General features: G+C 46.3%; 2 protein-coding genes and 2 long non-coding RNA genes across 7 annotated transcripts; 2 read left to right on the top strand and 2 right to left on the bottom strand.

Annotated features, from left to right (window-relative positions):
• Positions 1-1,181: 1,181 nt before the first annotated feature.
• On the top strand, positions 1,182-11,526 carry BPIFA3 (BPI fold containing family A member 3). Of its 2 annotated transcripts, XM_032142539.3 has the most exons (7): positions 1,182-1,482; positions 7,587-7,737; positions 8,131-8,238; positions 8,875-9,024; positions 10,182-10,266; positions 10,703-10,766; positions 11,311-11,526. In XM_032142539.3, the coding sequence occupies exons 1-7, from the start codon at positions 1,359-1,361 to the stop codon at positions 11,388-11,390; spliced, it is 762 nt and encodes a 253-aa protein (XP_031998430.1). In that variant the 5' UTR covers positions 1,182-1,358; the 3' UTR covers positions 11,391-11,526. The 2 variants fall into 2 exon arrangements, with proteins under 2 accessions (XP_031998430.1, XP_031998431.1); XM_032142540.2 differs by lacking the exon at positions 8,131-8,238 and having other exon boundaries at positions 1,220-1,482.
• An 8,125-nt stretch (positions 11,527-19,651) lies between these two features.
• On the top strand, positions 19,652-26,995 carry BPIFA1 (BPI fold containing family A member 1). Of its 3 annotated transcripts, none has more exons than XM_032142535.3 (9): positions 19,652-19,706; positions 21,332-21,530; positions 21,701-21,860; positions 23,431-23,538; positions 23,861-24,013; positions 25,135-25,219; positions 25,806-25,869; positions 26,237-26,312; positions 26,851-26,995. In XM_032142535.3, exons 2-8 carry the CDS (start codon positions 21,347-21,349, stop codon positions 26,275-26,277), a joined length of 795 nt encoding a protein of 264 aa, XP_031998426.1. In that variant the 5' UTR covers positions 19,652-19,706; positions 21,332-21,346; the 3' UTR covers positions 26,278-26,312; positions 26,851-26,995. The 3 variants fall into 3 exon arrangements, with proteins under 3 accessions (XP_031998426.1, XP_031998429.1, XP_058289106.1); XM_032142538.3 differs by having other exon boundaries at positions 26,812-26,995; XM_058433123.1 differs by having other exon boundaries at positions 26,796-26,995.
• Positions 21,048-27,151, bottom strand: LOC131382230 (uncharacterized). Its single transcript, XR_009211519.1, has 3 exons — positions 26,971-27,151; positions 23,838-24,037; positions 21,048-21,174 (listed from the first exon to the last, which is right to left on the bottom strand). It is a non-coding gene; the product is annotated as an uncharacterized LOC131382230 (long non-coding RNA).
• Positions 27,146-41,005, bottom strand: LOC131382229 (uncharacterized). Its single transcript, XR_009211518.1, has 3 exons — positions 40,883-41,005; positions 38,675-38,763; positions 27,146-27,174 (listed from the first exon to the last, which is right to left on the bottom strand). It is a non-coding gene; the product is annotated as an uncharacterized LOC131382229 (long non-coding RNA).
• Between the last annotated feature and the right edge of the window lie 19,943 nt (positions 41,006-60,948).

The raw sequence follows: 60,948 nt of genomic DNA, 5'->3' as shown, positions 1-60,948 counted from the left end.
CTGGAGGGTTTTGAGCAGAGGAGTGGCATGGTCTACCTTACATCTTTTTTGTTTTTTTTTTTTGAGTTGGAGTCTTGCTCTGTTGCCAGGCTAGAGTGCAGTGTAGTGTGATCTCAGCTGACTGCAACCTCCGCCTCCCGGGTTCAAGCAATTCTCCTGCCTCAGCCTCCCGAATAGCTGGGACTACAGGCATATACCACCACGACCAGCTAATTTTTGAATTTTTAGTAGAGATGGAGTTTCACCATGTTGGCCAGGCTGGTCTTGAACTCCTGACCTCATGATATGCCCGCTTTGGCCTCCCAAAGTGCTGGGATTACAGGCATGAGCCACCATGCCCAGCCTACCTTACATCTTAAAATGACTGTTCAGTCTGCTGTGTGGAAGCGATTGTAGGTGGGCACAGTTAAAAGCTGGGAAACCAGCCGGGACCCACTGGCAATAATTCAGACCAAGTTGATGGTGGCTGAGGAGTAGTTGTTAGATGTGGTCATGTTCTGGAAGTGTCAGCAGGATCTCCTCACAGATAGGTTGTGGGAGATGGGAAAAGGGGAGGAAAGGGCAGCTCCACGGGCTGGGACTGGAACAACAAGGTGGACTTGGCACCATTTCCTGAGAGTGAGGACAGGGGACTTGAACTGAATTCTCTCTGAATCCCAACCCCAGGGCTCCAAGGTCAACCGATGCTTTGGCTTCAAGACTCTGTAAATCTTATCCAGAAAGGTAAGATCCATCCATCCAGTTATTCATTCATTTGTAGCATTAACAAACATTCACCAGTACTTACCATGTGGCAAACATGGGAGGCACTGTAGACATGAGGATTAATTAGACTCGTACCTTGCCCTCAAGAAACTCATAATTCAGAGGAGATTCCAGGATCAACCATCTCCACTCATCAATTCAGTCGTTTGGTCACTCAACAAACATTCATTAGCACTCAATTTCTGACAAGCAAGTATCGTGGTAGGGATTGAGGTGGTTGGTCTTGCCCTTAAGAAAGTCCTAGCCCAATTGGAGAGCCTGGGATTAGCCGTCCTCATTCAAATGTATTCATTCATTGGTTCACTAAAGAGTCACCAACATCCAGCCTGTGCCAGGGTCTGGGAGAGGACTCCTGTTGGATGACCCAACAATAGACTCTGGTGAGTGTCTCCAAGCAACAAGGCCTCCCTCTGGAGCCCTGGCCTCCCCCCCAGGGTTCCACCTATTGCTCTCCCCACAGCATGCTGGGGGCTAATTCTGATGTCATCTTTCTGCAGAAAACCACTAGCCCATCCCTCCAGACTGCCACCCTCAAAGCCATCTGCCCAGGCTCCATCTGACACTCTTGACATCTGCAGTTCCCAGAGCCTACGATGTGTCCACTCTGGAGGCTCCTCATCCTCTTCGGGTTGCTGGCCTTGCCCTTGGCACCATACAAGCAGCCTTGGCCTGGCCTGGCCCAAGCCCACAGAGACAACAAATCCACCCTGGCAAGAAGTAAGCTAAGCCCCGGGCTCTGCCTGCTGCCCACAGGGTTGGGGAGGTGGGAAGGTGCCATCTGGGCTCCACCGCTAACCTGCTGGGTGACTTCAGGTTAGTCACTTACCCTCTTCTCTTTTTCTTAGACCTCAAGTACAGAAAATTGAGGTTGTGTTTATCATATGCCAATTTCTAGCACATCCTCATTGGCACAAATCACTGCAAGGTCCCCCTTTTGTTTTATTTTCTTATTTTCCCCCTTTATGCCTTATTCTCACCCCATATCCCTACTGCCTTGGCAGGCATTGCAGTGTGTTTAATGGATGTATTTAAATATGCCTGTGTCCTTGTATGTACAGTACTTTAATTTACATAAATTGTATTGTACTTTAATTTACATAAATTGTATAGTGTTGGGTTTCACTCAATACTATGCTGTTGACATCTATGTTGCTTCAGCTGGTGCAGAAAGAGCCATAAGAGTCATCCACCTCAGTTTATTTGGCTGTTCCCCTCTGGATGGACATGCAGGTTGTCTCTAACTCTCTACGATTATAAACTACACTGAGATGAACCTCCTTGCAAGTGTCCCTGTTACAGCCTGTGGGAGAATTTCTCTGGGTTATGCCCAGAAGGAGAGTGGCTGGGTCCTGAGGTAGAGGTAAACTCAATTTAATCAAAACTGCCAGAATCGTCTCTAGAATGGCTGTGTGGTCTACACGTGCTCCAGTAAGAAATGAGCATACCCGTCTCCCCATGTTCCCCAGCACTGCCGAGTACTGAGCTGTATCGGTCAGCTAGCGCTGTCCTCACAAGATACCACAGACTGGGAATTAAACAACACACATTCATTTTCTCACAGTTCTGGAGGCTGGAAGTCCAAGATCAAGATGCAAATAGGGTTGGTTTCTGGTGAGGCCTGTCTTGCTGGCTTGCAGATGGACACCTTCTCGATGTCTCCATATAGCCTTTTCTCTGTGCATGCAGAGAAAGAGATCTCTTCTGTTTCTTCTTATAAGGACACCAATCCCATCAGTTTAGGGCCACACCCTAATGACCTCATTTAACCTTAATTAGCTCTTTAAAGGCCCTATCTCCAAAGACAGTCTCACTGGGGGAGGACAGGACACAATTTGATCTACGACACTATTTTTCTACTTTTTTTTTTTTTTTTTTTTTTTGCCAGTTCGATGTGTAGTTGAGTGATAACTACTTGTTTTAGCTTGACTTTATCTGGTGAGTGGGAAGTTTGAGCATCTTATACTTTTGTTAACCATTTTGACTTTTTTTCTTGGAGACAGAGTCTCACTCTGTCACCCAGGCTGCAGTGCAGTGGCATGATCTTGGCTCACTGCCACGTCCACCTCCCAGGTTCAAGCGATTCTCCTGCCTCAGCCTCCTGAGTAGCTGAGATTACAGGTGCATGCCACCATCCACCATGCCCGGCTAATTTTTGTATATTTAGTGGCAATGGGGTTTCATCATGTTGGGCAGGTGGTCTCAAACCCCTGACCTCAAGTGATCTTCCCACCTTGGCCTCCCAAAGTGCTGGCATTACAGGTATAAGCCACTGTGGCCGGCCCGATTTTGACTTCTTTGAATTCCCTGTTCTTACCTTTTATCCATTTTTAAATTTGCTTTTCTAGGTTTTTTTAATACTCTTTGATTTGAAGAGACATTACTTAAATTCTTGACATTAGCCCTTTGTCAGATTTATGCATTGTGAATATTTCTCCCAAACTGTCATCTGTTAACTTTGTAGGTCCTTCACTGAACAGGAATATTTTCAAATTCATCAATATTTTGTTTCATAGTTTGTGTTTGGAGAGTCTTAAGACCTTGCTCCTACCTCAGATGTATTCTACTTTGTTTTTTTCTAATAGATTTAAAGTTTTACCTTTCACATTTAAGATTTTAACCCATCTCTGGAGGCTATGTTTATGTATGCCTGTGTATGTAAGGCAGAGATTCAGCTTTGCTTCTCTCTGTATGACTCAGTTTCCCCAACTCATCTACTAAATGATCAAATTCCCAAAAATGAGGATTCACTGCTGAACTCCCTATGCTGTATCTGTACATCTGTTTTACACCAATAACATAATATTGTAAATACAACATTTTTGTAAAATGCTGTTTTATCTGACAGACCTATATTCTTCCAAATGAATTTTAGAGTGTGTTGAATTCCTTTAAAAAATTCATCTGGCCGAGCTTGGTGGCTCCCTAGCACTTTATGAGGCTAAGGTGGGAGATTGCTTGAGCCTAGGAATTCAAGACCAGCCTGGGCAACATATCAAGATCCTGTCTCTACAAAAATAAAATTAGAAAATTAGCCAGGCATGGTGGCACACGCCTGTAGTCCCAGCTACTTGGGAGGCTGAGGTGGGAGGATCACTTGTGCCCAGGAGTTTGAGACTGTAATGAGTTATAATTGAGCCACTGCACTCCAGCCTGGGCAACAAAGACCCTGACTCTTTAAAAAAAAAAAAAAATCGGGCCAGGCGCACTGGCTCACGCCTGTAATCCCAGCACCTTCGGAGGCCGAGGCAGGCAAATCACGAGGTCAGGAGATCGAGACCATCCTGGCTAACACGGTGAAATCCCGTCTCTACTAAAAATACAAAAAATTAGCCGGGCATGGTGGTGAAGGCCTGTAGTCCCAGGTGCTCGGAGAGGCTGAGGCAAGAGAATGGCGTGAATCCGGGAGGCGGAGCTTGCAGTGAGTGGAGATCATGCCAACGCACTCCAGCCTGGGCGACAGAGTGAGACTCCGTTTAAAAAAAAAAAAAATCTGGAAATTTGATTGGAGTTAAAATGAATACGTTAATTTGAAGAGAGTTGAGATTTTAGACTTCCCAATCATAAACTTAGTGTATGTTTCCATTTATTCAGATTTTACTATATATCCCATAATATAATTTTAAAGTCCTATCAATGTATTGAGCATGATTTATTAATGTGATTCCTAGAGAATTTATAGTTTTCATTGCCATAGTAAATGCTACCTAATCTTCTATTATATTTTCTAGTTGGAATTGCAGGTATAGATGGAAGGAAAGCTGTTGACTTCTTCTGATGTTCAAAAGCCTTGCTGACCTCTTATAGTTTTATTGTTTTATTTATTCTTGGGTTTTTCTATCTAGAGGATTATATTGTCTGTAAGTAGTAATAGCTTTATCTTTTCTCTTCTAAGCCTTACACTTCCTGTGCCTTTTTCTTATCTTGCATTGTAGCCAGAGCCTTCTACAGGAATGGAAATGAATCCAGAATTCCCCTCCAAGTATATTTTCTGTAGGTTTTTGGAATATAGTGTTTATCACATTAAGCTTGTTCCTTATGCCCCTAGCTTTATGAATTTTTCTTACTCATAAGTCAGTATTGACCTTTAACAAATGTTTCTCTGCATCTAAAAGTTAATCACTTTTTTCCTCCAACCTACTAAATGATAAATTGTATTAATAGATTTTTCTGCTATTGAACCTTCCTAACACTTCTAAAATGAACGTTTCTATGATGTACTATTAGATTTTTTTTTTTTTTTCGATGGAGTCTTGCTCTGTCACCCAGGCTGGAGTACAGTGGCAGGATCTCAGCTCACTGAAACCTCCACCTCCCAGCCTGGGTTCAAATGATTCTCCTGCCTCAGCCTCCCAAGTAGCTGGGATTACAGATGCCCCACTACCATGCCCTACTGATTCATGTATTTTTAGTAGAGACAGGGTTTCACCATGTTGGCCAGGCTGGTCTCAAACTCCGGACCTCAGGTGATCCGCCCGCCTTGGCCTCCCAAAATGTTGGGATTACAAGCATGAGCCACTGTGCCTGGCCAAGATTTAATTAGCTAATAGTTTGTTTAGGATCTTAGCAAACTTTTCGTACATAAAACTAATATGTAACTTTCTCTTCTTGGTACTGTCCTTGAGGCTAGGAAGGTTATACTAACCCCAGAGAATGAATTTAACATCTTTCTGTTTTTCTGTTTTCTTTCACAGTTATCTCTTTATAAAGTTTGATAAAACTGCGTAAAATCTAGGTCAGAAGCTCTTGGAGAACGAGCTCTTCAATCACCATTTTTATTTGTTAAGAAATTCTTAATTTCTTTGGTTATGGATGTTTTCTACTTTTCCTCATCAAAACTTGGCATTTTGTGGTTTGTCATTAATGGATCCTTTTCATTTAGGTTATTGAATATATTGGTGTATAATTCTGAACCCAGGTAACCTCATTTATACAATAAATGCGGTTAGAATGTTAGTTCATGAAACTGCTTTTCAAACTTAAATGCTGGAAAGTATGTGAAAAGTGCTTTGACTGTGCATATGTTTATTGCTATGACCAGTAGCAGCTTCTCTGCAGTAACACAGAGTTCTCAGCGTAGGGCCTGATCTCAGGTAGGGTCAAGGCAGTGAAATTATATTATCAGTTAGAGTACTTAGCTGCAGGCAACAGAAAACCCAACTCAACCTGGCTTACACAACAAAAAATGTTGTCATTTTACATAACTGAAAGTCAGAGGTAGGACAAGCTCCAGGTTTGGTTCAGTCATGAGTTCAAAGCTTACCTCCAGACTAGATTTTGTCTATTTCTCAGCTCTGCTATCATCTTGGTTTTATCCTCATGCTGGTTCCCAGTGTGGTAGGAAAATGGTGACCCATGGCCATTGGCGCTGTAGGCTGTCTTGCTTCTTTCAGATAGGAGAAAGAGAAACGAATTTTCCCCTCAAACACGAAACATGAGCTCTCTTGTTTGGTCTGATAGAGCCAACCAGGTCATGTGCCAACTTTGAACCCAAAAGAGTCAGTGAGGGTGAGGCACACCTGATGGTTCAGATAATCAACAGCCTCATCTAGACCAGGAATTTAAGGGAGTACTTGAATCAAATCAGGGTTCAGATGAGGAGGATAGAATGAATAAATGGATAAATGGATGGATAGATGGATGGATGGATGGATGGATGGTTGGTTGGATGGATGAATGGATGGATGAGTGGATGGATGGATGAGTGGATGGATGGATGGGTAGATGAATATTAGACTGGCAGCCACTGGTGTCTGCTACTCACAAATTCCCAAGCACCACTATACTATAATCATGAACCAAGAACTACTAAGAGTTCTGGGCATACCTATAGGTTCACTCTATCCTTGAAACTATTTGTTTAACATATATCTCTCCTAGTAGACATAAAGCGGGTTTGTACCCTCAGTGCCCAGCTTGGGGCCTGACACCCAGTAGATGCTCATTAAATATTTGTTGGATGAATGAATGAATGGTCTTAATATTCCTCACAAGAACCCTGTGAGGTACTGCCCCTGTTATATAGATGAAGAAGCCAAGACCCAGGGAGATGATAGAGCCAGGATTTGAATCAAGATCTGCTACTCCAGACACATTCTTGTTTGTAAGTGACAGAAACAAACACTGCTGAAACAAACAACTCCAAGGTGCTGTCTTGGAGGAGGGGGATGGGGTATGACAAAGGTTTCTGCTGCTCTGCAGTAACTCAGAGTTCTCAGTGTGGAACCTGATCTCAGGACAGGTCAAACCAGTGAAATAATGTGCCCTGAGGTACACTCTGAGGTTCATCAGATCTGGGTCCTCATTCCAGGCAGAAGGATCTAGAGACAAAATAGGCAGGACTGAAGCATCTCCATAGCTTTAAAAATTCCTTCCTTTGGGAGATTTATTCTTTTCTGGTGGAAGCTCCACTGGGTCCTGCAATTTATTCTAGACATGGTGTGGAGCAATTTACATCTATTCTCTCCACGCTTACCCATCTAATTTTCTCTTCAACCAACATTGACTCTGATCTACATCCCATATGTTAGCTCCGTGCTCCAGACTGAAATACAGTGTTGGGTGAACTTTCAACCAGAATACCCCCCTTTGAGCAGCTGTTGCCTGCCAGACCCTCTGCAAGTGTTTTTCTTTATTTCTCACATCAATCTTGCAAAGCATAATTTCATAGATGAAGAAGGTAGATCTCCATGGGGAGGTGGTGACATGCACCACTCACTAAGCAATCAGAGCTTGCACCAGCCTGCAACCCAGGTCTCCGAATCCCAAGCCCCCCACCTTTTCCATGATACTGTGCAAAGTCAGTGGTCCTTGTGCATTTCCAGTTATTGCTCAGGGCCTCATAAAGCACAATGCAGAAAGCCGAATCCAGAACATCCACTTTGGGGACAGACTGAATGCCTCAGCACAAGTGGCCCCAGGGATGGTGGACTGGCTAATCAGCGGCAGGAAACACCAGCAGCGGCAAGAGAGCAGGTGAGACCCTGAGTTCCATCCGTGGCCCTGGAACTCTTTATAGAGCTCTAGATCAAAGGGTAGAGCTAGATGGCGGGCTGGGGAGGTGCAAGGCCTGTGAAGAGGGAAGGTAGGAAGATTGAAAGAAGAGAAGGTGGAAGGCCCACACAAGGAAGAGTGGGGGCCCAGCTGCACAAATCAAAACTGTGTGGCACTGTTAGGGCCACTCTGGGGCAGCTTGCAGTCCAGGGCTCCCTCACCTGACTCTTGCCCTCAGAGCATCTGTAAAAGAATCACACTCCAAATCCCATTGCCAGGCCCTTTTTGTAGTCGGACGGCCTTGTTTCTCAGCAGGAAGCTTTACCTGATCTAAGGTCCCTCACCCTTGTGGGCCTCTGCTCTTTCCTTGTGCAGCATCAACATCACCAACATTCAGCTGGACTATGGTGGGATCCAGATGTCATTCCATAAGGAGTGGTTCTCGGCAAACATCTCACTTGAATTTGACCTTGAATTGAGACAGTGAGTCGTACAGAAGCAGCATCTGAGAGTTGCTGGCCCTCCTCGCAGGGAACCTGGGAAATTCAGATCTTTCTGATCCCAACCTAAATTCAAATCCTGGCTTCCAAAGCCACTTGCTGTGTGACCTTGGGCAAGTCACCTCACCTCTCTGAGCCTTGGTTTCTTCACCTGAAATATGGATGACAATCATTAGTCCGTGGAAGGAAGTCATTTGCTCATTCAAACCTATGAGAGTTCACAACAACTGGGCTTGATTAAAGAGAGAAAGGGAGAACTGCTGTAATCATCTCATCGCCCCTGCTCACCATTCTCCTGTTCAAACTATCCTTTGACATCCACTGCCCCCAAGAAAGGGAGGATGCAGCTAAATGGGAAAGATTTTTGAAACAGGGATTAACTCTCAACGTTTGAATTACCAAAGGCTTATTTAAGGGGTTTTCAAAGTCACTCTGGCTACAGCTGTTTTCTGTTTAATCACTGACTTCAGGATTTAACTGGGCCTAGTTTGTTGAAAGGACTCAGAGTGCCAGGGGAAGCCCTGACGGTGGATAGTGCCCGTCTTTGCCAATACGGAGATTTCTACTCTTTCTCTGCCTCCTCCCCTTGCCCTTCCTCCTCTTCCTCTCTCGTCTGCAGGTCCTTCGATAACAACAACATAAAGATGTGTGCACACATGAGCATCGTTGTGGAGTTCTGGCTGGAGAAAGACGAGTTTGGCCAGAGGGATCTGGTGATAGGCAAATGCGATGCAGAGCCCAGCAGTGTCCATGTGGCCGTCCTCACCAAGTAAGACCCCAGCTGCCCCTCCCCAGAGCTGGGCCTCCTTCCTGATGAGCCCCAGCTGCAGCATCACTTCCTGACCATCTCCTAAATTAGTCCAAAGCAGATCTCATCCTTCCCCCAGGATCTGCTCCTCCTCCCATGTTCCCATCCATGATGACCCTACCACCCTCCCAGAAGCCAGACTCTTCTCCTTCCTCACTCCTCAGGCCCATCATCACCAGTTCCCATCAATGACTTGCTAGTAGCCCTCAGCTTCTCTCTTTTATCTCCATCTCCTACTCCACTACCTGGAGCGCTACAGGAACCTCGCCTGGCTTTCCCTGGCCCGGATCTCCCCTCCTACACTCCATTCCCCATCCTGCAGCAGAAATAACTTTCTAACACAGAAATCTGGCCATGCCCAAGCCCCTGCTCCAAAGCCTCCAGTGGTTCCCAGTGCCCTCTGGATAAAGAGCAACTCCCAAATTTCACTCAAGGTCCTGCTTGTCCTCTCCCTTGCCAACTTTTCAGTCCTTTGTCCTCCACCACACACCGTACATTTTCACACCACTGTGCCTTTGCACATGCTGATCTTCTTGCCTGGAATGCCCTTCCCATCTTCTCTGAAGCTCCTCCTTATCCCTCATTCATTCATGTATTTCCCAAAAACCTACTGTATGCCAGCACCACACCTGATGCTAGGGATACAGTGGTGAACAAGACACAAAATACGGCTTTAATAAAGCTCCATAGACTGGCAGACCAAGTCTTTCAATTTCAACTGACTGTAAGTCCCTTGAAGGCAAGACTTGTGCCTGATTTATCTCTGTAATTCCGGAATGCTGAAAGCAATGAAGACCTCAGTGGATGTCTGTTCATTTATTCATCAGATATTCATTGAGTACCTAGATTGTACCAGACATTCATGGGAGGACAGTGTAAGGGAAAGACTCTGGAATCTGGGCTCTATTGCCATGTTTCTAATATAACCAGCCCTTATTAGCTGTGTGACCTTGGGCAAGGTCTGAGCTACCCCTTTGATGATCGCTGGCAATGATACTTCTGGCATGGGGCTGAGTGAGGATTAAAAGACTGTGGAAGGTATACTCAACACAAACCTCCTGGCTTTAATATTGCCTGGATTGCTCTATTCTGTTCTGTAACTCTACCTTTCTTTCTAGGGCTATCCCACCAAAGATGAATCAGTTTCTCTACAACCTCAAAGAGAACCTGCAAAAAGTTCTCCCACACCTGGTAGAAAGTCAGGTAAGTTTAGAAAAAACTTTGCATCTTGAGCATCCTTGAGTCCGAGGGTTAAGGCATATCCACTGGCAATTTAGCAAAGGATTTCAAACATTGGGTTTCAGAGCTTGAAAAATCTCAATTTAAAATTTCAGTTTGGCCATGAGTTTTGCCACCCTATCCTTGAGCAAGAGACTTTGCCTCCCTGAGCCTCAGTGTTCCCACCTGTAGCATGGGAACCACCATAGTCCCTATCTTATATGATGAGGATTTGTGGAGACAAAGCGTGGAAGTGTTGTGCGTGACACTGAGCAGGTAGTTGGTGCCCACTACAAGGGAGCTGCTCTGGCCACGATTCCTACTGGAAAAATCCCATGGAGTTGAATTTTCCTGCCACAGGCATTTCAGTTTTCCTTTTCCAGCCCCTGGCCTGATCCTTCTCTCTGTGCTGATGGTCCAGGTATGTCCTCTGATTGGTGAAATCCTCGGGCAGCTGGATGTGAAACTGTTGAAAAGCCTCATAGGTGAGTGTCTGGTCCATCCAGTGAGGACTCCTTAGGACTGGCAAGTGGCTGAAAGAGGTACCCCCAGCCCTGGAGCCCCCAGGGAGGCCTGCTAAGGGGCATCTGCATGTGCTGTGAGAACACTTTAGAGGTGACCATATTATGATGACCACACTGTCCCCCAAGAGAGCTGAGACAGCAGAACGTGCCCCTACCAATCAGGCTGTGCCCTGCCAAGTCACTGAAGTCATCAGGTTACCAGAGATTCTAGCTTCTTCCAAGATCTCCACCCAATCCAGTAGGGAGCACTGGCCCCACCAAAAACCTGAGACCATCTCTACTCCAGTTAGAGATAAACAGTTACAGTCCCTGCCCATATAGAGCTCATAGACTAGTGAAGTGAAGACACAAAGAAGCAAATAATTCAGCATCATTTGGGGAGGGTTTTCACATAAACGCTCCCGGCACCTGCCTTTGGTCACCATGGATGGATGAGGGTTTCCCTTCAGTGTGGGAGTTGGGAGGTGGGCATGCTGGTGACAGACACTACCTCTTCTCCTTACAGAACAGGAAGCTGCTCATGAATCAACCCACCATGAATCCAGCCAACCCTCTGCATGCCAGGCTGGAGAGTCCCCCAGCTGATTACTGCTGATCAGAAGGAAAGTCCACATCTTGGGACCTTAAGTCTCTCTTAGAGTGGGGCTTCTGCTACCCTAAAAACTTTACCCCAGGCCCTGTGGACATCCCATCCTCTCCCACAATAAACTCTAGCTCTGAAGGGTGCACAGGTCCCTCCCGCCTGGGCCCTGGGGTTTAGGTCTAGAAGTCAGACCTGATGTGTCAGTATCCTCCTGAGAACCAATATACCTATGGTTGCTTATCAGCCCAGAAATACCCCAGGACAAAAAAAAAAAAAATGCAAGGAGGGGCCTGTTGAGATTTCTCATTCTCTCATTCTTTCATTCCATATTTACTGGGCACCAAATATGTGTCAAGAATACTGCTGGGCTCCAAGAGGGTGTAGAGAAAGGGTGAGAGAGTGGAAAAGTGAAACCATGGGCACAAACACATCTGAACTCACCTTCGATTCAGCCCAACTGGCAGTTCCATGAAGGCGTAGGTGCCATGCAGCATGGTGACCCACGAATCCCAGCCCCAGCATACAGCTGGCACAGAGTGTGTGCTCAGTAAATATTTGTGGCTCAATGAGTGGATGGATTCTAGTCTTAGGATCCACTAGCTGCATTTGGGACAAAACTTGTTACCTTTCGGTCTTCATCATTTGCGAAATGGAATAGAAATCTTGCAAGATGTGGAGCAACAGAAGCCATCCCATGCTGCTGGTGGGAGATAAATTCTACCACCCCTTTATAAAGCATCTCCTAAAGTTAAACATAGGCTTGCTTTACAACTCAGCAATTCCACTACCTAGTGTATTCTCCACAAAAATACATGCACGTGTGGAGCGAAAGGCAAGGAAGCTCATAGCAGCAATGTTCGTCATAACCCCAAACTCAACATCCTCCCATGCCCATCAAAAGAATGAATAAATAGAATGGGCAGATATCTTGTGGGATGGACACCTGGAATCTCTATAGTGATGGAAATGACCTACAACTGAACACAGCACGTGGATGAATCTCATAAACAGAATGTTACATGAAAGACGCCATATGCAAAAGGGCACATGTTGCATCTCCCATTTATGTGAGTCCAAAAACAGCAAAATGAATCCGTGCCACCAGAGATAAGATAGTGGTTACCTTGGGGCCAGGGTTAGATGCTAGGAGGGCATTGAAGGGGGCTTCTGGAGAGCTCACAGCATTCTGTTTCCTGATCTAGGTGCTGGGTATGGGAAGGGACATTTGGTTTCTGAAAACTCATTGAGCTATTTACATATACGCATTTTTCTTATGTGTAATGTACTTTAACAATTTTGACAACAAAAATATTGGCCGGTTGTGATGGCTCACACCTGTAATCCCAACACTTTGGGAAGCTGAGGCTGGAGGATTGCTTGAGGCCAGGAGTTCAAGACCAGCCTAGGAAACACAGCAAGACCCTATGTCTACAAAAAGCTTGAAAAATTAGCTGGAGGTAGTGGCACACACCTGTAGTCCCAGCTACTTGGGAGGCTGAGGCAAGAGGATTGCTTGAGCCTAGGAGTTCAAGGTTACAGTGAGCTATGATTGCAACACTGCACTCCAGCCTGGGTGATAGAGCAAGACCTTGTCTCTCTAAAAAGTCCATATATGTATTTATAATGCAGGACGCTTGTAAGGAGTAAAGCCATGAAAAACCATTTGCAGTATATTTCACATGTGATGGGTTCGTGGGAAATGCTTATTAAATGTCACTTAATCCAGCCAGGCACAGTGGCTCATACCTGTAATCCCAGCACTTTGGGAGGCCAAGGTGGGTGGATCATTTGAGCTCAGGAGTTTGAGACCAGCCTGGCCAACATGGTGAAACCCCATCTCTACTAAACATACAAAAATTAGCCAACCATGGTGGCAGGTGCCTGTAATTCCAGCTACTCGGGAAGCTGAGGCAGGAGAATTGCTTGAATCCAGAAGGCAGAGGTTCAGTGAGCCAAGTTCTTTCCACTGCACTCCAGTCTGGGCAACAGAGTGAGACTCCGTCTCAAAAAAAGAAAAAATGTCAATTAATCCATTGTTAATGATTTGACTGTTGACTATTCAATTATTAAATATGGATTGCCACTCTCTTCCAACCAAGAATTGAAAAAGCAACCTGAGAAATCAAGGGAAAATAACACACACATATTAATCACAGTAGCGCACGCATTAAGCACTTGTTATATACAGAGCTTCTTGGTGCTCAGAGCTTACATCCAGCATCTTATCAATGCCTCCCAGCAACCTCACCAGATACAAAATTTCAGCTCACTTTATACATGAGAAGCTTGAGGCTCAGAGAAATAAAGTCACTTGTCTAAGGTCACACAGTAAGGAAATGGCCACATTGACTGCACTCAGACAGCCAGCTCTAGAGCCCACAGTCTAAACCACTGTGAATCCTCCCTCCTGGTCGTCCTTCCTTCCAACACCCCTCACCCCACCACACACACACACATGCACACATACAAGGGGGGGGCTGATGAAATATGTGTTCAGTGGGACTGACAAGCTCAAATAAGGAAATGTCAACAGCTCAGAGATGAGAATAGGGCAGGAGAATCTCGCGTTTCTGTCTTTCAATTCAAGCTCCCTAATCCGAAATGCTTCATCAGGGATTTGCAACCCTAAACGCTAGTGTTCTCCTTGCCAGCTGTGAGCTTGTGGGATTCTTCCTGCTCATGATTCAAAGAGCAAACACAGGAGGGCCAGGCCTGGTCCCTAACAAGGCTGCCTGGTTCACTGGTGAAGGCAGCTTTTGTCTGCCTTCCTCCTGACCCTTCCTGGGCTGGCGCAGGTCTTCCTGTAGGGACCTCCTTGGGTTTCTGACATTCTATTTTCATTTTAAGGTTCATGGAGCATGGACTCATTACATTTCCTCCCAGAAGGGCTTGTTGGACAATGGACCTCTATTAGGATACTGGGGTTCACACTGAGGGATGGTTTAAGGCTCAAATGCAGCCCCAAATGTTCAGAACCTCAGTCCTGGCTCTGCCCCTCTGAGCTTTATAACTTCCATGCCCTCCCACTACTGGGCACTGACTCTGTGCCAGATATTGGGCTGGGAGCTACATGTGTTTCCCCAAATTGTAGCCCTCCTGCAGCCCTAGGAGGTGGATGTCATTAGCTCCATGACATAAGCAAGGACATTGAGGCTCAAAGAGGGGGTGCAACAAAGCAATTCTGGAGATCTGTCATACAACACCGTGCCTACAGTTAACAATGCTGTATTATACACTTAAAACTTTGTTAAGGCCAGGCGCGGTGACTCACGCCTGTAATCCCAACACTTTGGGAGGCTGAGGTGGGCAGATCACCTGAAGTCAGGAGTTTGAGACCAGTCTGATCAACCTGGTGAAACCTCATCGCTACCAAAAACATTAATACAAAAATTAGCTGGGTGTGATGGCACACACCTATAATCCCAGCTACTTTGGAGGCTGAGGCACGAGGAATCACTTGAGACTGAGAGGCAGAAGTTACAGTGAGCCAAGATCATGCCACTGCACTCCCGCTTGGGAGACAGAACAAGACTAGGAAGGAAGGAAGGAAGGAAGGAAGGAAAGAAAGAAACTGTTAAAAAAAAACAACTCTGTGGATCTCATGTTAAGTGTTCTTACTACAATAAAAATTTTTTAAGGACGTGCACAGTGGCTTACACCTGTAATCCCAGCACTTTGGCAGCCAAGACAGGTAGCCCACTTGAGCCCAGGAGTTCGGGCCAGCCTATGCAACATGGCAAAACCCTGTCTCTACAAAAAACTTGAAAATTAGCCAGGTGTAGTGGTGCACACCTGTAGTCCCAGTTACCCAGAAGGCTGAAACAAGAGGATCACCTGAGCTCAGGAGGTCGAGGCTGCACTGAACTGTGATGGCGCCACTATGGTTCAGCCTAGGTGACAGAGTGAAACTGTCTCAAAAGAAAAAAACAAGGACCTTGGCAGGGGAAGCGCTCCACCAACGGGAGGGCTCCAGGGAAGATGAGCAGGTGCTTTCTGAACTGAAAACTGTGATGCAAACTTGCACTTGAAGTAAGAGCACTGAAGCCCCAGATAACAGTCTGACTTCGCCTCTTCCCAGCTGAGATGACCCTGGGCAGGTCACAGCCATCCTTGAGCCTCAGTTTCCCCACAGGCTTGTTACAGATGGCATAAAGCTCTAGTGTCTCACAAAAGGTTGTTTATCATTAGTAGTATTTTTTTTTTTGCACTTTAAAAGCAAGTGCAAAGATTAATCTCAAAAGCAAAGGGAGCTTGCCTGAAGCAAACCCTACTTGAGAATATATATTTTTTCATCTAAGTTGGGGTTCCTGGCTCTCTGGGAATGCTCTGGAGCTTCCAAGGCCATCTGAAGACCCTCTCTAACTCAGTCCCCACCCTGACCTTTCTCCTGGGGGGCAGATCCCACATCCCATTCTCACATTCTGGAGAACAGACCTTGCATAGGTAGGAGCCCTTTGAAAAATCAAACCAATTCTGCCCTTTAGAAATGGATCTTTTTTTTTTTTTTGAGACAGCGTCTCACTCTGTCACCCAGACTGGAGTGCAGTGGCACATTCTTGGCTCACTGCAACCTCCGCCTCCCAGGCTCAAGCAGTTCTCCTGCCTCAGCCTCCCAAGCAGCTGGGTTTACAAGTGCGTGCCACTAATGCCCAGCTGATTTTTGTATTTTTAGTAGAGATGGGATTTCGTCATGTTGGCCAGGCTGGTCTTGAACTCCTGACCTCAAATGATCCACCCACCTGGGCCTCCCAAAGTGCTGAGATTACAGATGTGAGCTACCACACCCAGCCAGAAATGAGTCTCTTGATTGACAAAACAACCTGAGCAAAGGCTTCCAAACACAATTGCAATCTGAGAAGCAGGAAGGAAAGGCACCACCTACAGTTTCTGAGAAACACATGGAGAGGGTATTGACATCACCAGAGTGGGGAAAACCTCTTGAAATGTTCGTGGTGTGTCCTTCTACTTGTTTCCTGGTGCCCTGAGACCTTTCCCCTGTTCAGGGCATGGAGCATGCAGTCCCTGTGGCCACAAGGAAGGGCAGTTTCAACAGAAGCAGAAACAAGGCTTTTGACTTTCAAGAGCCTGGGTTTTTGATAAAGTGGTAGTGACAGAGAACAAACAGGTGGTTGCCAGCAGATGGGGGCAGGGTGTGACTGTAAAGGGACCCATGAGAGTGCCTTTTGGGAGGATGGAATTGTTCTTTACCCTGATTATGATGGTGGCTGACTATACATGTGGTAAGACTCAAAGGACGATACCACTAAAAGAAGTCAATTTTACTGAAAGCTTTTTTTGTTTTTATAGTCTTGGCTTTTGACTTGTTAAACTCAGGGCATAGGAGAGTCTGAGAACAGCACACACATAATGAAGTTGAAGCAAGTCTTCCTGCCCACAAGACTAGAAAATGCCCTATGTTGGGTTGGTGATTTTTTCTCCTGGTGAGGGTCCAGGAGAACTGGAAGGAACATAGTTCTGGTGGATTCTGATGGTGCCTCGGTCCCTTGCTGCTCCCAGGCAGACCTGAGCATGGGAGGAAGGGAACAGAATCCCACACACATGTATGGGATCCAGGGACAGAGGGCATCTGTGTCCACGCTCCCTCCCAGAGCCACAAGAGGAGATGAGACCCCAGGGAGAGAAGGGTAATGGGAGGGTCTAGGTGGATCCAGGCAGGTGGGCTTGGGCAGCCCCTCACAGTCCTGTATCAGGACCAAGGAACTGGCATACAGCAGAACAATTCTGTGTCTTACGAAGGAGTTGAAAGTAAATGCTAAATCCGAAGGGACCTTTCACCAGGAGGGAAGTAGTGTCTCCGCAGTCTAGGGGCAGACGGCACGTGGCTGTCTCCTGTATTGCCAGCCAAAAACAGGGATAGGCAGCCTCCCTGGTACAAACAAAGCCCCTGGCACAGACATGAAACCCCAGGGGGAAATGGGGACGTTTCTGTTTCTGAGCAAAATGGCATTTGAAATGGTAAAGGATAAATCAGAAAGATGTGTGGATGCCTGAGTTTATGAACTGTGATTCATACCAGCTCCCCAGACATCATCTCCCCATAGCCCTGTGAGGCGGATTTTATTCTCCCCATTTGACAGGTGAGGAAACTGAATGAAGTTCAGGGAACTGGACTGACTTGCCCAGGGTCGTAGGATTTGAACCAGGGCTGTTTGAGCCCAAATTCACCCACTTTCGGCTGCAATAGAGACACAGCCTCCTGGCCTCAAACCAGAGGGTGTAAGCTTTCATTAACTGGCTGCACAAACTCTACTAATTCCTTGCCTTATCTGCCTCAGTTTCCCCACAAGGATAGTAGCAACCTGAGCCAACCCACAAGAGTTATACGATGGGACCACTGTGAGGATGACTGCCATGTACAAGATATGGGCAGAGTCCAGCAAGTACCTTGAATGGATAATTAAGTTCAAAGCCACGGCCCCAAACCCTTGGAGGCACCACCCAGACTCTGGAGAGCAGTGGAGCAGGCCGGTGAAGGCCTAGTGTGAGAGAGGCAGTGTGGCCCACTGATTACCAGGGACTCAGACAGACACAGAGGGTGGCGGGGTCAATTGACTCCAACACTCACTCACTGTGTGTCCCCAGGAAGCAGTCACCCTTTCTGATCCTCAGCCTCCTCATCCAATGTATGAGAGACAGTAATACCAACCACTCCTGAAGAAGATGAGGTTCAAATATGGAGAGCACCTGGCATGCAGTCAATGCTTAATAAATGCACATTTCTTCCTTCTCTCTCCACTTTTGCTTATAAGGTGTTAGGTTTTGCAGGGTAAGAGCACAGCTCACTTGTCCAGGACCTTGGCCTTCCTGTGTCTTCATTTTTTCATCTGCTAAATGAAAAGGGCTAAAGGACTCCAAGGGCCCCAGTGGTGGGGATAAATGCCTGATTACTCCATTTAGGGAAAGGTAGAAGAAAGGGTAGGATAGAGACCAGGATGCCAAAGGATCCCTCAGGCCTGGGAACCTGGAAAGACTTTTCCAGGATATAAAAGAGAAGTGGCCGGGCGCTGTGGCTCACACCTGTAATCCCAGCACTTTGGGAGGCCGAGGTAGGTGGATCACCTGAGGTGAGGAGTTCGAGGCCAGCCTGGTGAAACCCCATCTCTACTAAAAATACAAAAACTTTGCCAGGCATGGTGGCACTCGCCTGTAGTCCCAGCTACTCAGGAGGCTGAGGCAGGAGAATCGCTTAAACCCGGGAGATGGAGGTTGTCATGAGCCGAGATCACACCACTGCACTCTAGCCTGGGCGACAGAGTAAGACTCTGTCACACAAAACATAAAATAAAAATTAAGTGAAAATTTAAAAAATAAAAAGGGAAGCATGAAAGCATAAGGTTCACAGGTGGGGAAATTAAAATGGCCAGCAAGTGTGGGGAGGCACCTTCACCTCTCAGCACAGCAATTCGGGGAAAGGACCCTAGTATGGATGTCTCACCCCAGGCCAGCAGTGCATCTCTGGACAGCTTGCCTCACACTGAGCCTCAGTTTCCCCCTTATAGAATACGAGTACGGGGTTGTGCGGATTTTGTGAGATACTGCATGTGAACACAGGGGCAGGCCAGGCATACAGCAGGAGCTCGGCCAGTGTCTGCTGCTGGCATTGTTTTTGTTGTTTTCATTCTCCAGTCAGTTGCATTTTAACTCTGCTGCATCCTCTCTGGGTCTTTCGGCACTTTTCCCCACTGGATCTCAGTTTCCTCCTCTATAAGAGAGGAGCAGTAACCTCTCCCTCTCAGGGTTCTTATGAGGACAGAGAGCTCCTGACGTGCAATAGGGGCTCTGAAAACAGGAGACCCATGCCCTGGAATGGAGACACACCCCAGAATTAGGATGCAGTGTGACTCTTTTGGCATTTTAGGAGAAAGAATCTTCCCATTGGAGAAAAAAATTAGAGCAGGAGAGGAAAGGAGCCAAGAGATGAGACTGAGGTCCCTTCCTGGGCTCTATCTGGCTGCTCCTTTCAATGCTCCAAGCTACCTTGGGAGTGTGGGTCCCCAACCTTGGCTCCGCTCAGGAAACCGTAAAGTCTTGAGTAACATCCCATCTCAGGTTTTTCTCTGTTTATCTTGTCGACCAAATAGCTTAACTGTCTCACCTGCTAATATGATTGGCAATTATTTACTTTGGAGAGCCCTGAAAGACACTGCCAGATTGCAGAATTCTCAATTATCTAGAAACCCATCACCCAACACACGCTTCCTGGTCTCCATACTATAAAAGAGGCTGCCTCCTTGGCAGAAGTGAGTGGGAGAGAGAGAGGAGACCAGGACATCCACTGAGACCTCTAAGAAGTCCAGGTAAGAGCCGTCCATTCTGCGACCCCTCTGCTACCCTTGACGGCAGAGATCTCAGGCTCCTCACTGTGGGGCAGGCAGACCGTACTCAAGATCACTCACTGGGGGCTGTGCAAGAGCCTGGCCAATGTCAGGGATGTGGGGATGGCCATTTGCTCTGCTGTCCTAAGAGACCAGTAACATTGATATAGAAATGAGCACTATTAATGCCCTAAATGAAAGCCTCTAAGGCATAAGTTTTAGCTTGAGGTTACCAATGTGGATACAGATGATCCAGAAACCTCCTAAAATTCTTCACCCAATTTTATACATTTTGCTGAGACTAGGATCTTTAGCTTCCATTGGATTCGTAAAGGGTCTGTTGCCCAAAAGAGATTCAGAGGCTGTGATCAAAGTTACCTCCCTAAGAAGGGCACAACTGGCTCTTTGGACCAAAAGACCTTTCATTTCCAGCCTTCCACCACAAGGATGGAGCTTTAGCTGAGTCAGCCAATAGATGGAATTTTGCACAAAGCCGCCAGTTGTCTCCAAATTGTAGGTACTAGTGCTGGCTCTGGACAACTTTGCTGGCTGCCAAATAGACCTGTGAGAGGTCTGCAAGCCAAACCTCAGGGGTTGACCAGAATGCCATCCAGGGCAGCTTGAAGGAGAAGAGAAAGGTGTCAAAACGATAGAATGCATGTTTGTGTGTTGGGTGAGGGGAGGGTTGGGAGACCTGCCTTCAACCACAGCTCTGCCATCAATTTATAGTATGACCTTGGGAAAATCACTACCCCTCTTTGGTCCCCTGGTTCTTTGCATGCAATGAAGACTTTGATGGCCCGAGGAATTCCCCAACACAGGTCTACGTGGCTGTGGCCATGCGACCCCTGTATTGTGTGACTTTCAAGGGCGTCTACCAATCATCATGGCCTGAGCTCAGGCCAAAGGACTGAACAGGGATGATCTAAAACAGCTCAATTCTTCAGCACTTGCACATTTAACCCTTCTCATTTGCTTTGTCTGAAGAGCAGCAATGATTCAAACCATTGAAGCAAGCCCGATTGGAGAATAAATCTGATGGTTACTTAATTTAACAGAGGGTTCACCTGGCTCTAGCTTCTAATCATCTGTCCACTGTGTACTTGTGACCTTGGGGAAAGTTACCCACACTCGGTAGTACATGAGTGGGTTTCAAGAAGGGATGGGAGTATATTTGAAACTCCCAACTGCAAACTCACTTGACCTCTGTGAGCCTTGGTTTCTCCTACTGGAAAATCAGACAAGTGAACTGTGGGCAAGATGGAGTGAGGTGAGGCTGGGATTCTTGGCAAGAAGGAAAAAAACTCTCTTCTTTGGAATGTGGTGGAGTGGGGCTGTCTCCTTTTTAGGCCCCTGATCAGTGGTCCTCACCTGTGCAATGCAGGTAACAGGTGCCCATGTCTTAGGGTTGTGATGAAGATGAAATTGTGTAAAGCAGTCAGCCTGTTGCCTGGCAAGGAGAAATTGTTCAGCAGTGTTAGCTATTATTAGTGACCCCCTGGTGTTCTGGGGAGCAAACAACCCCACCCCCCAGGTGTCAGGGGCAGGTGGTAGATAAATTCCTCTCTGATACCCAAGCCATGTTGGACTTGTCATTCTGGCCACAGATACTAAGAGCAAAGATGTTTCAAACTGGGGGCCTCATTGTCTTCTACGGGCTGTTAGCCCAGACCATGGCCCAGTTTGGAGGCCTGCCCCTGCCCCTGGACCAGACCCTGCCCTTGAATGTAAATCCAGCCCTGCCCTGGCCTGTGAAACCAGCCCTGCCCTTGAGTCCCACAGATCTTGCAGGAAGCTTGACAAATGGTGAGTATGTAACAACCTCTTTCAGGGGTGTGTGTGTGCGTGTGTGTGTGTGTGTGTGTGTGCGTGTCCAACCCTGCAAAGCGGGGATGGACAGGGCTGGATGGGGGAGGGGGCCTGAGGATCTGGAATTGTCAGATCTGACCCCCAGAGACCCTTACACCCATTTCCAGCCCTCAGCAATGGCCTGCTGTCCGGGGGCCTGTTGGGTATTCTGGAAAACCTTCCGCTCCTGGACATCCTGAAGCCTGGAGGAGGTACTTCCGGTGGCCTCCTTGGGGGACTGCTTGGAAAAGTGACATCAGTGATCCCTGGCCTGAACAACATCATTGAGTGAGTTGTCCTAAAATAGAGCTTTGGTCTCCGCCAGGGAACCCCAGGTGAAGATCTGCCAGCCCCAGGCAGTGGCCCTGAAGCAGTGAGCGGGCAGCCTGAAGATGGAGTCAGGACTCAGTTCTGAGACTGATCTCCAGTCTGGCAGGGACACCAGTCCTCCCCAAACCAGCAATGCCCTCATTTCTAGGCATGTCCTGAGGCCCCAGCATCATCTGTAATCCTCACCACAACCCTTTGAGGTCGATTTAATAATCTCCAGTTTGCAAATGGGAAAACCAAAGCACAGAGGTGCCTGTGTTCATGCTGCTAGAGTGATGCCAAGTGAGTAAGGCTCTCACTCTACTATCCTGACTCCAAGCCAAGGCTCTTCCCACTACACTGTGGTCATTTTGTTCTCTGCACCTGTGAAATCCCTTAGAACACAGACGACCTTTGATGTTAGCGAGAGTGTAACCTTCCCACCTTGATGATATCAATGTGATGAAGAACTGTGTGATTGATGTCCGTGGAAAGGTCTAACGTGGTGTTTCCCATGAGACACCCAAGAGCTCGCAAAGCAAAAAGCAAGAATGGAAGCTTGATGCCAGTGAGCCGGGAGAGCCTGGGTCCTGGATAGGACTGGATCAAAGCCATTTCCAAAATCCTAGCCACCCAGGGTCTCGCTCCCTGACTTGGAGACAGACAGACTTCTTGACTTCGATTTTCAAATGTACTTGTTGGATGATCTGGGACAGGACACCATGTGTCTCTGTGCTTGGTTTCTCCATCTGTAAAATATAGATTATAGAACCCACAGAGAAAGTGTATTGGGAGGAGTGGAAAAGGTGTAAATCACCTGGCGCAGTGGCTGGCTCAGTGAATGGCCTCACCCATCAAATGGCCTCCCTGCTTGATGGGTGAGGTCATAGGGCTGGCTTCTCCTGGAGACAACAGGGTGTGATGATGGATGGATGGTTGGAAAGATAGGACAATGGGAGAATGACTTCCTTCCACCCTTTCTGCACTCTCCCTGACTTCCTGCTCTTCAATCCCCATGATAAACATTGGTGACTGGCCACCTGACAGGGTGGGTGATTCTTACCCATAAATGTTTGTGCAGATTTACTTCCAGTTGCACCTGCATCATCTATTCATCCACTGACCAATCCATCATCCAGTTATCCATCCTTCTACCTAATCACTTACTCTTCCATCCATGCACCCACATATCGACTACCCACCTTCCCATCAATCCACAGTCAACTAATATGAAGTAACCACTTTCTTTGTAAGGCTCTTAGCTGGCATACAGGATGCAAATATAATCCAGACACAGTTGCTGTCCTGAATACCTCATAGACTGGAGATGAGGAAAGGGCCCTGCGTGTGTGTCAGATCTATTCCAGGGCAGAGGCTGGAAAAGACCTGGTGTGTGACTCAGAACCCACGTGGCTTAGGCTGCAAGACTCCCCTCCAGTCTCCCTATCCTGGGTGGGAAGCTCTACCTCTGGGATGGGTACTGTTAGGTTAAAGATGGTTTCTGGGTTTGGAGCTAATGTTTCCCCCTCCAATATTACTCCCTGGACAGTATAAAGGTCACTGACCCCCAGCTGCTGGAACTTGGCCTTGTGCAGAGCCCTGATGGCCACCGTCTCTATGTCACCATCCCTCTCGGCATAAAGCTCCAAGTGAATATGTGAGTGGGTCCCAAGAGGGGGTGAGAGGATAGCTCACCAAGGGAGACCCTGGTGACCATGGGTAACCATAACAGGGGTATTGGAGTCTAACAGACCTGAGCATCCAACTTCAGCTCATTTGCTGCTATGCTAAGTGGCCTTGGGTCACTTGGGAAACTCACTTGACCTCTTGAGCCTTTGTTCCTCCTGCTAGAAAATGAGGTAAGTACAACTGTGGGCAAGATGGAGCGAGGTGAGGCTAGCGTTCTTGGCAAGGAGAAAATAACCCTCTTCCTTGGAATGTGGTGGAGCTAGATACCAGTGGGGCTGTCTCCTTTGCAGGCCTCTGGTCGGTACAAGTCTGTTGAGGCTGGCTGTGAAGCTGAACATCACTGCAGAAATCTTAGCTGTGAGAGATAAGCAGGAGAGGATCCACCTGGTCCTTGGTGACTGCACCCATTCCCCTGGAAGCCTGCAAATTTCTCTGCTTGATGGGTGAGGCCAGAGGAGCAGCTTCTCCTGCCAAGAGATGACAGGGTGTGATGCCGGATGGATGATTGGAAAGCTGGGGCAATGACAGAATAGATGAGTGAGAGGCTGAAAGGGTGGGAAAATGGATAGGAAGGAGGGAGGGTGGAAAGATGGATGGATGGATGGATGGATGGATGGATGGATGGATGGATGGATGGATGATGGATGGATGGATGGATGGATGGATGGATGGATGGATGGATGGATAGACAGATGGTTAGATGGTTGGGTTGATGGAGAGAAGGATGAATAGATAGACAGACAGATGATAGATGATAGATAGATAGATGATAGATAGATACATAGATAGATGATAGATGATAGATAGATAGATAGATAGATAGATAGATAGATAGATAGATAGATAGATAGATGATAGATAGATAGATAAAGTAGTACTTATTCCTTCTTAGACCAAGCTAACCAATTTTATGCTGGATCTAGCAACAAGAAATTGGAGTTTAAGCCCTGCATATTACAGGGGAATGGGGATAGAGGGCTTCCTGTGTGAACCTGGGTAGTGCTTCTCCAATTTAGTTCTAAGCTTACTTATCTGCAATATGGAACTGCATTGGAGTTATTGATAGAATCTACCACGATAATAGATGTGAAAGTGCTTTGTCCCAGTAAGAGGTAAAGTAGACATGGATCTTAACTAGGTTATTTATTTCAGTTACCTGTCACATGGGGAGACTGTGTCAAACCTATTATGCAAAAGTTGCCCACGTGGTTAACTTTTAATGAACACATACATTGGGCTTCACATATGTCATCTCATTGGATCATAATGACAACTACATACTAAGTAGTATCCATTCATTTATGGACTCTGCAAAGCCTTATTGGCACCTGCTTTCTCTGAGAACCATGTGTTCATCCTACACATACCTGTGTGTTCACTGCTGTACACAAATGTAACTCCCTCTCAATAGGACCCTTGCTGTTGGCCTGCACACGGGTGTAGATAGACAAGGCTCGGCTTTAGTGACTGAGTGTTGAGACTGTGGGGTTCACAGTGGCCCCCTCTGGAGCCTTCTCCACACCATCTCCAGGTCCCTGCATCACCCATGACTTTTCTCTTTCAGACTTGGCCCCCTCCCTATTCAAGGTCTTCTGGACAGCCTCACGGGGATCTTGAATAAAGTCCTGCCTGAGTTAGTTCAGGGCAACGTAAGTGGGCAAGGTGGGGATCCCCTGATCCTCAGGTTTTAGAGCTTCTTGCACTAAAACAAAGCCCTGAGCTGAGTGGGTCCGAGTCCCTCAATTTGATAAGTAACTTCCATTCATCAATCTATTTGTCCATTGATCCATCTGTCCATGTTTCTTCTTTACATCTTTCCAAATGCATTGATGAGTCTCTGCTCTAGGCCAGGCCCTGCCTGTCCACACTGAAGCTGAAATGGATTGGCCCCTGTTCTGGGAAATTGGAGAAGTTTCCTGTCCAGCCTTCTATGGCCACAGACAGTCTTCCAACCTGTGCTTGGGTGTCTCCTATAACCAGGGCACTCCACTCCACTTAGAATCAGATGTGATGTCACAGGGTGAACACTGGGCTTGTTGTGTGATTTAGGGCCCTTCACAACATCCCTCATGCCTCCAGTTTCTCCTCGGGCATGTGTGACCATTGATCTGTGGGATTGCTTAGAATCACTTTCACACAGAAAAATGACAAGAAATTTCCCCAGAGAACCCCCACTAGGGATTCTGATGCTCCAGGTTGCCACTCTGCCTAACTCCCGTCTCTGCCCCTGGCCAGGTGTGCCCTCTGGTCAATGAGGTTCTCAGTGGCTTGGACATCACCCTGGTGCATGACATTGTCAGTAAGTACCTGCTGTCAAGCCCTCTGTACCTCTCTGCAGGAGAGGAAACTTCCCCCAAGGAGTTATTTCCCTGCACACCCTAGGATACTAGGTCACTCTGGCCTCAACTCTCTCTATTTTGGGCTTCATTTCCCCCCGAATAATCCAGATAATTTTGAGATAGACACCGTGTCTCCTGCCTCAGCCCTGACACTGAGGACAGCTGAGCTGGTTGGTAGAAGGAGGTCTGGCTTCCTCCAAGCATGCTGAACACAATCGGATCTCCAGAGGCCTCCATTCCCTGGCCCCCCACCTTGAGGAATGTGGACTCCTTCATGTTGAGATCATGACTGTTGTCTGTTTTTGTATTGTTTGTGTGTTTGTTCAGACATGCTGATCCATGGACTACAGTTTGTCATCAAGGTCTAAGCCTTCCAGGAAGGGGCCTGGCCTCTGCTGAGCTGGTAAGTGCCCCTCCCCACACCCCAGGATTTTGGGGGCTGGCTGTTCTTCTCCTGGTAGAAGGCAGCCGGGAGCTTGGGACAATGACATCCAAAGAAAGAGACAAATATCTACAGAGGTACACACAGGGATGCACAGAGAAATCCACAGAAAAGCTGACAGAGGTGGAAGGATGCAGGCGGCACAGCAACACAGCTACCAAGAGAACCACACACACAAATGCCCAGACACATGGCCACTGATACAGACTCATACACTCTCACACCAGCACACTCACACATACGCAAACATCGGTGGACTCACCACACACAAGTACACGTGGATACACAGACACGCACTCACTCAAACACATGCTCACAGAGCCCTGACTCCAGGCCTGATGCCTTGCCCAGGGTCTCAGCCTCCTCCTGTCCCTCTGGGGAATGAGTTTGATGATGAGTCAATACCAGTAACACGCACTGACCTTGAGTCTCCATCTTGATTAGGGTCTTCCCCCAACAGAACTATTTCTTGCTGCTCAATCCATTCCCTCTGGCCCAGCTTCCCAGTGCTCACAGATGGCTGGCCCATGTGCTGGAAGATGACACAGTTGCCTTCTTTCCGAGGAACCTGCTCCCTCTCCTTTCCCACCAGGCGTGTGCAACATCCCACGTGCCTCACCTAATAAAATGGCTCTTCTTCTGCATCAGGGGCCTTGTCATCCTTCACCATCACTTGAGGGCTCCTGGGTTGGAAACAGCCCTGGCCTGGGTGGTTGGGGCCATAGCACAGAGTTTGGCACCTACTTTGTAGATCTGAATAGTCTTGAGCAGGTCAGGGAGATGTTCAAGTGTGTGTGGATTTCAGAAGGCTTTCCCAGGTGTCCTTAGAAAAGGGGGATAAAGCATTCAGGGTAGATATAATACTCCAGGTACAGTTAATGACGTACAAGTTTGCCACACCAGGAATGAAAATGGCAGATTTGTATTAGGGAAATGCAAATTAAAACTACAAAGAAGGCCAGGTGCCGTGACTCACGTCTGTAATCCCAGCACTTTGGGAGGCCAAGACAGGAAGATCACTTAAGAGCAGAAGTTCAAGACCAGCCTGACTGACATGGCAAAACCCTATCTCTACTAAAAATACAAAAATTACCCAGGGGTGGTGGCACGTGCCTAGTCCCAGCTACTCGAGAGGCTGAGGTGGGAGAATTGCTTGAGCCCAGGAGGTGGAGGTTGCAGTGAGCCAAGATCGTGCCACCGCACTCCAGTCTGGGTGACAAAGTGAGACCCTGTCAAAAAAAAATTAAATTTAATTTTTAAAAACACCCAGTAAGATACCATCTCACACCAGTCGGAACAGCTATTATTAAAAGGTCAAAAAATAGCAGGTGCCAACAAGGTTGCAGAGAAAAGGAATGCTTATACTGCTGGTGGAAATGTAAATTAGCTCGGCCACTGTGGAAAGCAGTCAGGAGATTTTTTAAAGAACTTAAAACAGAGCTACCAGTCGACCTGGCAATCCCATTACTGGGCGTATACCCAAAGGAATATAAATCCTTCTACCAAAAAGACACACGCATTCATTGCAGCACTATTCACAATAGCAAAGACATAGAATCAACCTAGATGCCCATCAATGGTGGATTGGATATAGAAAACGTGGTACATATACACCATGGAATACTACACAGTTGTTAAAAATGAGATCATGGCCTTTGCAGCAACATGGATGCAGCTGGAGGCAATTATCCTAAATGAATCAAGGAAAGAACAGAAAACCAAGTATCTTGTGTTCTCACTTACAAGTGGGAGCTAAACATTGAGTACACATGGACACAAAGAAGGAAGTAATACACACCGGACCTATCTGAGGGTAGAAGGTGGGAGGAGAGTGAGGACTGAAAAACTACCTATGGATACTATGCTGATTACCTGGATGACACAATTATCTGTACAACAAACCCCCACAACACACAGTTTACCCATGTAACATGTACCCCTTGAACCTAAAATAAAAGTTGGAAAGAAAAGAAGAAAATGGCAGATTTGAGAGATGTTCAGGAGGTGGATCTGGAAGGATGTGGGCAAGGGTGTAGGTGAGGTGCGTGTCCAGGTGTCGGGCTGAGGAGCCAAGGCTACCTGGGGATCTGGGAGGATGAACTGATTCCAGCAGACAAAGTATGCCCTTAGCTGTGGCTACTCTGTGTGGAAATTCCTGGGACACCCGGAGGATTCATCCAGGAAGCTGATGGTACACAAGTCACCTACCGCCCATCTTTTGCTTCCTTGCATGCAGTCATACGGACCTCTTGTCAATTCTCTGAGTAAGAGGAGGACAAAAAATGACCGAGGACGAAATGAAAAGGACAAACTGGTGCAAAGTGTTCACTGCGGGGGTTTTGAGAAAGATACAACTAGAGTTGTAAGTAAGCAGCAGCTTCTTGATATCCTGGGTTGGAGTCATATTGTTGGAGGAAGAAACCTGAGTTTAAGGAACTGAGAAGAGGAGGGGAGGTAAGGAAGTTGAATCTGTGTATGCAGATAAGATTTATGAGGCCAGGCGCAGTGGCTCATGCCTGTAATCCTAGCACTTTGGGAAGCTGAAGTGGGTGAGTCGCCTGAGCTCAGGAGTTTGAGATCAGCCTGGGCAACAAAGGGAGATCCCATCTCTACAAAAAAAAAAAAAAAAAAAAGAAAAAGAAAGAAAAGAAAAGATTTATGAAATACTGGCTGTGAGAAGGAAAAAGAATGGGGCTACCCAGACTGAAGAACTCTGACCCCCCTCAAATAAAAAATACATACGCTCTCATTGTTGAGGTCTTTAGGGACTAGTCCAACCCTTTCCTTACACAGATGAGATACTGAGGCCTGGGGGTTGTGTGAATGACTTGCCCAAGGCCACAGGGAGACAAAAGGGCCAATCAAAGACTGGAAACATCCCAGACTTTACAGAAAACCACGTCCCTTGCTCTTTGGAGACCTTGTTGAGCTCGTGAGAACGAGCAGATTCAAGTTCATGTTTCTCAAATCTCTGTTTCTAAACCAGGGACCTACCCATTCCCCAACCCCTGTCAAACATCAGTCATCGAGTCCAGACCTGCCACTATCTCCACCTACTGTTGCCTCCAATCAACATGGCATCATAGAAGGACAGTTGCATAGCTCAGACTTCGACATTTGTTGTGTGACACCATCATGTGTCTTCAGGGAGAATTTAAGAAAGGAAATATATTCCACATCCACAAAAGTTCTCTGAGCTCAGATAAGTAATTAACTCCCAGCAAGCAGCTGAATGAGCATTGGGGATGTCCACCTAGGCACTGACTGGAAATGCAGAAGGACCTTCCAGATAGGAAGTCAGCAACTGGGGCCTGCTTGTGCTAGAGAGGCTCCAGGAATCAGCTACCTTCAGGTCCTCTCTGGGCAGGCACTGGGTCAGCACTGAGAGTTCCCTGTGTCTGAGGCCCCAAGAACTGAGATGGATGGAGCCCAGGGACACACATCTAGAACCATCAGTGCTGCGCCTGCTGCCCTCTGGCCATTGTACTGAACCGTGTTCCTGCCTCACACCCGTCCCCTGGCTATCTCTGGATACGATTTCCCCCCCGGCTCCCCTGGACTTCTTCCTATAGCCCACAGAAGGGTCCTCCCCTCTCTGACAAGTTCAATTTCTAATTAGCTAATCTAGAATTCCCCTGGATACAAGACATCCTGCCAGGTGGCCAGGCCAGTCAAAAACGTTTATGCTATTTAAAGAGTGGAAACACATTTTTAAAACTCTCTGGGATTATGTCAGTGAAAGTGGCAAAGGAAACGTCTCTGAAAATTTTTTCCTACATAAAAGCAATGAGAAAACTGACAGAAATGGTCTTAACTAACATTTTCAGAGCTCTGGAAATTAACCAAAGCTTGCAGCAATCTGGGGAGAGTTTATTCAATACAAATTATGGAATGTCAGCAAGAACAGAGAGCTTTGTGGCATTTTAACCTCTCCCATCTCCCCATGCTCCTGCTCCACAGCCAACTTGAAAACGAAAAGCCCACAATCTTGGTGAGAACCAGCAGCCCAGTAGCCACTGGAGAGGTGAGGAGGGAGTTAGAGCAACTCATTCACAGAGAATTGTCATTGTTTGACCTGCCCATTGGTTTCCCAGGAAGACCCATTCTCATGGTTGTCATTACTTGACCTGATGCAGAGTTCCCCTGGTCTGAACAGGCTTTTCCCCAAATACATTTGTCAAAAAATAACCAGAGGCAATTATTTAACATCACAGCCGCCTGAGGGGGTGTAATATTTGGAGCAAACAAAAAACTAACCAAAAAGCTGCCAAGGAAAACCTGGGGAATAAGATATCTATATGAGCTTTGAAAATCTCCAACATACTCCTAGGGCTCTAGGAGGCCATGTGCTTACAGGGAGCTGTGTTTATATAAGGAGTAAAGATTAAGGCAGAATTGTGTTAAGCAAAAATTAGAAAAGGCCACTGTTTTGAACTGAGCTCCTGCTCTAGGCCCAACAGACCAGACCAAACCAGAATGGAGCCACTCAGGCATGGGATCATGTAATCAAACTAAACTTTAGTAACAGGCCAGTTTTCCAACCAAGCAGAGGGGGCCCAGTCTACCTGAGCCAGAGGGTAAGGAAGTTCCCTCTTCCTTAACCCTATAAGGAAAGTAACTTTGAGATGATCAATCTACTTTTTGTACCCTGTTTCTGCTTCTTTTATACCTATAAAACCCATCGCTGCTCAGCCCACAGGAGCTCACAGGAGCCTTTCTAAATCTTTAGATGGGATGCTGCCCAATTTGCTAATCTCTAAGAAAAGCCCATTAGAATATATCCCTATGTTTAAGGTAAGCTTTGTGAACAGGGTATTCAGTACCTGTGGATCTCAACCCACACTGAGGGTCACTCTCCTACTGGGGCCCCCATCAGATTGGCAATATGTCACATGTGGACTATTCATGCCTGGAGGGAAAGCTCCAAATACACAGGTGACAGGTCCACAATGTTTCAAATCCCCACCTACGGCTGCCACTGCTAATCTTCACCAGTGTGTTGTCAATCTAGGTACTACTAGGTACTCTAATGAAACAAAAAGAGGAAAGATTTGTTTCCCCATCCTCTACCCTCTTCTCATACTTGGTGGCTGGAGGTGTTTCTGTCTATTAATCGGGGTGCTGGCTGGCTGTCCAGGTATTACAATCAAGGCTGTGTGTCGCCATCCTGAGACTACCTCTGTGGACACCCATTGCCCCTTCCTGCTTGACCCAGAACTTCCAGCCTCAATTGTCCAGTCCAGGAAGGGAGATCTTGTACTGCACAAATTTAACAGGTCTGATAACATTGCCCACCTGAGTAGAAGAATCAGATGTCCCTGGAGCCACTAATGGGACCCTAACATCCTGGAACTCTTTGGTCTCATCCACTACCCCTCTGGAGTCCCATAAAAGAGAGGTGCCCAGGGGAAGCATCACCACCAGATTAGAGTTAGGGGGCCCCATCTGGGGTATTATGACAGCCTGAACCACAAACTACCCCAGAGACATGCACTCCATAGGGAAAAAGAAAAAAAGAATGGTTGAGAACACTGAGACTGGAATTTCACAGGCACAGCCTAATCAAGCACTGTCCAGTCCATGTCCACCTCAAGCCCCACCAAGCTCAGTGTTTCCAGCATGTGCTGCAGTATTTACTGTGCATCCTGCCCTAATCAGGCAAGGGTACCAGCCCATTAGCAGACCATCTTTCTTCAGTTGCTACTTGAGTCAGCCACTCCATCATTCATTGGCTCCATTGGCCTGAAGGTGATATGAGTGCAAACTCATATTCCATGAGTTTGAGCTCATTGTTGTGTTGCTTGGGCAGTAAAATATATTCTTTGATCAGAGCGAAGTCCCACAGGGTATCCAAAAACATGACATAGTTCTTTTTAAGAGCATCTATGGTAGTTTCAGAGTTCATGTTGGTTTAGAATGGTAATACCACAGCCTGAGTAGGTGTCAATGGCAATGAGGACATGAGTGCCCATGGCAGGAGGCCAGAGGCCTGTTGTGGCCAATCTGCCACACCAGGGCAGTTTCTAGCCCTCAGTTAATGTATCCCAATTCCTCTCTTTGAACAATTTGTGCCCCTTGGCAAGAATCACAAGGTTGTACTGTGTCCCTAGTCTCGGCATCTTCCAGGATGCTCGTTCTTGCATCTGAGGCGGATGTCTTAGTCCATTTTGTATTGCTATAAGGAAATACCTGAGGCTGGGTAGTTTCTAAAGAAAAGAGGTTTATCTGGCTCACAGTTCTGCAGGCTGTACAAGAAGCATGGTGCCAGCATCTGCTCAGCTTCTGGAGAGGTCTTTTGTGTGGTGACACAAGTTGGCAGAGAAGGCCAAAGGGGAAGCAGGCACATGCTGAGAAGGGCCAAACTCGAGGAGTGTCCTGACTTGATAACAACCCTCTCCCGTGGGTGCTAATACATCCTCCCAGAACCAATCCAGTCTTGTGAGAGCAAGAACTCCATCACTACCAGGAGAATGACACTAAGTAGTCAGTGAGAGATCCACCCCCATGACCCAAACACCTCCCACTGGGCCTCACCTCCCAACACCATCACTTCTGGCAATCGAACAAATGATATCCAAGCCATAGCAGTGGACTTTCAGTGGTCAATTGTTGCTGGCTATGGGGCACAAGCTTAATTGGCACAAGACTTCCATCCATATTACATTTTAAAAGGTCCTTTGCTATGAGCATCCACAGGAGTGACAAACATTTGTCCCTTCCAGGCAGCAAGCTGCTGTCATAGTTTTTATTCCCACACAGGGGATCCTGTGATGGTTCAGTCACTCAGTCACCATTCTCCTGACCAGATGGCTAGGCTGTTGGCAATGGCCCTTGAGTCAGTGAAAATGTAACAAGATATAGTGGTAGGAATGGCCTCCACAGCTGTCATCACTGCACATAATTCAGCCCATTAGGCAGAATGTCCAATTCCAATCCCAGCCAAAAGATGGCCGTCTGCTGGCTGGGGGGCAGCTGCAGCCCAGTGGACTCCATTTGCCTTTAGTTTTGCAGAGCCATCAGTAAGCCAGGTCATACTGTCAGTAGGCATATCTTTGAATCTTGGGTCCCAGGTAGCCACAGGAGGGTTCAGAGCATCCCCCTGTGGGTTGCTTGGTGCTTCTGGGAAGCTGGCTATTTGTTCATGGAGTCTACTGGTCCTAGTTGACTTGGATGTACCTTTTCCATTTAATGATTGAGCTCTGTTGAGCTTGTCCGCTTTTATTGGTGGGATTTGTAAGCATCCCAGTACAGGTCACAGCATCATAGGTGGCACTCCTGCCATAAAATGCTCAGTCTCCTCTAGTGCCCAATAGCAAGCAAGGAGTTGCCCTTCAAAAGGGGTGTATGTGGTGGCCACCACAGGCAAGTCATGTGTCCAATAGCCAAGAGGCTGGTGCACCCCAGTGGCAGTTTCCTGTTGCCACAGATTCCAATCAGCATGCTTGGCGGTCATAGACGCGTGCAGTCTCATTGAGCTAGCAGGCTCCAGAGGTCCCAAAGGCAGTACCTGAGCCATGGCTTGTTGAACTGCTTCCAAGTCCTGCTGCTGCAAGGGGCCCCATTCAAAATTGGTGGTTTTGTGGGTCACCTTGACTAAGAAGGCCAAAAGAACACCCAGTAGAGCATATGCTGTCTCCTGTACACAAATAGGCCTATTGGGCCTCCCATTTATTTGTGGGTGTCACCAGGGCCAACAATTATACTGGGGATGCTTTTTTGGCTTCCTATCCAAGTGACCCCTAGGACATGCACCTGTTGTGCTGAGTCCTGGACTTTATCTGGATTTATAGTCCAGCCAACACCAGTTATTGTATCAATGGCCTGTTTTTCAGTAGGCCCGACTATCAGGATGTCATTTATGCAATGGATGACTAAATCTTCCATGAGGACTTGGGCCTGTTGAGGGTCAAGCCTCACCCACTGGTGGCATATCGCAGGGGAACTGAGGTATCCCTGTGGAAGAATAGTGAAAGTATTATGCAGGCAGTTCCTTGTGAATGCAAATTGGTCACAAGGGGATTGAGTAAAAGCACTAACCAAGTTAATAACAGCACGGTAATCTCCAGTAGGGGTTCCCACTGTCTCAGTGACAGTGATGACATCTGACACCTCATGGGCCCAGGGCAAACCCCAACATTCAGCCTATATTCCATCTACCATCAGCCACAATACCCTGGAGGCTTTTCAGTCAGCCAGACTGAGCTGTTACATTGACAGGGTAGTTTGTAACATTCCTACAGGAGTGCATCCCAAATTCACAGAGTAATATCCTGTTCTCCACTTGGTATGCAGTACTGTATTAGTGGAATAACCCATTGAGGCTTGGGGAATTTAGGTGGCAGGTAGAGTGGACACACCTCACTGTTATGGCTCAAATTCTCAGCTGGGAGGGGAAATACCCCTCAGACAGTGGTGATGTTCTGTGCTACAAGCAGCCAAAATATCAATGCCTGTAATGCACTCAGCACAAGGAACCATGGTCACCAGCACTCAAAATGGCTCAAAGAGCCTCACTCGCAAGCACGTAAGTACCACAAGCAGATAAGCACCATGGATCACCACGTTAACCCCAAACCATCCAATGACATCAGTTTAATTTTTCCCCTAAGGAAATCCAGAAATATTGTCATATGGGCACCAGTATCCAGGAGCCCCAGAAAAGTCTGAATCTCTTTCTTTTCCCATTTATCTTGACAGAGGTATAAGATCACTGTCTCCAGTGAGAAGCCGGGAGCCTTGGCCTCATTCCTAACTGTGCCATTCAGCCTGAGACATTTGAGTCTGCAATATCCCTTTATCAAACAAACACACCATCCAGGCTGTATGAGACTTTCTGGCTTTTGTCCACATCTTCCCTTTTATTGTCTGATGTCCTCTTCAGAGAATGACCTCATTTCAATAGTCTAGTTTTCAGCAATGCCTTCTGTTGTTCAGCACTTTTTGGAAACAGGCCTTACTTGAGGCCTGCAAGCAACCTGGACCAGGTAGGATTCCCTGCACAGGGCCCCCCATTCCCCCCAGACATCATCTGTGGCCCCTGGGACACCATGGGAGTTGACATTATGTTCCATTTGTCCCTGGGCAGCGAGCACCTCAGTCAGTCTATGACCCCTCAGAGGAGCTGGTACCACCCTCGGGCAATGGGGCTGACAAGCCCTTGCCTTTCCACCATGTGATGGTCTATTTCCTTGGCAACCCTGCACACCATGTCAAACTGTTAAGCTGAACATCCTGCACCAGTGGCCAGTTCCAGGGGAGAGGAACACCATGCACTGGTTACCAACCCCAGGAGAGGGCTCCAGACACTTCTGCCCATTTCATCTTGGTATGGGAGTCACCAAGGGAAACACAACACTTTACTTATGTAGAGAAGAGACAAAGCAAAATCAGCTTCAATCGTATGCATTTGTCCCCCATGCCAGCAGATCCCCCCAACAGCCAATGTAAGGCAATTTGCTATGGACACCCCTCTCATGCCACGGATGGACTCTGACCCCTCTCCTACAGAGTTGGAAATACCAAAAGCTGGGGGCATATCTGAGGGCCATTGACATATACGCTTAAGCAGAACAAAGGGGCACACATTGAGTCTAAAACGGGGAAACAGATTCCCATGAAGGGCCTGGAACAGGCCACATGAGCCCTTTATCTCTTGGTAAGGAAGTGTTCCAAGCCCAAGACCCATTCTTATATGGCTGAGTGGGGGTCAAAAGCCTGCATGCATGAGACTGGTTTTCCCAACACAATCATTAGCTGACCAGTAAGCTAACTAAGCAGACGCTGCAGTAGCCACACATGACAAAGAATACAGACTTTACAGAATTCGTTCAAAAAAATCAATAAACAAACAACTACAAGAACAAGTAACAACCAAAAACTCTGGAGAGGAGGGAGAATCCAATTACTGAAACTGCCATGTTATATTATTTAAAATACCAGTGTTCAACAACAACAAAAAAATGAGATACGCAAAGAGAGAAGGAAGTATGACTTCCCACGTATGACAGCCATAGAAGCTATCTCTGAAGAATCTCAGACGTTGAACTTACTAGAAAAAGACTTTAAATCAGCAATTTAAAATATGTTCAAAGAACATATGTCTAAGAAACCATGCCTTAGAAGTAAAGGAAAATATCAGAATGATGTCTCACAAATAGAGAATATCAGTAAAATTACAGAAATTGTTTTAAAGAACCAAATAAAAAACTGAAGTTTAGAAGCATAATAACAAATAAAAAAACCACTAGAGGGGCTAACCAGCAGATTTTAGCAGGCTGAATAAACAGAAAACCTTTTTTTTTTTTTTTTTTTTTTGAGATGGAGTCTTGCTCTGTCGCCCAGGCTGGAGTGCAGTGGCGCGATCTTGGCTCACTGCAAGCTCCGCTTCCCGGGTTCATGCCATTCTCCTGCCTCAGCCTACCAAGTAGCTGGGACTACAGGCATCTGCCACCATGCCCGGCTAATCTTTTTGTATTTTTTTTTTAGTAGAGACAGGGTTTCACCGTGTTAGCCAGGATGGTCTCGATCTCCTGACCTCCTGATCCGCCTGCCTTAGCCTCCCAAAGTGCTGGGATTACAGGCATGAGCCACTGCACATGGCCCAGAAAACTTGTTTTAATTTTCTATTTTAATTTTTGTAGGTACATAGTAGGTACTATATATCTACATATAATATATATAGTATATACATACATATACTATATGCACACATATATGTACTTATATGTATATATATGGTACATGAAATGGTTTTTGGTTTTTTGTTTTTTGTTTTTTTGATATGGAGTCTCTCTCTGTCACCCAGGTTGGAGTGCAGTGGCACAATCTCAGTTCACTGCAACCTCCATGTCCCAGGTTCAAGCAATTCTCCTGCTTCAGCCTCCCTAGTAGCTGGGACTACAGGTATGTGCCACCACACCTGGCTAATTTTTTTGCATCTTTAGTAGAGACGAGGTTTCACCATGTTGGCCAGGCTGGTCTCAAACAGCTGACCTCAGGCGATCCACCCACCTCAGCCTCCTAAAGCATTGGGATTACGGGCATGAGCCACCAAGCCCAGCCATGGAATGTTTTAATACAGTCATGCAATGCTTAATAACCACATCATGTAAAATGGGGTATCCATCCCCTCAAGGATTTATCCTTTGTGTTACAAACAATCTATACTCTTTTAGTTATTTTTAAATGTACAATTAAATTATTATTGACTATAATCAACCTGTTATGCTGTCAAATGCTGGGACTTATTCTTTCTTTCTAACTATTTTTTGGTCCTCATTAACCATCCCCAACTGCCCCCACCCTGCACTACCCTTCCTAGCCTCTGGCAACCATCCTGCTGCTCTCTATGTCCATGAGTTTAATTGTTTTGATTTTTCGATCCCACAAATCAGTGAGAATACACAATGTTTGTCTTTCTGTGCCTGGCTTACTTCACTTAGCATAATGACCTTTAGTTTCATCCATGTTGTTGCAAATGACAGGATCTCATCTTTTTATGGATGAATAGTACTCCACTGTGAATAAGTACCATTGTGAATAATATCCATTCATCTGTTGATGGAAACTTAGGTTGCTTCTAAATTTTGGCTATTATGAACAGTGCTATGACAAATTTGAGAGTGCAGGTGTCTCTCCAATATACTGAGAATCAGAAAACTTGAAGGTTAGTCAGTTGGGGTTATCTAGTTTGAGGAACAGAAATCAAAAAATAGAATGAAGAAAATAAAAACAGAGTGTCAAAAGACTGTGGCCACCACAAGCATGCTAACATACATATCATAGGAATTCCAGAACAAGAGGAGATAGAGATGGGGATGGAGGGAGAACATTTGAAGAAAAATACTGGGCCAGATATGGTGGCTCACACCTGTAATCCCAGAACTTTGGGAGGCCATGTGGGTGGATCATGTGAGGTCAGGAGTTCAAGACCAGCCTGGCCAACATGGTGAAACCTTGCCTCTACTAAAAAAATAGCCAGGCATGGTGGTGCACACCTGTAGTCCCAGCTACTAGGGAGGTTGAGGCATGAGAATAACTTGAACCTAGGAAGCAGAGGTTGCAGTGAGCCAAGATCACATCACTGTATTCCAGCCTGAGTGACAGAGCGAGACTCTGTCTCCAAACAAAAAGAAAGAAAGAAAGAAAGAGTGGCTGAAATTTCCCCAAATTTTATGAAAAACATTAATCTACACATCCAAGAAGTTCAACAAAATCCAAGTAGGATAAACTCAAAGAGGTCTACATTTAGACACATAATAATCAAACTGTCAAGAGACAAGGACAGAAAGAATCTTAAAAGCAACAAGAGAGAAGTGACTCACCAAGTACATTAAAGCCTCAAAAAGATTAACAGTTGATTTCTTATCAGAAGCAATGGTGGTAAGAAGGCAGTTGAATAACGTTCAAAGTTCTGAAAGAAAAAAAAGGACTGTCAACAAAGAATTCTATATCCAGAAAAACTAATATTCAAAAATGAAGGAAAAATTAAGGGATTCCTACATCAACAAAAACTGAGAGAATCTGACACTAGTAAACATGGCTTAAAGGAAGTCCTTCAGGCTGAAATGAAAGAGTACTAGTCAACAATTTAAGTCTAAAGGAAGAAGTAAAGGACATCAGTACCAATAACTACATAGTTAAATATAAAAGATAATATAAATGTATTTTTTGTTTGTAACTCTTTTTGTTCACCTGACTAAAAGACAAATATATAAAGCAATACTTAGATGTGTTGATGAGCATACAAATGTATAAATATGTAATTTGTATGGCAATACCAGCATAAAGAAAAGGGGTAACAGAGGTATATAGGAAAAAAATTCCTATATACTTTTGAAATTAAATTCACATTAATTGAAATAAACTGTTCTTTGTTAATTATAATTCCTAGGACAACTATTGAGAAAATAACTAAAAATATATAGTAAAGGAAATGACAAAAGAATTAAAATGGGACACTAGAAAATATCTATTTAGATAACAAGAAGCAATAATTGAAGCATAGAACTACATATAAGACATAAAACATATAAAAAACGAATAGCGAAATACTATGAGTAAATCCTATTCTTTTCTATCAGTAATTTAATTAAACGTAAATGGATTAAACTTGCCAATTGAAACCAGAGATTGGCAGAATGGATTTTAAAAACATAATCCAGTTATATTCTTTCTACAGGAGACACATTTTAGTGTCAAAGATAAAAACAGATTGAAAGTAAAAGAATGAAAAAAAAAGGTACGCCATGCAAACAGTGACCAAAAGAAGGCTGGAGCAGCTATACTAACATCAGATAAAATAGACTTTATGACAAACACAGTTATGTGATACAAAGAACATTTATAACAATAAAGGGGTCAATCTCTCAAGAAGATATAACAAGTATAAACATGTATGCAACTAACAAGAGACCCCCAAAATACATGATACCAAAATTGTCAAAATTGAAGGAAAAAATTAAAAATTCAACAAAAATAGCAAGAAACTTAAACACACAATTTTCAATAATAGAACAACTAGACAGAGGATCAACAGGAAATAGAAGATTTGAACAGCACTACAAAACCGCCTAGAGCTAACAGACATCTGTAGAACACTTTTTCCAACAATAGCAGAATGTACATTCTTGCCAAGCACACATGGAGCATTCTCCTATCAGAATAGAACATATATTAGGCCATAAAACAGTTTCAAAACCTCTAAAAAGATGAAAATCATACAAAGTATGTTATCTGACCACAATGGAATGAAATTAGAAATTAATAACAGAAGGAAATTTGGTAAATTTACAAATATGTGGAGATTAAAAACACTGTTGGCTGAGCCAGCTTTAAAGATGGGCTGGATACAACATGTGACTATCGGTTTCAGACTTCTGTAATAGAAGGCATCCTAGCTGGATTGCTAAGCATGAGATGAAGTTCTTGGTCAGGTGCAGTGGCTCATGCCTATAATTCCAACACCTTGGGAGGCCAAGGCAGGGGTTACCTGCAAAGGAAGCAAAACCAGGTTGGCCCCAGGTTTTTTTCCTACCAGATATTAGAAGACAGGAGTTCTCAATGGAGATGGGAAGAAGGCTGAAAGTAAAGGATTCAGATCAATAGTGTTTTCATATTGCTTATGAAAGTAATAAACAAGAATAAGCTATCAACTTAAGTGTTCAAGGAATCAAAAATGATCCTATACATCTGTCCATTTTTAAAAAGCAAGCAACCAGGAAATGAGTCTAACTTAACTTGTGATAGGAAGAGACACAGAATAAAAATGAACAGTGATGGTTTTGGGAACCAGCTAAAACCTAACATATTTTAAAACTCCCTAAATTTGGGACACTACTACATGCCTAATTGGATGACCCAAAAAAATTAAAAAAAAAAGAAAAAGAAACCTGACAATACTGAGTGATGGTGAAAACACAAAGCCAGTGAAACTCTCATATATTGCTGGTGGGAATGAAAAACAGGATGGCCCCTCTGGAAGACAGTATGGTAGTTTCTTAAAATGTTAAGCCGATAAGAGGTGGACATACCAATGTCTCCCCTTGGAGGCCGTGGAAAGTGAGTCATGGACTCAGGTCATGTGGCAGCAGCTCCACCATCACCTCGCCCAGCTTCCCAAGGGTCAGCCTAGGGCCCAGCTCCACAGAAGATCACAGCCCCTGCATGGCACTGCAGCCACCACAGGCCTCTGCCCAGTAACCATGGATCCCACAGCCACAGCAAAAACCAAAGAACACCCCAACATTCCACCGGGAACCCAGGTATTAACTGGAAGCCTGGATTAGTCTCTTTTATGGCCAGTTAGAAAAGAAAATTTAGGCCGGGCACAGTGGCTCATGCCTGTAATCCCAGCACTTTGGGAGGCCACAGCAGGCAGATCACCTGAGGTCAGGAGTTCGAGACCAGCCTGGCTAACATGGTGAAACCCCGTCTCTACTGAAAATACAAAAAATTAGCTGGGCGTGGTGGCAGGCGCCTGTAGTCCCAGCTACTCGGGAGGCTGAGGCAGGAGAATGGCGTGAACCCAGAAGGCGGAGCTTGCAGTGAGCCAAGATTGCGCCACTGCACTCCAGCCTGGGCTACAGAGCAAGACTCTGTCTCAAAAAAAAAAAAAAATTAGCCGGGCGTTGTGGTGGCCACCTGTAATCCCAGCTACTCGGGAGGCTGAGGCAGGAGAATCACTTGAACCCAGGAGGCGGAATTCCTCAGTTGCAGTGAGCTGAAATCACACCATTGCACTCCAGCCTGGGTGACAACAGTGAAACTTTGTCACAAAAAAAAAAAAGAAAAGAAGAAAATTTATAAATAAAATACATTTTGTCCATTACTGCTAATGATCATTCTTCTTTTCCTCTCTCATTGTTTTTGTAACTATATAAAATTAAAATGTAGTAAAATGTGCACATGCTAAATGCATGGCTTTATAGAGTTTTAAACTTTATATTCCTTATAGTATACCACAGCCTTATCAATATATAGATCATGTCTATTAACACATAAAATATTTCCTTGTGGCCAGGTGCTGTGGCGCATGCTCATAATCCCAGCGCTTTGGGAGGCTGAGGTGGGCAGGTCATATGAGGTCAGGAGTTCAAGACCAGACTGGCCAACATGGCAAAACCCCATCACTACTAAAAATACAAACATTAGCCAAGCATGGTGGCAAACGCTTGTAGTCCCAGCTACTCAGGGGGCTGAGGTACAAGAATCACTTGAACCTGGGAGGCAGACGCTGCTGTGAGCTGAGATTGCACCACTGCACTCCAGCCTGGGTGACACAGTGATACTCTGTCACAAAAAAAAAAAAAAAAATCTCCTTGTAACTTTTTAACCAATACCCACTCACTCTACCATATGCAGGCCCTGTTTTGATTTATATTAACATACATTATTTTAGCCATTTCTTCAACTTCATAAAAATTAATCACAATGTATACTTTGAAAAAAATGTTAAACATACACTTAACATACGACCCAGCAACCCTACTTCTAGATTTTTAGGCTAGAGGAATGAAATATGCTCACACCAAAACCTGTTCCTTCAGGTTTTCGGATATTTTTTGTGGGAGCAGGGGGCGGCATTTGGCTTTGTGCGTGTGTGTGTGTGTGTGTGCGTGCGCGGGTCAGAGTCTCACTCTGTTGCCCAGGCTGGAGTGCAGTGGCATGATCTTGGCTCACTGCAACCTCCACCTCCCAGGTTCAAGTGATTCTCATGCCTCAGCCTCCCAAGTAGCTGGAATTACAAACACATGCAAACATAGCCAGCTAATTCTTCTGTATTTGTGGTAGAGACAGGGTTTCACTATGTTGGCCAGGCTGGTCTTGAACTCCTGACCTCAAGTGATCTACCCACCTCAGCCTCCTAAAGTGCTGGGATTACAAGTGTGGGCCACCGTGCCTGGCCCTGTTCCTTAATGTTTATAGCAACTTTGTTCATAATATCCCAAAACTGGAAACAATCCAAATGCCTTTCATTGGGTGAATAAACAAACTTCAGTACATCTATACCACAGAATACTACTTGGCAATGAAGAGAAATAGATATTGGTTTACACAACAACTTGAATGAAGTTAGGAAGAGGATCCGCATTCTAATTGTCTGCCTGAGGGATGGTTTGATAGGTATCAAAGGTCAAAACATGCCATTATAAAGCAGGAAAAAGATATGAACTTTTATTTGTTTAAAGCTCAAGTTTGTGATGCAGATAAATTCTGAAAAACATAAGAGGAATAAAAACCCAGGAAACTCACTTATAAGTCATTCATACTTTAAATTATGACTTCCTTCCCAATTGCCCTGCCACTGTTGTTTTCAGAACCCTCAGAGAGCTTCCTCATTCACTGTGTCCAGGGTTTTTGTTTCATTCAGTAGGAAATACAGAGTGGAGCGGCTTACTCCATCCATTTCCACTCTCTCGTTTGTAAAACCAGCTGGATTATGGCAGATGAGGGTGGACCTCCAGAAATTTGACACAGTACCCTGACTGTTGTAGTATCTTTACTGGAACAGCCCAATGCAGCCATAGGTACTTACTATGGAGCTATTAATCTGGAAAATGTGTTCTTTTCAATACTCAAGGTAACAAGCTCAGAAGCAAATTGCACTCACTTGGGATAAATAACGGTACACACTCATTCTTGCCCCTGCTCTCTCTTGTTCTTAAAACAAGTTATCCATGGCTGGGCACAGTGGCTCTCACCTGTAATCCCAGCACTTTGGGAGGCTCAGGTGGGTTGATCACTTTTGAGCTCAGGAGTTTGAGACCAGCCTGGGCAACTCGATGAAACCTCGTCTCTACTAAAAATACAAAAATTAGCTGGGCGTGGTCCTAGCTACTCAGGAAGCTGAGGCTTGAGAATTGCTTGAACCCAGGAGGTGGAGTTTGCAGTGAGCCGAGATCGCACCACTGCACTCCAGCCTAGGTGACAGAGTGAGACCCTGTCTCAAAAAAAAAAAAACAAAAAAAACAACAAACAACAACAACAACAAAAAACAACCTATCCATTTGTAAATTACTGATTTCTTTAAGGCATTGTCTCCATAAACTTTTCATAAAGCATCAATGATTTCACCATTCACTCATCTAAGTTTCACCATAAATTTGATGTGTATTCCTGCTTCAATTTTAGCAGGATTCACGTGGCTTTGACAGAGTTTTTTTTTTTTAAGTGATGTCTTATCCTTCTTAGTGCCTCAAACTAGATCCTGTTCAACATGTTATAACAAATTAGTTCAAGTTTATTTTGGTGCAAAAAGAATTTGGAAATGCAGGCATAGTTTCTTCATAATATGCATTTTCCATAAACTTTTTGGAGAACTTCATAGACTAAGAGATTAACTGTAGAGATTTGACCTTACAGAACCGTGGGAGTGGGTTACATAGTCCTTGTTAGGCTGTTGTTTTGCATCTGGTGCTGAGCCTGAAGCCAGCAGGGCAGGCAGACAGGAAGGGGAGATGGATGTGAAGTGAGGAAGAACAAAGAAAAACTGAAACCTGCTTTAGGGTCTCTGCACCTCCAAGTCCACAGATGCAGGGGCACAAGGAAGGTTTTCTGCTCCTTCAGTGAACATATTTGAGAGCCTGGGCGTTTGGTAAGGCCGTGGAATAGAAGCCAGAGACTGGGTGCGAGTCCAGACACTGCCCCCACTGTGTGTGACCCTGAATGCGAGGTAGCCAAGACCAGTCGCAATCCCACAGCCCTCTTTTTTTTTTTTTTTTTTTGAGAACGGAGTCTTGCTCTGCCACCCAGGCTGGAGTCCAGTGGCGTGATCTGGGCTCACTGCAAGCTCTGCCTCCCGGGTTCACGCCATTCTCCTGCCTCAGCCTCCTGAGTAGCTGGGACTACAGGCACCCGCCACCACGCCCAGCTAATTTTTTGTATTTTTAGTAGCCTGGCTAATTTTTTGTATTTTTGGTAGAGATGGGGTTTCACCATGTTAGCCAGGATGGTCTCGATCTCCTGACCTCGTGATCTGCCCTCCTCGGCCTCCCAAAGTGCTGGGATTCCCACAGCCCTCTTGAGCATGAACAGCAGCGCAACCGCAGAACTCACTACACAACATCCTCCTCTTTGAGGCTCAGTCTTCCAAGGTAAGAAATGGGAAGCTTTTAGCTGTTGAGTCTTTGCTTCAGATGAAACTCTGTCCCCAGGAAGATCACCACTTGACATACGCTAAAGCTAAACGTAGCTCCCTTAGTTTCTCCCTTGTATTAGTTATCTATCACTAATACATAACAAAGTATCCCAAAGCTTCGTGGCTTAAAATAACATGCATTATCTCACAGTTTCTGTGGGTCAGGAATATAGAAACTGCTTAGCTGGGTGGCTCTGGCTTTTGCGAGGCTGGAGTCAGGATGTTTGCCATGATCATCCAAAGGCTTGACTAAAGCCTCAGAGAATACAAGACTGTTCATATACGCAGCTGTGGCTGGAGACTTCTCAGTTCCTGGCCACCAGAATCCCTGCACTGGGCTGCTTGAGTGTCCTCACAACATGGCAGCTGGCTTCCTCAAAACACGTGATCCAAGAGAGAGAAAGAAGGAAGCTGCAGTACCTCTTTTTGACCTCACCTCAGAAGTCACACTCCATCACTTTGTGCCATAACCTACTCATTAGAAGTGAGTAAATCCACCCCAAATGCAAGGAGAGGAGAATGGGGCTCTCCCTCTTAAGGGGGAGCATCAAAGAATTGTGGTTATGTTATAAACAACTATACTCTCTCCATTCCACATGTTACCCTGGTCATTTCTTTCAATGGCCAAAGTCCCAGGAGCAGGCCTTCTTAAATAAATGAGTCTTTCCTCCTTAGGTAAATTCTTCAATCTCCCTTGAAAGTGCAAATGGCTATAGTCCAGTGTTTTTGCTTTGTATTATTGTTTTGATTATTCATTTAATGGTAATTTTTCCTTCCCGCTTCATTCAGACCAGATAAAAGCAGAAATACTCTAGTGGAAGTGGGGGTGAGGGGCACAGTTTCAACATCTCTGCCATCTGTCATGTCTCCTCCAGTGTTGGCAGGTGTGAGACGACTTTAGATGGTTCCCAGATATAGCATGAAATAACCTTGAGTCACTAAGGGGAAATGTTTCTGTTCCTTTTATAATTCTTCTTTCCTTATTCTGATTGCATCAAGGAAAGAGTGTCAGTTGGGAGCTAGCCTGTCTTCCATTTGCATCTACTTAGCAGTTACCCTGTATTTCAGGAAGTTGATGGTGAAACTTAAAATATGTAAAGTTTCCTGTTATATTATAATAGATTTCTTTAAAAATAGGAAGACAGCCAAAAGGAAAATATTAAGTAAATAAAGATAATGGTGGCCTGTATCTGGCACAAGTCACGGAGGTGATATGTGAATGACTGGAATTCGGGGGGCTTAGGGACCATCCCTCCAATGCCTGACCAGCCTGGCTACTGGATTTCCTGAAGCCAAGCTCTCCAGGCCCCTAACCTTGCGCCAGCGCTCACACTGTATGTCCTGTGGCCACTAGAGGCAGCTGTTGCACATATACGTACTTCCCAGCTACCACCCTGGGGATGAACACTAACATCTATGTAGCATAACTCCTTTAAGGATAGCATCTAATATTCCCGGAGATGGGGTCTCTAAGGCCCAAAGTCACAGAGCTTGTGAGCAGTGGATCCAGAATCCAAATCCCAGCAGTCAGACTCTGGAGCTCAGGCTATTTGTCATAGGTTGAAAACTCATGAGCTCCAGCCAAATCCGATGCATTGTTATTTTTTTAGATTTTGCTTTGAATGCTTGATTGTTCTCCAGTTGGATGCTAAATACAAATGCGCTCATCATATCCCCCAACTAGCACACCAAGTTGTCTTACATTATTAACTGTTTAGCTCCTAAAGCAGATTTTCAGATCTACCAGAAAAATACAGGACACCCAGTGAAATTTACATTTCAAATCAATGACAAATAATTTCTAGTGTAAGTATGTCCCAAATATTTCATGGGACATACTTACACTAAAAAAAAATTCATCATTTATCCAAAATTTACATATAACTGGGCTTTCTATATTTTACCTGGCAACCTTAGTGATATGGTTTGGCTATGTCCCTCCCCAAATCTCATCTCTGTAGTTCCCATAATCCCCACAGGTCATGGGGCACCAGGTGGAGATAATAGAATCATGGGGGCAGTTCTCCCCCATCCTGTTCTTGTGATAGCAAGTTAGTTCTCATGAGATCTGATGGTTTTATAAGGGGCTTCCCCCTTCACTGGGCACTCATTCTCTCTCCTGCCGCCTTGTGAAGAGGTGCTTTCTGCCATGATTGTAAGTTTCCTGAGGCCTCCCCAGCTGTGCAGAACCATGAGTCAATTAAACTTCTGTCTTTATAAATTACCCAGTCTTGGGTATTTCTTCACAGCAACGTGAGAACTTACGCTTACTCTAAAAGCATCTTTGCATTTGAAACTCCTGCTCTGTCCCTCATTCCCCTACAGAGGGGAATATTTATAGAGAATCTACTATGTGCTAGTTTTGAGGGCGACCCAGAGAAATAAAAGGCTCTACAGCAGGCTGCAAACAGCCCTGATGCTTCAGCTATGTGGTGGTCAGGCAGACCCCCCCGCCATGGTACTGAAACTCTCTGGGATCTATAATGATGCCATGTGGACTTTATGGCAAGCCCCAAGGAGGGAGTCACAGCCTGCTAGATTTCTGGAGCAAAGCCATGCTGTCTTCAGCAGGGAACTGTAAACCATGAGAAAAACAGCTTCTGACATGCTACAGGGCCCTGGTCAGGAAGGGGCACCTGATCACAGGGCATCAGTAACCATGAGGCCAGAACTGCCCATCAGGAACTGGTCACTGTCATCCACCAAGTCATCAGGTCAGCAGGACCAACAGCAATCCTTCATCAGGCAGAAGTGGCGTCTGATCTAGTGGGGGCTCAAAAAGGTCCAGAGAGCATAAGTAAGCTACCCAGACCTTCGTGTCACCTACTAGTGTTGCATCCAGCTTCTCCCTGGGTGCACACCCATGGCCCCATAGATGTTCCCAAGGATCAGCTGATGGAGAAGGAAAAATTCTAAGCTTGATTCATGAGTAGGTCAGCTCAGTATGTTGGAGGAAGCCAAAAATGGATGATGTTTCACACCCTCAGGAGTGACCCTGAAAGACAACAACCTGAGGAAATCCCCCCAGGAGTAAAGCTTCAGGCTGTGCACTTGCTCATCCACTTTGACAAAAGAAACAACTGGAGGTAAGATTTACATGCCAGGTGTGGTGGCTCATACCTATCATCCCAGCACTTTGGGAGGCCAAGGTGGGAGATCACTTGAGCCCAGGGGTTTCAGACCAACCTGGGCAGCATGACAAAACCCTCTCTCTACAAAATATAAGAAATGAGCCAGGCGAGGTGGTGTACGCCTGTAGTCCCAGCTACTCGGGAGGCTGAGGTGGGAGAATCACTTGAGCCTGGGAAGCTAAAGCTGTAGTGAGTCATGATTATACCACTATACTTCAGCCTGGGTGACAGAGAGATGCTGCCTCAAAAAAAAAAAAATTTATAGACACTTGGGCTGGGGAAAATGGTTTAATTGTTTAGTCAGGGACCTGGAAGAAACAAGATTGGAAGACTGGGGACACCAAGGCTGATCTAGTAACTGCCAGTGAGTGTGTGACCTGTCAACCACAGACAAACACTGACCTCCTGCTATGGTACAATCCATTCAAGAGCTCAACCAGCCAGTTTGTGGAAAGTTGATTACAATAGACCCCTTCAGTCCTGGAAAAGGCGTTGATTCACCCTGACTAGGACTGGCATATATTTTCAGAATGGGTTTGCCTTTCCTACCTGCTAAGCCTAAACAGCCATCACTAAACAAGGGCTGGCAGAATGTCTGATTCACTGACACCAGGTCCCACACATCATCACCTTGGACCAATGGAGCCATTTCAGCAAAGGCATTGTGAAGTGGGCAGTGGTTGTGAGATCCACTGGTTTTACTATGTATCACACCATCCAGAAGCTGCCAGCCTGGTAGAATGATGGGAAGGCTCTGGAAGAGGCACAATCTTGTGGGTGATACACTGCAAGGATGCAGTATGGTACTGTCTACTGCTGTATAACGAATTATCCCAAACTCAGGACTCTAAAATAATAAACATTTGTTATTTAATGGTTTTTTTGAATCAGGAATTAGGGAGCTGCTGGACTGGGCATTCTGGCTCTGAGTCTGTTATGAGGTTGCAATTGAGTTGTTGGCTGGCACTGCAGTTTCATCTGAAGGCCCGACTGAGTGAACATGCTTTCAAGTTTGCTCAAGTGGTTGTTGATCTTCCTCAGTTCCTCACCAGCCATTGATCAGAGGCCTCTTTCCTCACCACGTGAGCCTCTCCACAGGTGGCGTTGCCCTAATAGTATGGCGGCTGGCTTTCCCTAGAGTATGTGATCCAAGAGCTCAACATGGAACCCACGGTCTCATAACCTAATCTCAGAAGTGACATAGCACAACTTCTGCCATATTCTATTGGAAACACAGACCACCCTAGTACAGGGTGAGAGGGGACAACACAAGGGTGTGGATACCAGGAGGTGGGGAATTGGAGGCCAACTTGCAGGCTGGCTGCCATGGGCATCATCCCTTAGGATGTGATACACACCTTAAACCCTGGGCTATTTTATGATGCTGGGTGCTCGGTACATAGAATGCATTGGTCTAGAAATCAAGTACAACTATCTCCCATTCATCATCACTTCCAGTGACACACATGGAGACTTTGAACTTTCCATTCCCAGAACTTTAGTCTCTGTGAGTCTAGAGTCTCTGGTTCCCAGAGTGGGAAGGATCCTTTCTCTAGGGAACTCAATGAGGATCTCACTAAACTTCAAGCTACCACTGTCATTGGGTTGCTTTGGGCTTTTCATGTCAGCAGACCAGCAGATGAAGAAAAGAGTTTTCATGACTGCAGGTGTAATAAACCCTGAGGACGCAGGTGGCTGGGGAAAAGCAGGAATGTGTTTGAAACTCAGGTCATCCATGGGGTGACTCCCATAGTCCCATGCCCAGCTTTGACTCTAAAGAGACAAGGATAATAACCACAGCCTGATAAAGGCTTGATGACCAGGGTGCTCAGATCCTTCAGACATGAGGCCCCTATCACCCCACCAAGACAAGCCACCTGGACAACAAGATTGCTGAGGATGAGGACAATTTGGAACACATAGTAGAGGAGGGAGACTGTGAGTATCTGCTGCAGTCTCATCATCAATTGCAGCATCAGAGACTCTTGTCGATCTCCCAAGTTTCCTGTGAATTATGACTGGATTAGTCCACATAGGCTGCCATAACAAAATACCACAGACTGGGTGGCTTAGACAACAGAAATTTATTTTCTCACGGTTTTGGAGACTGGAAGTCCAAGATCAAGGTGCCAGCAAGACTGATTGCCCTGGAGACCTCTCCTCTTTGGCTTGCAGATGGCCACTGCTATGGTTTGAATATGTCTCCCTGCTTCGCCAAAATGTATGTGTTGAAATTTAATAGCCAATGTGATAGTATTAACAAGTGAGGCTCTTAAGAGGTGATTAGGTTATGAAGCCTCCTCTTTCATGAATGGGATGAAGTGCCTATATAAAAGAGCCTGGTGGCAAAAGCCCCTTTTTGCCCTTCTGCCTTCCACCACGTGAGCACACAGTGTTCCTTCACTCAAGAGGACACAGCACTCAAGGCACCATCTTGGAAGCAGACACCAGCCCTCACCACATAATGAACCTGCTGGTACCTTGATCTTGGACTTCCCGGCACCCAGAACTGTGAGAAATGGATTTCTGATCTTGATAAATTACCTAGTCTCAGGTAATGTTAAAATGTTATAGCAGCACAAATGGAATAAAACAACTGCCCTCTTGCTACCTCTTCACATGGCCGTACCTTGTGGCTCTCTGTGTGTCCTAACCTCCTCTTCTCATAAGGACACTAGTCAGATTAAATTAAGGCCTGCCCTAAGGCCAGGCATGGCGGCTCATGCCTGTAATCCCAGCACTTTCGGAGGCCAAGGCAGGAGGATCACTTGAGGTCAGGGGCTCAAGACCAGCCGGGGCAACATGGGTGAAACCCCTATCTCTACAAAAAATACAAAAATGAACCGGGTGTGGTATCATGTGTCTGTAGTCCTAGCTACTCGGGAGGCTGATGTAAGAGAATCTCTTGAGTCCAGGAGGCTGAGGCTGCACTGAGCTGTGTTCATGCCACTGCACTCCAGCCTGGGTGACAAAGCGAGACCCTCTTTCAAAAAATAAAATAAAATAAGGGTGGCCCTAACGGCCTCATTTTAACTTGATCAGCTCTTTAACAGCCCCTATGTCTAAATACAGTCCCATTCTGAGATACTGGGAGTTAGGGTTCAACATATGAATTTGGGAGATACAATTCAGTCCATAACAGTGACCAAGCAGAATCCTGGAGCAGCTGTGCTGAACAGAGTGAATTTGATGTGTAACGGGTGGACTGTAGACACTGGCATTGCCCTACAGATCCCTGCACTGGGCACTAACCCCCAGCTTCTGTCAGTGAGATCTAACAACCCACAGCTTCCTCCCTTTCTAGGGAAGTGCCCTCAACTGACAGGAGGGCACCTCTAAGTTAGGCTCATCCCCTTAAGGGACAGCCCACAGCCAATGACTGACTAAGAGTGAAGAAGACTATCTCCCTTGCTGCAAGATGGAGCAACTCTGTTGTGGGCTATCCGCGCCAGAGCCCCCAATACCAGGAGTCCCTGAGACCACATGTTGCTCTGCTCCTCCGCCACCCCATCCTGCTTCTTTCCCTCCCTTATAACTTTTCCCAGAAGAGCACTCCCCCAGTAAATCACCCAGGATCCCCATTCCAGGCTCCACCTCTCAGGAACATGATCCAAAACAGGTATGAGCAGGCAGTTCACAGAAAAGAAAACCTGAATGCCCAACCATCATAGGCAAAAGTGCTCAGACATATCTGTAATCTAAGAAATCTGGCCAGGCGTGGTGGCTCAAGCCCATAATCCCAACAATTTGGAAGGCTGAGGTGGGCAGACCACTTGAGGTCAGGAGTTCGAGAACAGCCTGACCAACATGGTGAAACTCCTTCTCTACTAAAAATACAAAAACTAGCCAGGCGTAGTGGTGAATGCCTGTAATCCCAGCTACTCAGGAGGCTGAGGCAAGAGATTTGCTTGAACCCGGGAGGCAGAGATTGCAGTGAGCTGAGATTGTGCCACTGCACCTCCAGCCTGGGTGACGAACAGAAACTTCGTCTCAAAAAAAAAAAAAGAAAAGAAATCCAAAGAAAGGCAGGGTGGGTGGCTCACACCGGCAATCCCAGCACTTTGGGAGGCCAAGAGAGGAGGATTGCTTGAGCCCAGGACTTCAAGACCAGCCTGGGCAACATAGCAACCCCATCTCTACTAAAAATTTTAAAAAATTAGCCATGCATGGTGGTCACATGCCTATGGTCTCAGCTATTTAGGAGGCTGAGGTGAGAGTATCGTTTGAGCCCAGGAGGTCAAGGCTGCAGTGAGCTGTGATTGTGCAACTGCACTCCAGCCTGGGCAACAGAGCAAGACCCTGTCTCAAAAAAAGAAAAAGAAAAGAAAAGAAAAAGAAAGAAATTCAAACTATGTCAATAAATTAGACTATTAACATTACACTTAGCCAGGGGCGCAGGCACTCTCAGGGCTTATCAATAGAAATAGTCACCAGGGATGGCAGTTTGCCAGTATCTAATACTAAAACGTGAGTGACCTTAAACCCAGCAATCCCACACCCAGGAACTCACCCTGACACGTGCCCAAGGCTGACGGAGAAATAGAAAACCCCTTTACAGAACAGTCGATCAGAGCTGCAGTTGAAATAGCGGAAGGTATCGCTGGGGCACTGAGGAGGAGGTGACTTCATGTGAGCAAGGTGCTCATTATTGGAGACAAGGGGGAAAGTGATGGTATGATACAGCCTGTGAAATGAAATATTAAAACTATATGTGCCGATATGGGAAAACTTCCAAAACATGTTCACGAGTGAGATGGGGAACAAGGTGCAAAACCTAATATCCAGTTTGATCCTCCAACAATGATTGTAAAAGAACAAGTCCTTTCTGGAAGGACAGGCGAGAAAGAGTTTACAGTGATTAAGCTACAGGAAGCAGAATGGGCTGGGGTAAGGAGCTCGTATGTCTTGCTTCACTCACTATCCTTCTGCACTGGTAGAATTTTCGTCCTGTCCGTGAATCACTTTTCCCCAAACATTTTGTTATAAAAATATTCATACATGCAGAAAATTTAAAATAATTATATAGTAAGCACCCATATACCCACTAACTAGATTCTGTAATTAATATTTTGCTATACTTGCCTTATATATCTGCCTATCTATCCAGCCTTCCATCTAACCATCTTGCTTTTTGATGCATTTCAAATAAATCTAAAGTGGCAATTTACTTTATCCCTAAATATTTCAGGATGCTGGCCAGGCATGGTGGCTCAGGCCTGTAATCCCAGCACTTTGGGAGGCCGAGGCAGGTGGATCACCTCTGGTCAGGAGTTCAAGACCAGCCTGGCCAACATGGTGAAACCTCCTCTCTACTAAAAATACAAAACTTAGCCAGGCATGATGGTGCACGCCTGTAATCCCAGCTACTCGGGAGGCTGAGGCAGGAGAATTGCTTGAACCTGTGAGGCAGATGTTGCAGTGAGCTGAGATCACACCATTGCACTTTAGCCTACGCAACAAGAGTGAAAAAAAAGAGTGAAAGAGAGAGAGAGAGAGAAAATATATATTTTTTTCAAGATGCATTCCATTAACAAGAGTTTAATATTTGTTTATTTTTTAACTTCAAGATAAATTTATATGCAATGAAATATACAAATCTTTCAGTGTATCTATTTCTAACTTTTACACTTTATATCTGGTTTAGTCTGGCTTGGTTTGGGTTCGGTTTTAGAAATGAGGTCTCACTCTGTCACCGAGGCTGGAGTGCAGTGGTGCAATCTTGGCTCACCGGGCTCAAGCGAGTCTCCTACTTCAGCTGCTAGAGTAGCTGGGACTGCAAGCGCATACTGCCAGGCCCAGCTAATTTTGTTGTTGTTGTTGAAGAGATGGAATCTCGCTATGTTGCCCAGGCTTGCCTTGAACTCCTGGCCTCAAGTGATCCTCCTGCCTCGGCCTCCCAAAGCACTGGGATTACAAGTGTGAGCCACTGAGCCAGCCTTTAATTTTTTTTTAAAGACTGCAGGTATAGGTTCATTGCTTCACTTTCCACTAGCACTTACTGAGCTCCTACTGTGTGTCACACAGTGTGGCAATGTGCTGGGGCAGCAGAGTGGATATGAGCTGACGTTTTTGTGAGCTTACCATTCAGGGCAGGGGGCAAGGGAGGCAGATGATAAGCACATAAACACATACATAAATAAGATCATTGCAGGCTGAGATGGGAGCTGCAAAGGCCATAAAGAGGGAAGAAGTAAGAGAGACAGGTTGTAGGGCTGGAGGCAGGGAGTGCAGGAAGAAAATGTAAGATCCAGCAGATCCCTGATGGATGAGAAGATCCAGGGTGCATTCCATTGTCAACACATGCTGGCTATTCCTTAGAGAAAGCCTCTTTGTCTCTCTGACCCTCAGTTTCCGCATCTCTGTTTCAGGGATAACATCTCTTCCTCATGGGTTGTCATGGGGATTAAATGAAATTGTTGATGTGCTTCACACAAGGCCCAGCACACATGAGCATGCAGCGAACATCAGCAGCCATCACAGTTGCCACTGCTGCCACTGTCCATGCTCTTAAATCCATCGCAAGCTGGAGACGCAGGCATAGATCTGATGGGTGCCTTCCTCACGGAGTTTACAGTCCAGAAGCTGAGACAGTTACAGAACAAGGTGGTCACAGCTACAGGAGAACTTGCTGGAAAGTGGCTCTAAGGAGGGAATGACTTGAGTGAGATATCCAGGAAGACTTCCTGCAGGAGGTGACACCTGAGCTCAGGCTAAAAAAATAAATAAATAACTGGTACATCACCAGATGGGCAAGGGCAGGAGCAGCTCCTAAACTGAAAAACCAGCCCATGTAAAAGCAGAGAAAAATGAACTGACCTGATGCATGCAGGAAAAATCACTGGAGTCAATGTAGCAGGAAAATTAAATGGGAGAAGTTGAGGCTGGAGAGACAAGGGCTGGACAGTGGAAGGCTTGAATACGAGGCTTTGAGCTGGACTTTCTCCTAAGAGCCGCAGGAAGCCAGCAGACTGAAATTAAAAAGACTCACAGCGCCAAACGTTGGTAACGGAGTGAAGCACCAGAGCTCCCATACACTACAGGTGGGAGTATAAAGTGATGCAGCCACTTCGGGGAAAGTTCTGGTGATTTCTTACAAAATGAATCATACACCTACCCTAGGAGCTGGCAATCCCGCTTCAAGAGAAATGAAAACATGTATTCACAAAAAGACTTGTACAAGACTGTTCATAGAAACTGCATTCAGAATAGCCCCAAACTGGAAGCAACCCAAGTGTCCATCAACAGGATGAAAATGAGTAAACACATTGTGGTATATCCACACAATGGGATACTGTGTATCTATAAAAAGGCATGAACTACCCAGAGCTGCAGCAATGTGAATGAATATCAAAATCGTTGTGCTGAGTGAAAGAAGGCAGTTACAAAAGAGCACATATTGTATGTTCCATTTATATGGAATCTTAGACAAAACTAATCCACAGTGGGGAAAAAAATGAGAATGTCACCCTAGCTGTGGGGGAAGAGTGGGGATTGGCTAGGAAGGGGTGAACAGAACTTTCCGGGTCGATGGGGAAATTCTGAATCTTGATGGGGTTTGGGTTACACAGGTACATGCATCTGTCAAAACTGTGCAAATGGACACTTAGGATCCGCGCTTTTTGTTGCATATTGAGATATTTTCCTTTGTAGTTCTTAATGACTCCAGAGAGTTCTCTGGCTAAAGATTGGTCCTGCCTATGTCGGCAATGTTGACGATCTCTTCAACAGTTACATGCCCACTGTGCTTAATGTGCTTCTGCTTTTCTCTGTCTCTGAGTGGTCCTTTGACGGCTTTGATGGTCAAGGCAGAGGCAGAAGGTACTGCTTCAGTCTGGGCCTGTCTGTCCCAAATGATCAGTTTCCCTGTAATCCTTAAACCCTTCCTGACACCAATTGCCTTGGTGATATTATCACCAACCATTTTTTAGGAAACAGCCCCAGGGCACCCATCTTGGTGGCCAGGGCAGATGTGGCACAACTTCCCCACCAGTGCACATCAGGTACAAGACTTTGATTTCCTTGGGGTTGAACTTGGGCCATGTGAAGGACATGGCTGGTGTCGCTTGAACCCGGATGCTGAGTGATCAAAGAAAGTTGCACCTTGGTCTCCTCTGAGCAGAAAGGCTAACTGTAAACAAATATTGAACTTTAGGCTGAAGTACCTAGAAGGGAGGGTACAGATGTCTACAACTTACTTTGAAATGCATCAAATAAGACAGACAAATGGATAGATATTTAAAGAAGTGCCGTAAAATGTTAATGGTAGAATTTAGGTGTTGGATATAGTGTTCTCTGTAAAACTAACTTTTCTCTATGTTTGAAAATTTTCATTGTAAACTATTGGAGGGAGGAAAGATGGTGCTGGCTACAGTGATGGAAAATGAGTTTGAGGGGCCCAGATGAGACTCAGGGAAGCCAGTGAGGAGACGGTGGCGATTTTCCCAGGCAAGAAATGAGGAGGCCTGTGGGGAGGCCAGGGCAGTGGGGTAGAGAGGAGGGAGGGCCAGAGGCATCGTTTGTTGGGAGACTCAGGAGACGAGGGGCGCAGTAAGGAATGAGGGGAGACAGATCAGAAGTCAGGCCCAGCCTGCAAGGAAACCCAGGAGTGGCCTCTGTCAGGAGCAGCAGATGCTGAAAGTGCAGAAAGGTGAGCGGCGCTGGGGAAAGCAGCGGTCCCGAATGCTCCTTTCCAACGCTAAGGAAAACAGCGGACGAGCACCTGTGATGCCCCCACCTTTCAGTGGGCATCCTCGCTCACCCACTCCAGGGGGCTGGGCTCCTAAGTGCCTCTTTCTCTCCTCCTGGGAGACTTGCCGATTGAGTAAATGTTAGCACAGGAACCCAACCCCCGTGCGCAACTTCAAGGGAGGTGCCCTGTGGTTGCCCCATGCTTCCCTCCTGGCCACCAGGAATCAGGACAAGCAAAGAACATGACATTCACAGTCCAGGGAGGTCACACAATCCGGAAAAGGTACAAAGGGTTTGGAGAACTCTCTTCATTTGGTTTGGGAGCCTCCGCAGGTGGACACAGTAAAGGATCTTAATCTGACTCACACACTCTCAAAAAGAGAGCAAAGGCATTTCTTGATGCATCCCAGAGAGCGTGGTTGAGGGTTGCCTGGAAGTGTTGGCTGCCTACCACGCCACTGGTGGTGGTGAGAAAATGATTCACCTTCCTACTCTCTCTCAGTTGTTCTGAAGATATCACAGAGGAAGGCTCGGCACAGGGCTGAAATGTCTTCAATGCCTCTCCAACCACTCTCTACCTTCCCCTTTAGAAAGAAAGCAGGCAACATTTGCTAGCCAGAGTTCAATAAAATGTTTCTACTTGTTTTCATTGTGACTTTGGAAAGGGCATTTCACCTCTGTAAACAACATCACTTGCCATAAACAGTCAGTGATGATGGGACTATAGTGACGACGATAAGTGCCACAAGTTTAATGAGTACTTATCACGTGCCAAGTGCTCTTGGGAGTCAAAGAGAACCTGGCACGTGATAAGTAATCATTAAGCTTAATCGCCACCCTTATTATGGTCACTATAGTCCCGTCATCACTGGCTATTTATGGCAAGTGATATTGTTTTTTTCACTTTGGGTAGCATACACAGTTTTCTGTTAGAAATAGATCAAATTAGCTGGGCACAGTGGCTCACACCTGTAATCCCAGCACTTTGGGAGGCTGAGGCGGGCGGATCACCTGAGGTTGGGAGTTCGAGACCAGCCTGACCAACATGGAGAAACCCCATCTCTACCAAAAATACAAAATTAGCCAGGCATGTTGGCACATGCCTGTAATCCCAGCTACTCAGGAGGCTGAGGCAGGAGAATCGCTTGAACCTGGGAGGTGGAGGTTGCGGTGAGCCAAGATCAGGCCATTGCACTCCAGCCTGGGCAACAAGAGCGAAACTCCGTATCCAAAAAAAAAGAAAGAGAGCGAGGAAGGAAGGAAGGAAGGAAGGAGAAATAGATCAAATTTATTTGAGTTTTCAAAAGTGATTTCATTTACCAAGATGCATGCTGAGTCCATAAAAACCCAGTCATTGGCAGATATGGAGAAGCTAAAGGTAGTTGTCGGGGGTAGGTGAGGACAGTATGTAAATGACAGGTGCTTGGGAGATGCTGGCCGAAGGTGAAGAGCATGGGCTTTGCAGTCAGATAGACCCGAGTTTACAACCTGGCTTTTTGTCACTGTAGCTGTGTGACCTCGAGCAAGTTATCGGGCCTTTCTGTATCTCCATTTCCTTCTCTGTGCCATAGGGGATAACAGTGAACCTGCAGGTGTGAGGCTCAGCTAGGCCGGTAGTGAGCACTCAGGAATGGGAGGGCCATTGGCCGGGCACGGTGGCTCACGCCTATAATCCCAGCACTTTGGGAGGCCGAGGCAGGTGGATCACTTGAGACCAGGAGTTCGAGACCAGCCTTCCCAACATGGTGAAACCCTGTCTCCATTAAAAATATAAAAATTAGCCGGGCATCATGGCACACGCCTGTAATCTCAGCTACTCAGGAGGCTGAGGCAGAAGAATCACTTGAACCTGGAAAGCAGAGGTTGCAGTGAGCTGAGATCACGCCACTGCACTCCAACCTGAGCAACAGAGCAAGACTCTGTCTCAAAAAAAAAAGAAAGAAAGAAAGAAAAAATAAATAGTAGAGCTATTTATATTCTATATTTCATAAAGCTCCCTTCCTTTCATACACTGTTGGCCCCCAAAACTGTGTTCCAAAGTCAAATGCGTGGAAGAAGAACAGAAGGAGGGTCACATGGTGTGTGTGTGTGTGTGTGGGGGTGTTGGGTTTTAGTTGGGGGAGGGCATCCAGGGTGTTCCCAGGAGGCTGAAACCTCTCATGAGCCTCTGATGGTGTCGTTTCAGGATCCTACACACGTTCTTATTTTTGTTCAGCATCCTCATGACTGAGATAATTGCACACTGTGACTGTATATTTATTTGTCTGTTTCTTGCTCTCCCTCTGTCTCTGTCTCCCCAGGACACTGTGAGCCCCAGGAGGGCAGGGGCTGATCTGTCAGCTCCCTGCTATATCTAAGGCACCCAGCTCTATGTCCACACAGAGGGTGTGTAAGGTGCATTTGCTGACTGACTAACTGACCTGCTAGCTGACTGCATCTGTCTGTGCCACCAGTCTTGAATTACTAAAGAAAATGAGAGGGTTGGGAGAGAAATACTGGGGGACTGACCCCTAAAATCATACAAGCCCTGCAACATAGCAAAGTCTTAGGCTCCAGCCTGCTCCAGCCTCTCTGGCCCTGCCCCGGCTACTAGTGGAACCTCTCCCGCCCTCCTGACCTGGAGAGACTGGAGATGGAGTGGGGGTGGGGGCTGCCCCAAGAATCTATCTCCAAGGATGGCCATTTGAGGGGAGATGAGGCTAAACCTCCAAGCACCCCAAACTGAGGCTCCCAACTTGAGGGACTCAGCTGCCCCCAGAGGCCTGGTCCAGTGATTCCCCCATCTCCCAGGGACCTGCCCATTTCCCAAGCCCCCCACTCACATAGCCACACCATTTTCAAGGACAGGTAGCCACTGGTACGTGAGAGTTCTCACAACAGCTGAACTGTAAGCCACAGCTTCCTGTCTTCCTTCATCTAGTTACAGCTAGACAATATGACACGATATCAATCAGAGCAACTGCAATACCAGTCATAGAAACCCCAGTGTCAAGAGCTCCTTCTGGGGTTCCCTGCTCTGCTTTAGGTGAGCGTGCTGTGAGTGTGTCCCAGCTCCCGTTCCCTGCAGCACCGCTGTTGTGAAGGCGAAGTGAGTTAACACCACGCTCAGAGCAGGGCCTGGAAAGAGGACCTGCTCATCTGATTGGCTGGTTTCCATGTCAAGGCCAGGCACAGCACAGGCCGACAGCTGGGGCCCAGAGCCCCTTTTGCCAGGCACAGACTGCAGGCACAGAGAGGTGAGGACATTTGCCTGAGGCCACACAGTAGGGGCGGGTCACTGCGTAGTGTGTCCAGGTGCGCTCTCCACAGGCCCCACAGCTCCCTCCTGAGCTTCGGAAAGCACCCAAGAGATGGGCAGAGAGAGGAGAGAGAGAGTGGGTAAGAGAGAGACGGGGCAGGGACAGGCCGAGGACGAGGGAAGGAGAGACAGAAAGAGAAGGGGATGGCAAGAGCAAGACAGAGACCTCTGGGAAAGCCAGACGGTGAAGACAAGCGGGCTACCCGAGGCCTGGTTTTGAGGATCTGAGCACACTGTCCCCTGCCTGGGGGGAGGCTCCATGCAGCCCACAGCGTTCTGGGAGGCACTGAGGGCCTCAGGACCCCAGCCCTGCTTGTGCTCCATTCCCATCCCCAGTCCCATCTCACCTCCAGCCCCTGGTTCTGGTTCCTCATGAGAACATCCCCAGCTCATCTTCCCTGCCACCCACCCCACTCCCTTCCCCTCCAGCCCACCTTCCCTGCCACCCACCCCACTCCCTTCCCCTTCAAGCGACTCAGGCAAGCTCCCAGACACTCTTTCCAAAACCCACCCTCCTTCCTTTGCCCCTGAAAGGCTCCCACTCTGGAATGCCCTCCCCTCCTAACACATCCCTATCCCTTAAGCCCAGATCAAATGTCACCTCTTCCAGGAAGCCTTCTCTGAATTATTCCCCAGGGAAGCATTGTGATGCCATTGCTGATAGCAACAAAAGCCCAGTCATGCCAGTTCCAGAACCACCAGGAAAGAAAGAAAGAAATCATTTTTCCCCTCCCCAGTCAGGCAGGGTATCCCCTTCTGGGCCCCACCGAGCTGCCAGCAACTGTCACACACGAGGCAGGTGCCAGCCTCCCTCTCTCTCAGTGCTGACCACACCACCTGTGT

This window comes from Hylobates moloch, unplaced genomic scaffold (genome assembly GCF_009828535.3).
Source record: "Hylobates moloch isolate HMO894 unplaced genomic scaffold, HMol_V3 SCAFFOLD_21, whole genome shotgun sequence".
Classification (NCBI taxonomy): Eukaryota; Metazoa; Chordata; class Mammalia; order Primates; family Hylobatidae; genus Hylobates; species Hylobates moloch.
Note: the sequence above shows the minus strand (reverse complement) of the source record. Positions and strands in the feature narration are given on the sequence as shown.

Coding starts and splice junctions, on each gene's coding strand:
- BPIFA3 (XM_032142539.3), top strand. CDS start 1,359: ATGTGTCCACTCTGGAGGCTCCTCATCCTCTTCGGGTTGCTGGCCTTG. Junction 1,483..7,586: donor CAAATCCACCCTGGCAAGAA/GTAAGCTAAGCC, acceptor GTGCATTTCCAG/TTATTGCTCAGGGCCTCATA. Junction 10,267..10,702: donor CACACCTGGTAGAAAGTCAG/GTAAGTTTAGAA, acceptor CTGATGGTCCAG/GTATGTCCTCTGATTGGTGA.
- BPIFA1 (XM_032142535.3), top strand. CDS start 21,347: ATGTTTCAAACTGGGGGCCTCATTGTCTTCTACGGGCTGTTAGCCCAG. Junction 21,861..23,430: donor GGCCTGAACAACATCATTGA/GTGAGTTGTCCT, acceptor CTCCCTGGACAG/TATAAAGGTCACTGACCCCC. Junction 24,014..25,134: donor CAAATTTCTCTGCTTGATGG/GTGAGGCCAGAG, acceptor TTTCTCTTTCAG/ACTTGGCCCCCTCCCTATTC.